Source organism: Rhipicephalus sanguineus, chromosome 3 (genome assembly GCF_013339695.2).
Source record: "Rhipicephalus sanguineus isolate Rsan-2018 chromosome 3, BIME_Rsan_1.4, whole genome shotgun sequence".
Lineage (NCBI taxonomy): Eukaryota > Metazoa > Arthropoda > Arachnida > Ixodida > Ixodidae > Rhipicephalus > Rhipicephalus sanguineus.
In genome coordinates this window covers 172194590-172266334 of record NC_051178.1, presented here as the reverse complement: position 1 = coordinate 172266334, position 71745 = coordinate 172194590, and the positions used below count along the sequence as shown (strand labels likewise).

Sequence of the window (71745 nt, the reverse complement as noted above, 5' to 3'; positions counted from 1 at the left end):
AGCATGAAACCGTCGGCTGGACCCTCGCGCCCACTTCTGCCAAAGCCCGCTAACGTTGGACAGGGCACGTTGAGAAATGATAACCCACCAATGCAGAGTAACGACGGTGTTCTCAGGTTCAGCCTGACCCTGACGCCCGAGCATTTCCCCGATTCGCATCAGCCTGCTTCAACGAACGGCATTGTTACCGCTGAGTCTTTCATCAACTCCCGTGGCAACGATTTCGAGAGAGTTCGCTACACGCGCCATACGATTGGTTCGTTGCGCTGCAGATTTTGTGAGTCAGTCTGGCCGAGTAAGCGCAGTCTTCTTCTTCACCTTCAAAAACACAGCCGAGATGCCTCGCGCCAGACTGATATCCTGCTTGAAAAGCTGGTCTCGAGCCTGAGCGCGCTTGGGTACGGTATGAATGACCCGCCGAGCGCGACACCTTACGGGCAGAACAGAGCGGCGAACGTAACCTTGGAGCAAACTCAAGCCCATCAATGGCCCCGAACGCGGCGTAGTTTTCCCGGGCCTGGCCAAACCGAACAACAGACGCAGATGACGAGCTCTTCCAACAACTTCAGTGTTCCTCCAGGTAACTCTAGCTCAAGTATCAAGCTGAATAACTACGCACAGAAGGCGTACCAAACAGGTCAGCGGCTTATCGCCGGTGACCATGGACGGGTTGTTATGAGCCCAAGCAGTGCGGGGCCATCTTCTCAGAACCCGACAATTTTCGGTGTTGAAAGCTGCAGCACTGCGCTTAACAACGAGTGGGCGAACCAAAGGCCTGCGCAGCAAGCCACAGCTCTCAATCCAACGCTCGGTGACAATGTTCGTGGCACGTCGCTGAATAACAGCATTGGGAGAGGGGAATCTAGTCCTCAAAGCCAACCTGTGACGCCGAACAAGAGACCGTCACAGGCGGAACTCAGGGCCTCCGATTCTAAGCGCAGCATTGAAAGACTTGCAGTGGCCCAAGCTATATTAAGCCCTCTGCAATACATTTTCCTATCTGCAAATGACGCACCTGCGGTCTTTTCAGGGAGCGACGTGATTCGTCCGTCAGCTGAGGATGTGCCCAGCATCGAGGGCACCACACCAGGAGTTAACAACATTGCAAATAACCAGCTCCTACCCTATGGAGCACCTACTTCACCGCTTGGTGTTAAAAGGCAGGATGTTTCACCGCTGTGGAAAAAGTCTGCTCTGCGCATTTCTGGCACCGAACCGTCACAACCGGAGAAGTCCTTGACGAATTCCCCGAAGCTTACAAAAGACGCCGACCGCGGCAATTGTGCCTCGAACTCTGAACAGCGACCCTCGCACGACGAAGTGACTTCCACGCCGTTGCTTACATCGTGCACTGAATCTCGCTGGCGTGAAACCTCGAACACAGGCTCGTTTTCACGTACAGGACGCGAGTCATCATACGGTGGTGTCATCGTCACCGATATCTCCGCTAATCAGAGTCAGGGAGACTGGCGCACTGCCTGCGAGGAGGACACAACCAAAGAAGGAAGTTCGGCACAGCAAGGGGAACCGGTAGTCCAAACGGACAGCACAACAGAAAACCCGCCTGCTCTGCCATTTGCATTGAAGCCCGTGCTAGACCTCGAAGTTCTCGAGCAAGTCGTGAAGCAAGAGGAAGACGCGGTCCCGGTGTCATGCCATTTGGACGTTGCCGAAGAAGAAAGCCCGGACGGACTAGGCAACAAGAACGTCGATGAACTATCGTCGGCCCAGTGCGTAGCGGGCCCTGCGTCTGGTGGGGACGTCGTCATCAACGAAAGTCCGGACCCTGCGTCTGGCGGGGACCCCGTCGCCAACGAGAGTCCGGGACATCTTTCGAAAGACCACATCCCCAACAACGCTGAGCTACCGCCGTCTACTCCGAATGCCGTCCATGGCAAAGCCGTGCAGCACAAGAGAGGCTTCTCCTGTGACCACGTTGCCAACGGCGCAAAAGCGGCGCAGCGATCGAAACATTTTCACGGGAGCTCCCTCGACAAAGCAAAAGCACGTATCGCCCCGGCAAGCATCACGGAATCCGACAACGGCCCAGGTACTTCCCAACCGAAGCGCATTAGAGCTGTGACCTGGCACCCTCCACAGTACGACCACAACGACAACGGCGCACCTCCCCCGAACGCGGCCAAAGGCGCTGCCCGCCAAAAGTTGGCACAGGGTGAGTGTAGAAGTCCATGCGTGATGCGTACAGCTAGGAGGCGACGGAGCATGTTTTATTGCATTTGTATGGACACTTCAGGCGCATTTTTGCCGTCGCTGTGACGTCCCGTATAAAGTCCAAGTCGATAACGTTGCCCTGCGCATCGTTTGTTCTATGTGCGAGCTAAAGCGTGCGAAAACGCGCCGTAGAAGAAGGAAATCTCCCGCAGCTGTAGGGGAAGCCCCGACACGAAAGGGAGAAGGAATGTGCATAGGAATAGTCTCTGCACTTCGTAAGAAACGCGTTCATGTTCTCATCTCATAGCATTGTGGGACTTTTGATAAGTGTTCTTTAGCGCAAATGATTTCATATGCCCGTGTTCAATATATCTGGGTTTAGGTGCAGGAATTTAAAGCTCCAACCAGTGCACGTGCGAAACAGCACAGTGGGCGAGAGCGAGCGGCACCAGTGCTTGATGCTGTTTTTTTTTAAACTTTATTTATCATTACACCGATCCTGTCGTTCGTTTCACTTATCCCATTGACGGTTTTCACTCTCCTGCTATTTCTTAACCTCTTTGCTTACCTTGTGAGAACTTCATGCCGAAACCCCCAGCACTTTTAGTGTTTATCTCCTTCTCTGTCTTAGTCGAGCAAGCGGTGTTCGAAGGTGTGTAGTTGATTTGACTTGTTTCAATGCACCGAAAAAAGTAAAGCGTGGGAACCCATGAGCATCACCGAACACAGGAATGTCCTTCCAAGGATGGACGCTTCCAGCATAATTATTAAGGCGAAAGCCTTAAGTGGCTCGTGAGATGCGCAATGTGACCGTCCTGCGGTGTCCGCCATCGGCCACAACACATGTGCTGCCAAAAATAACCCACGTGGCGTGGACAGCCAGCGGACAGGTTCCGCAACTTTGCTTCTCTTTGGCAAAACTCTCGCAGTGGCGCGCCGTTACAAGCTACATGGGAACGTCGAAGTAGTGGTTAAAGTTAATTGTAATACCGGCGTATAAGCTGACCATGAATTTCGCTTCTATACGTCTCCTTAAGCAATCGCATAAGGGATTCCTACGAATTTTTGCGTCTGTAGCGCAATAATTTTAATCCATCTGTAGTGGGTTACAACCTTAAGAATAAATACAAGCTTCGCCCACAGCCATCACTGTCCCACCCAGATATAATTTTCATAGACGTTCTATCCAATAACACTGGCTCATTTCCGTGACGTCGAGCCTCTTTAGCGCGTGTCAGATACTCCGTGTTCCCATACAGACGCGTGTTTGTATCGCTGGTTTCACGTCGAAAACTTGAACGGCCTAGAAAATTTTATCAGAGATTCTGACATCCCTGATTGGCCAAAAATAATATTTTAAGTAGAAATGATGAACCTTCAGCTTTTGATATGCGTGCGTGGTATTTACATAAGCACAGAAAAACTACTTACGGTTCGAAAGGAAACTAGCTTGCACGTTCCGTTAGGTGATTGACAAGCGCGCCGCGGTTCCGTGGGCGGAGGTTGTATCTATTCTTATGTTGTAAAGGCGCGTTTACACTAGAGCGACACGACACCGACGCAGACGGTCGGCCGACGATGTCGCCGGACCGTCTGGTCACACTAGGCCGACGAGGACCCCGACGCCTCCAAAGACAGCATGTCGTAGTAGTGTAACATGATGGCAAACACCAGCAAAACGCATCGGGAGACTGGTCGTCGGCAGGTCGTCGGGAGATCTCTGGCCGAGCGAAAATTTGCCCATGTTACTTCGAACGTTGAAGGGGGAGATCCCCTTCGACATCCTCGGGCATTTGATAATGGGCATCTCACGCACCCCTCCGACGCCTTTTCTTTGCCTCCCTTTGTCTGTCCGCACCCCCGTTTCCTGACGCCGGAAGGAGTGGTGGGGGCCGCGCCGCTACACCGAGAGGGACAGTGGTAGAGGAGGGAGGACGGCCTAAACGAGCAGCAGGTGGTCCCCCGTTTTCAACTTTTGCACGCATGTTTAGTCGGTGTCGCTGTGCGCGCCTTCTGTGTGACAAGAGAATCGACCGAAGAAAGGCTGGGAGCACGATAAGACGCGGACGGCGTCTTTCACAGACGATCTGCCGACTGTTGGCGTCGTTGCAGTGTAAATAGGACGACGACACGACAAAAGACACTCCCGGCGACAGTCGGCAGACCGAAATCGGTGTCGTGTCGCTCTAGTGTAAACGCGCCTTTTTGGAAACGTTACTATAACAAAAGAATGCTACGTTCGATCCCGCTCTGAAAACTTTGATGGGGTCTTGAAACATACTCTTAATTTTTTTTTCTCCGATACCTGTGCGAACTCTGCAGCACCGCCAAGCTCCGAGGACAACGAGGAGGCCCCCAAGTCGGCGTTGGGCGGTGGCACTTCCAAGACCTGGCAGTGTCCGTCGTGCTCCAAGGTGCTGTCGTGCAAGTCCAGCCTGGACCGACACCACCAGCTGGTGCACGAAGGGCTCAGGCCGATGAAATGCCCTCACTGCACCAAGTCGTTCGGCCTGAACGACTCGCTGCAGATCCACATACGCGGCGTGCACACAGGAGAGCGGCCGTTCGGGTGCCACCTGTGTCCCAACGCGTTCTCCAACAGCGCGAGCCTGCACAGGCACCTTATGTGGCACAACAACGTCCGGAAGTTCGCGTGCCACCTCTGCCCCGGCAAGTTCGTCATCAAGGAGCACTTGGAGCGTCACGTGCGCAGTCACACCAGGGAGAGGCCATTCGCGTGCCCACTCTGCCCCAGGCGGCTGGCCACTTCGTACGCCCTCAAAAGACACCGTCTCGCGCACCTCGACGAGTGGCCGCACCAGTGCGAGGTTTGCGGCAAAAAGTTTCGCGAGTTGCGAACCCTTCGGAACCACACTCACTCGAAACACCCGACCGAGATTAGCTTCGAATGAATGGCTGCCCCGCCTCGCGAGAACTTCAGTTGCAGGATGATGGGAAAAGAGGACACCAGGACAACGAGTGCTGCTCTTCCAGTTGTTGAAGACCTCACTTGATCTGAATTAATATTTGTTTCTGCATTAGGTAAAGTCTACCGGGGACGTACTTACATTTATCGCCTCACTCTGAGTTTAACGTGTTCGTGTACGTGCAGAAACTCAACTTTTATCAGGTGCACATTTTTCTCACGCGTAGAACTGACTTCCCACACCGCTTTGAAGTGGTGACGCTGAACTATTCCTCTCAAAGCCACAAAACAAAGCACTACTAACATTTGCAAAAACACAAACACGCATATAAACTATCAATAGGTAGCATTTACAACGTCTGCGTTTTAATTTGAAACGCTCTTTATGTGTCAACTGTTGAGCGAGTCGTTGGACTCAATGAAAGCTCGGTGTCGGTACACTGTGAGCTATTTTGGCAATGTGGGCTTTGTTCACACTCCAAAAAAACGTAGGTTATTCGACCAGCGCCGAAAGTTGTCGCAGGATCTCCCTGCCTACGATAACGGGTCACGCGTACTTCGAAACTATCCTTGTTAAGAGATGGACGACTGCCACGGTATAAGACGTTCTCATGTGCAGGTGATTTATTTAAAATAGGAGTATCTTGGGTGCCGCCGTTGTCCGTACGTGCATTGTGTGTACGTAAGCATCCGTACGTAACCTTTTTCTCACGCTGTAACGACATGTCTTGTTCACTGCAACTTTGCAGCGCCCGCTAACCTTTTATTATTTGTGTGCATGCACTACGGCACGTGGGTGTGTAACCCTCGTCATCGACGCATTTGACTGTGCGGTCATGCGATGGCAGGAGGCACTTACCAATGACCTCCTTTGTTCTGTCTTTACATATGGAAGAAATGTGTACTACTGTCAAATGTTGCTAATGTTCGAAATAAAACCGGAAAAATGAAAGTAACATGCGATGTTTTTGTGAGCAATGTGCCGCATGTGTCTGTCGTTTATCGGCGAGCGCACACAGATGCGCCATCATATTATAAACTTTTTGTAGCGACTGACCATGGGCGTCATCAGAATTTTTCTTTTTTTAAGGGGGGGGGGGGTTAGGTTGTTACTGGTGAGGCTTGAGGGGTACGTGCTGGTGTGGCTTGGGTGGGGTGGGGGGGGGGGGGGGACCATGATTTGGGGACATGTGCACGTAGCGCCATCTCTCGTTGGTTACAGCGGTGGCCTGCCGTAACTGAATCGGAAATAGGCGAAAAAAGTCATATCTGACGAAAAAAGCTAGTTATCAAAAACGACTCCCGGTTCTATACAGCAGACTTAATTGAATATTCTGTAAAAATTATTGTCGCACTACAAATCACGTGGCTTCCCAGCGTGTTTAATATTTTACAGTGGGGCCCCATATGTTTCTAGTGGGTCGTGTTCAATCGTCCTGGGAAGCCACAATCTTTGTAGTGCGGTGCTGCAATTTTACCAAAATGTTCCAGTAGGTCTCCGCTGTATAGAACCCGGAGTCGTTTTGATAACTAGCTTTTTTCAAGAGATATGTTATTTTTTTCGCCTATTTCTCATTCAGTTATGGCACAGTGTTGGCGGTAACGCGTTACAAGTAACGGCGTTACCGGTAACGCGTTACTTTTTTCGGTAACTTAGTAACGTACTCGTTACAATTTAGAAACTGTAACGGGTAACGTACTTACGTTAACATTTTTCGGTAACGTGTGGTGTCACGTTACTCGTTACTTTTTCATCCTGGGGGTGCAGTCTTCTCAGAGCTCGCCCCGACAAATTCTTTTGTCGCAGCGTCGGACTGCTGTCGGCCTGCCAGGCATTGACCAAGAAAGCGCGGGCGGAATCGCTTTCCTTTTTTGTGGAAATTGTTGGGACCAATTTCTTAAGACGCGCCGACTCCTTGTGTGGAGGTTTTGGCCATCGCCACACAAAGCTTGATGAAAGCCGCATAATTCGCTATGAGAAACTGTACGGACATGCTTCTCGTGGAAGTGGATGTAGCAGGTGGATTGCTGGCACCTGCGCCTTTTCGTGCCCAAATGACAGGCCGGCCGAAGAGAAAGCGCAGGGGCTGGTGGTCGTGAAATTTTGTACGTGGGGGAAACAAAGGACTCCCCCGAAAGGCTGCGACAACATAAAAACTATGCCCGCAAGTTCGCGTGACAAAGGAGTACACTCGCTGAGCATAGCATGGTAAACGACCACCGCATCGAATTCGACAACTCCCACGTCGTCGACTTAAGCGGCTTTCTGTAGAATTCTGGCCGATCCAGGCGACAGCCGGTAACGTCAACCGGTCTACAGGTGCGCTGCCGATCAAGAGGCTGCCTTATTGTGGAGAATTGGCGTGACCCCCGGCTGGAAGAAAACCCTGAAAAAGAGTGCGAGCGGGACGCGAAACGTAGAACTTTTTCTTGTAACGCAAAAAAATCTTTTTTTTTTACTCACTACCTTAATACCGCTGTCACACGAACAGCCTTAACCGCGGTTAAGCTAACTACGGTTACGGCTAACCACGGTTACAGGTAGCTACACGGCAGACATTACCGCAGTTAGTGTACTGATCGTCGTTATTGCAAACGGGTGATTCCACGAGAGATCGACACGGATCCGAAAATAGATATTTTAGATTTGATTGAGTATTTTATATTTTATCCATGTCCCATGCCAGTAGCCCGAAAAGGAACTTAATTTCCTCATTAACTGCATAATTTACGAAGGAAAAAATATCAAACACATTCAATCCGGAGGGACCAATTTCATTACCTGTCGTTCTCGAAAGTTCACGACGTTGTAAACAGAAATATTATCGTTACAAAGAAGACATTTTGTGTATGAAATGTATGCGCAACAAAGAGTAAAGTAACATTGTTTGAAACTTGTAGAGCTAAGGAAACTGTTTTTGAAAAATGTCTAAATATGCGACGTTTTATAGTAGCTACAAAGTTGATAAGGCCTATCAACTTTGTTTTAAAAAATAAATTTTGCTTTTTCTATCTGCAACTGCAGCGAAGTTTCTGGTTATTGAACTCCTGAGCGAGTGAGGCTGATCTTGAACACCCTCACATCAACGCTCGCAATTTTTTCGGTAAATATACAGGTTAAAATGAACAAAAAATGTTTATGCACAGATATTTTTTTACGTAACTAACCCGTTTAAGGGCGAGACAGACGGTACGATTTTTCATGCGATTCGACGTCCGACACGGCGGAGGGGAAACCGGAATGGTGCCTTTCATAGCATCGTACAGCCACCATTCCCTCTCCTCCACCGCGGCGTCGGCCGTCGGATCGCATGAAAAACCGGACCGTCTGTCCCCCGCAGGGGCGGATCCAGGCGCTTGCTTTGGGGGGGGCGGTTGGTTGTTGGGGGGGGGGGGGGGGGGGGGGGGAGGGGGGCGTTGCCCAACTTTAAAACTTCACGTTAGTAACCAAATGCTCATTATTTTTGTTCTTAGTTGCATTGCTCAGTGCCATTTCATTATCTAAAATTTCGCATATTTCCGCTAAACATTGGGGAACACGTATCAGTGTTGTTGGTAAGAGGAGGGTGAAAGAGGGAAGGGCAGGCCACCTGCTCGATAAATGAGTATTCCCACAACGGCGAGCTCTAGTATTCCTTGAACGTAGTTTCGGAGTAAGCCTCCCTTTGTTACCCCGCCCCCTCCTCCCCATTGCCTTTTTTTCTGGCCGGTCGTGTTGCCAGAAAATGCCCTTTCTATCTCCGCAGCCTAAGGACGGTCAAACGGAGCTTTCGGAGTCGCGCTCGATTATACCCCGCGCACGTGCTCTCGGAGGCTTGCTCGGTACTTCGGCGAATATAATTCACAGCACCACTGCCTGCCTTCCTTCTTTTTTTTTTTTTTGGACCAGCCGCTGAAGGTTGACTAAAAGGTAACTTGTTCTGCACGCTTTGTGGGACCACGGCCGGGCTAGACTGCACGTGCGCGCTCAAGCGCGCACGTGCAGTCTAGCCCGGCCGTGGTGGGACGAAAGATGCCAGTTTGAATGACACAGAACAGACTCCTGTCTCTGAGAAAAAGATGGGAGAATTTGAAGACCCCTCGCTTTGCTGAAGAGCTGATGGCCCTGGGAGTGGGGAGGAAACTTTAGCTCGCTTCCATAAAGGCAGCAGTTGCTTTAGCAAAATAGTTGAGGCTTGTGCTCGTCGGTGCCTATTTGAAAGATGCAGGACGCAGAAGAAATCTTTTCTAGAAAGCCTGTTTCGCTCTTAACAAAAGCGCTGGGCTGTGTGAGGGGTGCTTCCCTAGTCTCGGATTGGGATGGACACAGCGACCACCTGAAAAAATTCTACGTTCTGAAAAATGGCCTTCGCGGTGAAAAGCGGGGGGGGGGGGGTTGGGTTGGCTTATAGCTTTGGGGGGGGGGCGATCGCCCAATCGCCCCCCCCCCCCCCCCTGGATCCGCCACTGGTCCCCCGCTTTAAGCATTTCTTTATTACTACAAAATTCGCGCATTTCTTTTGCTAGCAGAAGCACACCATCAGAATTATTGTCAATTTCTTGAGATTTCATTGATGCTTTCTTTGCGAATAGCGTTGATGATTGACTCTCATATTCTGTATAATGTCACATTGACAAAAACGGCTTCACCATGTGTCAGGGTCAGAAGCCATCACACGTAACTCTAAAGGCAACTTTAAGCCCCTATACCATTGCTGAGGTCCGGTACATTTGTGCAAGTAATACTCATTAGATCAGAATTTTGGGTATATTCGTTGTTTGGGTTAGAAGTTTTATGTGAAACAAATTTCAGATTTAAATTATTGCTATTGTGGGTTCGTGCAGCAAAGACACATCGATTATAATTTATGATTGCGGAGTAACGGCAGTGGTAACGTCCGTTACTTTTTTTCGGTAACGGTAACGGTAACGCGTTACATTTTTTTTGTAGGTAACGTAGGGCGCTAACGCGTTCCTTTTTTTATAGTGTAACGGGTAACGTATTTAGTTACTTTTTTTCAGTAACGCCTGCAACACTGTGGCAGGACACCGCTGCTGCCGCCGAGAGATGGCGCCACGCACAGATATCCCCAAATCCTGGGAATGGTGACTGCGTTTGGAGAGTGCGTGCAATATCTAAGCGGCTGGGCTATACCGCTTTCGTCATCTTGCAGACTCCAAAGCACAGTCTTCACACCTGTCGTGAAAGCCGTGAAGTCGCATCTGTGCTTTACAGTCAGTCCCTTTTTCTCATTCTTCGGTTTCGCTGTTTGCAAACGCAGGCCCGGAACGGCTTCCGCTTTCATGCGCCGACGTAGCCTATAATAGTAGTTAGTAATAGTCATAGTAGCCTTGGCCGGGAACAAATCACGTGTCTTGGCGAGTAGCCCGCAGATTTTCAACGCTTTTCTTCCGTTTAGAGCCAAATATTTCAAATATTCTTCTAAGCTATGCAAAACATTGTAAGAGTTAGTCCTTAACTTTATGGTGCCTTTTATCTGAAAGCGGGAAAAAAAAATGTCACAATTTCACCGCAAGGGCGAAGCAATGAATGCGATAACAAGAAAAGCGGCCCGTGATGGACGCGCTGCTACGCTGCAGAAACATGTATACCCCCCGGCAACAACTACCGCGTGAGCAGACAGCGGAAGGGCAAGGTTCCCCCTGCGCAAATATTAGAAGCGAGCGAGCTAGTCAAGGACTTTTAAATGCGCCCGTTGCACTCCTCGCGCCATCTCGCTGGTAATAAAGAAACGCTTATAAGTGCCTGCCGTCTCTGAGTCCTGCCAGCGGTAAAGGGTGTGTATACTATAACGCTTGCCGTTAGCTACCTGAATGATCTGCGCTTTGTGGCGTCGTTGTTAGCGCCACGCGCTGTGAAGCGAGAGGTCGCTGGTTCGATTCCGCGCTTCGGAAGCATTTTTCTTTGGGACTTTGTGTGTGTGTATATATATATATATATATATATATATATATATATATATATATATATATATATATATATATATATATATATATATATATATATATATATACATATACGGTGCATGACGGCGACGGCAAAAACCAGCCGAGACTGTCTATATAATTGCTAATAAAAGAGCCTTTCCTCACTCTGACAGAGCGCGCTTTCCGCTTCGGTGAGTGATAAATGAAGTGACCGGAAGCCTATAGGGGTACAACAGGTGCTACTACTATCGCAATCTTGAAACCGTCAATAGATTTCTCGTGGAGATAGTCCGAGTCACTCAGTATACAATAGGGCCGCCTTTTCTTTTGAGCTGAGCTGTTGTTTTAGTCCTGGTCCTGTCTCTTGTCTGGTCGTTTACAGGCGTACGGCGCACCGATGAGACGCCAACTTCCAGTCTGCATGAGCGCGAACGAAATGATGCCATATAGCAAATATTTTGGCCTTCGCCAGCAGGATCACCGTCGGAAGCTGAACTCCTCAACGGAAGTCGTTGACGTACAGAACTCGCCGATAGAAACGCGATAGCATTTTTTTTTCAGTGTGACGACTTCTATGAGCAAATGCTCGTGATAACCGCGTCATGTTGCTGCAAATCTGCGCGCCAAAGGCTGTGACGTAAGTGTTCGAGTCAGAATTACGCCGGTATGACACGAACTGTAGACGCTGGGAGCGAAAGTATAGTCGAGCGCGATTTGAAGGTTATCGCGCGAGCGTCGACCATGCACTACAACAGCGCCACGGCCCACAATCCTCTTTCGGGGAGAGGGAGGTATCAGGCAAGCTTCACTCGCTCTTTTTGCTGTTCCCTAAGCTGCGATTCACTCCCGTCTGAAGAAGGCGTATTTTCATTTTTTTTTCTTTTGTTACGACGACGCGATATTTTTGTGCAACTTAAGGTCGTGCAAATGACGCAGTGCAAGCACAAGCTTTACCATATCGTTCCCATCAATTTCGTTGTCATCCGCGGAGATAAGAGCCGACGAAGAATACACTTAATCGCAACGAATGGAAAGCTTAAACTAGAGTGAAATTGTGCAGAGTTCGTCGTAGGGGCGACTGTTGTAGCATGCAACAGCAAACGAGGGCGAGAAGGATGCGTAATCTTGATTTTCACTGTTCCGAAACGTGCCGCTAGGCCCCTGGGACGCTAGGCCGGTCGACGCTCGCGCGATAACCTTCCTATCGCGCCCGACTGTAGGTGCATAACTTAGCCTTATAAATTTTACACAGGAGAGAAAAAACGGCGCCATGCTGGGCTGCGCGCGGGAGTAAAAGGCTGACGTCACAGCCTCGGCAGTGCATTTTTGGGGGTCACGCCTATTTAGCGCAGCCCAGAGAGGATTATGGCGGCACCCAGGGAGCCGTCTGTGAAAATGTCTATTGGGCGCGAGGACATACCATGGCGCCGCCATGCGGAGGTGTCCATGTGACGTGCAAGATTGGATTGCTCCGCCAGCCCTCTCCCGCTCAACCCACCGCCGCTTTCGCGTCTTCTTTTTTATTATTAATATTATTGTACTGTTGTACTTCACTTTCACAAAAACAGTAAAATACTGATGTGGTTTCGTCACTGACTGTACGAAATGCGAAATAACTGCTCTGAAAAAATAATACGTTCCTCAAAATGACTTAGACACCACCTTGACTGCCGGCTTCGTCTGTACGCCACCACTCTGGAAGCCACGGGGGCCAAGCCTTTTGTAAAAGCTAAAGAACCGCTTTGTGTCAAATTGAAACTAAGCGCCTAATGGCCTTTAGCATATGTTTGAGCAAAAAAAAAAAAAAACATAGGGCGCGTTCCGAGGGACCGAAATAAAGTTTATTCATCCATCCATTTGAGCTGCAACAAATGCGCGCAACGTGACCACCGTGTAACTTCATTCACTTCGCATCTATAGACGCGTCACGGTTGAGACGAGAAAAAATGGCACGAGCAAATTTGCATTCCTCTTCAGTAGCGTAGCCTTACTGGCCTGGTGTGCGACCGATGGCGGCGCTGCGAACGGCGCCTGTATGACGTCAGATCGGGGATTCGCGTGCTTTCGTCTGCTACGTAGGCCCAGCGCCGTGTTGAAACCACCGTTGTGGTAGATCTCAACAAAAAAGCAGTTAGATTGGTTATCTTGCGTATGGTGGCTAGTGACGCTGTTTGAACAACCGTGGGTCTGCTTTTAACGTTCATTTAGAACCACAGCTCTTTGTTTCTTAGAACTGCGGCCGCGTGTCTCCGCGGTGAGTGCTGCGCAATGGTTAAGTACTGTTCCGTGCCTCAGTGTACTTCGTCCGCTCGTGAAAAAGGCTTTCACAACTATCCTAAGGACCCAAAGCTGAAGAAGAAGTGAATAGTCAAGCTCAAAATGGGAAAGCGCCCCACGCCTTCATCGACCGTGTGCAGCAAGCACTTCGCGTACAGTGACTTCTGCTACCCACTGTACGCGTCACTCTTAGGTATAAGCTTGTGACCGTGTTTAAGTGCCTCGCCAATACTTAGGCCGTTTATTGCACGCAGGCTATAAGCATAGGCGACTTACACCAGGTGCGGTGCCGTCGACGCGGCCTCCGAATCGCCTCGCAGGAAAGCGCGCCTCGTGAGCTCAGCTGAGCGGCGCAGGATATCTGAGACTACGGCTGCATTTGGATGGTGTACATGCGTAGTTTACTTAGGAAGGCAACCGCGCGCCTAGCGGACTGCTTATGATAAATTCATAAGCGAAACCTGTTGCCGCTGTTTAGTGCACATTCCCTAAAAGTTTTCACCTGAGGCAGTACAGACACTTTTTTAAAAGCGGAGCTCTTTAAGCTTTTCGTTAGGCTGCGTGGCGTGAAACTCGACCCAGCTTGCCTTCGCCACGTTAATCTCTGTGGCCCTGTGCGTTGTACAATAAGCGATTAGCTATTTGTTATATTCTAATACCCATGCGACGGCCCTGTGCGGTGTTAATATGAACTACGACGTAATATCGTTCTCACTGAACCAACATTACGGGACAAACTGCAATCATGGGCATCGGCAGGGGGGTGTGCAACAAGGCGGCACGTGCGCACTTGTTTGCAGGACGAGAGCTGCGACGGTGATGCGATCTCCGTTGACGGCCTCGACCGCGCATTCAACAACGTGGCCTGCGTCGTACACCACCTCGCCCTCGATGAGGCACCACGACCTTTCACAAGCTTTATGTACATACTTGTAGATGCTGGGGAACGGCACGCTTACTGAAATATCGAAAGAAACACCCAAACTAATTAGTATCGTACGGCGGAAACAAGATAACGAGCGAGAGCACTCACACATAGTTTCACTTTCTTACCAGCAATGCGGTCGGTGGCATCGACGCACTCGTCGGCCATCCGAGGGATTTCTTGGTCCTGTCGATTGGGCCGCAACTCAAACGAGTTCAAGATTACACTCGAAAACATTCGTTGCAGGCGTTAGTTGACCGTCGCGAGGCTGTTCGTTCGACATAGTTCGCGCCTGAAGCAGACGAACCGCATACAGGAGCAGCGGCTGCTGCAGCGCGGTTGAGAGCGGAGTCCCCGCTCTGACGTCGGCACGCGAGAGGGCGCCACTCCAAGATCTCGAGGCCAATAAAGCACGATGCAAGCGGTTTCTCCGCTTTGTAGGAAGCAGCCGATCGTGCCTGGGTGCAGCCTCAACCTTTCTCAAATTATTGGAGAGAAACGCACAATGCACGCGCGCCTCATACAGAGTTGTAGCTATAGCATTTCACATGAGCACAACTTTGTCTGCGGTACGATTTTAATATGTATCTGCTGCTCTTTATTGCGCGCATTTTCTACGGTTGTCACACGGTGCATTTCGATCGCCATCGGGCCACATTGGAAAGAAAACTTTCGACGATTTACTTTATTCCACACTTTGTACAAAATGGCCCATCGCGATCGAAAAATACGGTCCCGATATGACTCGATTGCGATAATAAATGCACCGTGTCAGCCGGCCATATTACTATAGTGTACTATAACATCCCCTATACTTTCCTTGGCATGGCTGTCTTAGTTCTCATTAATATTGTGTCTAACAAAGAAAAACGAGCCCTGAAAAAGTAATCTTCTTTCCTTCATTCATAGCGATGGGTCTCGTTCTGGCAGACTTGATGCCTTCAGGCAGTATGCGAGGGATTATTGGTCAGCTGCCTGCTCGTAAAATAGATCACGTGCTACGTGACGCCAAAAAGGCAGAAGAAAGAGTGTTCCACACTCGCCGCCATGGCTGCGATCGGCGCTGACTAACACTCCTAAGTTTAATCACATATATATACCCTATAAAGTGGAAAGGGCGATGACCGCCGCCGTAGCTCAGTGGTAGAGCATCGGACGCGTTGTTCGAAGGTCGCAGGTTCGGTTCCTGCCGGCGGCGAGTTATCTTTTCGTCCACTTTACTTTCTTCACATTTATATTCTAATTACTACAAATAACACCCCCTATACTCTCCTTCGCATTGCTGTCTGTTAGTTCTCATTAATATTGTGTCTAACAAATAAAAACGAGCCCTTAAAGAGTAATCTTCTTTCCTTCATTCATAGTGTACTAGAATATTCTAGTGCCCTATATAGCATTGCCGCGGAGCCGTCCGCTGTACCTTTTACTACCAGCTGCCGACATCAGGGAATCACTCGTGTATGCCTTTTCTCGTTTTTTTTTTTGTTTTTTCAGTTTCAGACTGAATATGGTGTTTTTAGGTGAACACAGAAACTACTGCCCACATACTTCCCATAAAGTGCTTCTAATTCAAACGATGTTCAGAACAGTTCATACATATAGCTTTCAGTATGCGTCATTACATTACTCGTCACCAAGTGTTCTTTCGCAGATGGAGTACATAGGAGCAAGTATCGGCAGACTATGTATAAAGTTTTAGTGACCACCTCTCAACATAAATGTCTGGATAGCTTCTGTACGGTGGACACCCTGGAATACCCTCCCACACATAGTCGTGCGCGGGGTTCTCCATAAGGCGGGAGGGGGGGGGGGGGAGCACATTTTGCCCCCCCCCCCCCTGCCCCATTGGTCAAATCTGAAATAAGAGAAGCTTTGTAATTGATGCAAAAATAAAAATGAAGCGATGACGTGCTGCCTGCTCACAGTGTCCTAAGTTTGGTCCTCCGGCTTTCCAGGGGTGTGGAAGTGAACAGTCCCTTGAATGTATGATCAGGTGTCCTCAGCCGCAATTAAATATCAACACCCTGCGTGGTCACTGCATTGCACTTTGAACGATGACGGGACAAATCCGACATAGTAAAAGTGTGGGGCCGATTCGGCGCCCTCCTTACGTGATTAGGGGGGTGCCCTCCCCCCCCCCCCCCCCCCACCCCCACCCTATGCTCGCTCAGGCGCGTCGTCTCCGAAAAGAGATTCAACGGTCGACCGCGCGCTCTTTCGTCTTTTGACACTGCCGCGTATTTCTCCCCCCCCCCCCCCCCCCCCGATCAAGACGCGCGCCGTGTGCTCCCCCGAACCGCGACAGCTGAGTGAATCTTCGCGACCGTTCGCTCGCCGCATCGCGATGCCGCGGACGAAAAGAGCAGCGCGAGCGTTGACCTTGAAGAGGAATGCGGCTAGCGCACGCGGCGCGCGCACGTGTGGGCGATATACATTGCCGTGCGACAAGCCGCATTCGCCGCCACTCACACACACGCATGCACACACCCGCGCACGCCTGTCTCGGTGCCTCAGAGAATATCCTCGGCTTATTCAGTGCGCGCGTATCGCGTATATTTATGTACACCTATGGCTATGAATACACTCCGTTAGGAGCGCTGCGTACATTGGTGTCGCCGATCGTCCCAACTCGCGACGCAACGACTCCCGCCTTCTCTGTGAAGCGCTAGACACATGGTGCGATTCGGCATCCGATCCGACGTGCGACGCCGCACGCGGTATACGGCGATTCAGGACACATGGGGGCGAACGAGCAATCAGCGCGCAGGCTCCGCCCACACACGGCACCCCGGCTTGCACGCTCGGAAGACATCGCATCCTCTTCGTTGACTGCAAAACAAACAACCTTACGCGGCCAAGCTTCGTTCTGTAAGAACATTGCCAATAAAGCTACGCCTTCGCAAGCGACAAACATCTCAACAGACCGCATTCACTCGCGACTCCGAGAGTAGGCTTGTCACGACACCGAGCGTAGGCCTAGCAAGGCGGACGTAGTCGCTAGCGCCGTTCGCGATCAAACGCGAGCTGATCGTCGAGCACTTATTTTTATCAACACGATTAAAACTTTTACGCTGATGACACGTATTTACATGCGCAATTGGTTTTCTCGTAGACCTCGATTTGACGAGCAACGGTGGAAGCAAAGCCGGCCGGTTCGCCGAGACGGCCGGTGCGGCTGTTAGCTGCGAAGTGGCCTTCCATCGCGGCTCGATATCTCGCTAGTGGTTCGGAAACGGGCGCCGCCTTGCACAAATGACACACTTCAAACGTCATGAGTTATTTGATGTCGGAAAGAAAGTTTAACCAACGTTTTTCATGATCGGAGCCGTCCGAACGTAGTTCAACAAACGCGCAAACAAACAAACAAGCAACAAACGCGCCACCAGAGGCGTGACGTCAGGCGTCTCCCGCGCTGCCATTGGCTGCGGCCGTCAGACCGACGCGGCAGCCGCGCGGCTACATTCAGCAAGTTGGATGCCCGTGCGGCGTGCGAATCGTCTCCGCACGCTGATGGAACCTGTTGGGCGTCTGTCGGATGCGGCTGTTGGCACGAACAGCCGTACGACGAATCGCATCCGAATTCGCACCATGTGTCCAGCGCTTGACGGTGATTCGTTGAACTTACCCACTTTTCAGCCGTTCGCATGTACCTGTTGATAAACAGATTGCTTCATTATAATGGGATACATGACAGGTTAACCATCCTTTCTTTTCTTTTGCTTGCTTCTTTGCTGCAAATCACAGTGATAAGTAGCCGAGGTGCTATATACCTCGATCTCTCCACAGGAATCAAGTTACAACAGAACAAGGACCTTTAATTTGAGCTGGAGAAAGAGAGAGATCAACTGAAAGCAGGATGCTAACCATGACTGGGTCAAGTCGGTTGCCCTTACACTGGGAAAATGTGAACGAAAGACACATCGAATGTTAATCAGGAAACACATCAAGAGCCCCCGAGTTCAGTCAACGAAGAGGGCTGCGCGTTCCAGCGTCGGCCTTGAAATTTGAAAACAATGGAGTACGAACAACGTTGACGGATAGTTCCTCCTGAAAACAAATATAATTCGTAAAGGAAAACGAAAAAAAATAATGAACAGACAGAGAGAGTCAATGAATGGGTTAGCAGAAGCAGTTGTCCTTGCGGGTCAGGGATTTCTCATCGTTTTGTACAAGACCGCTGACCCTTGATTGGCCAGAGGCTTTTCCCAGACTCACTCGCCCTAATAAGCTATATGGACTCTTAAGGGTGATTGTCCTGACTGAACCGTTATATTTGCGAGGCCCCGCGGAAGTGAAGGGCCCTGATGATAGACCGCACTGTCGAAAATGACCCCGTTTAGGTGCAACCGCACAGCCCGAACTCGAAGTCCCTTTCATGAAGGCACCAAGGTCAGCAGTGATCAACACGTCGCGCACAGCTGTGACGAGAAACACCCTCTTCCGGTTTTGTCCAACAGAGAAGCCCATTGGACAGAAGCACAACTCCTTTCTATTTCATTTTATTGTCCGTTCACGTACTGAAAAACCTAAAAGAAAACAAACGTACGGGTATGACACATGCATGACAGCCCGTATAGACACGCGTTCTCAGTTTATAAATTTGACGTTATACGCGCCTTTTTAAACAAGTGACTCCACTAGCAGCAGTACTGAAACGTTCGCTTGAAAGCACAACCAAAGCTTGTTGAGATGGTTAACGGATCTTGGAAGTGACCTTTTTGATGTCCTTCTTTGCACACGTATCGCTGTCATGTACGGGGATGGCCCAGACGGCGCTGGCTTCGAGAAACCCACAAATCTGCAACATAAAGTTCATCTGGGCTGACGTATGCGGACGACATAATATATGCAGGAGGTTATTTGCAGAGACTCGTTAATAGGTGTTACAACGGAGGGACAAATTTAGGCCTATATAGTTTCCGCACAAGGAAATATGGAATTACGATATTTAATGAAAGGACGACTAATGGTTTGATATCATTTCAACAGCAAGCCATACATATAGCCGGCAAATATACCTTGACGCATGTATCAGCGAAAGACAGTTCTTATGAAAAATTTATTGCATTGTGGATAACGGGGAAGAGGAATGTAAAACTTTAATGAAACATAGGGCACTTAGGGGTGCACAGAATAATTATAATCAGGTATTCGAAGAAAAAAAAGTAGTTGCACCAGCGCAAACGTTGGCAAATTCCATTGAGCGCTTAAAATTATAGGTATAATGTCGGAGTTGGCAGTAACTCAAAGATCGGTTGGCCAGTTGGCATTGAGGGCACATGGTGAAACCGCAAATGAGGCAGTGTAGTCGGTCAGGCATTGGTTGGTTCTCCACTGACGTCAAAGCAGAACAATATTGTGGAGTTGATCAATCCGAGCTTGTTCGGTGGCCTGCCAGTCTCCTGGTTAGTTCCGACGGTAGAGCGACCTCGGGATCGATCCCCGAAATATGCAGCTAGGATGATTTTTTTTTCAGCTGCGAAGCTTTCTTGCTTTTTGATAGCTTTGTGCTATTGTCTGCATGGATGGAAATTTTCTCTTTCCAGAAAATGCGAAGTGCGTTGAACCATTACACTATCCCGGCTTGGTAGCACGTGTCATCAGCGCTCAATCGCCAGCGTTCATGCAGTTGATAGAAGGGATGCTGCTATCTTGAATCATGAGTTTAGCAATTGCTCTCTGCACGCAATAATGACAGCGGATGACGCTTAGGACGGTAAAAAAAAGAGTCCTCCGTTGTATGGCGACCGGATCTATTGCTGTCTTGCATCGAACAGTCCTATCAGGCGCGTTAGCGGGAAACTGACACTAATGTCGTTCCGCACGTGTCGTGGTCGTCTCCAGCTCCACTCGAGTAATACACGTTTGGGCAGAGCGGCAGCAAGGCGTAGTACTTACGCACTTTTTCGTACCTGTCATTCCGAGCGCGGGAACGCGGGCGAGCATTGAGGTCGACGGCCTGGGAGTACGCGTGCACGCGGAGGCGAGCCAGACGGCTGGAAGATCGGCCCGGCGACGACTTTCCTTTTCCTTCAGCGTTTACGAAAACGTTGTGTAACGAAAGTGGGACGGAGGAAATTGCCTCACAAAAAGGCTCGCTTTGCCGCGCGCTGCAGCGCGAGGGCTTCGCCTGGGCTGTTGCCGAACTTATATTCCGCTACGCCACGCCGCCGCCGGGTCCGCATGCAGCAGCGGTTTCGCTGATCTCGATCTCATCTCTCGCGAGAGGTTGCGAGAGCAGTTGCCCGGTCAGAAATCATAATCTGTTGCTACCAACTTCTCCACATCCCTATATGCTCCTTCGTTTCCGCCGTAGCGTATAAACGATACAGAAATGGGCCACCTCGACGCGGGAAGTGTTGTAAGGTGTTACATGGATAAGACTGTTATATGCCACGGCTGAGCGGTAATGCGCCGCGTAACTGCGCGACCACAGCCGCGGTAACGATTGTCGCCAATATTGTATTGAACAAATACGATATACCGATAGGCGAGGCGGTTATTGCAATGGCCGTAGACTTTGCGTTTATTTTATTTTTTTTTTGTCATTGCTTTCCTCCTTTTGGATTGCGAGCAATAAAACATTGCGTCAGAATTATTTAAGACATTGTGTGAGTGGCCGTGCACTAGTTCACGGGTAGTCTACAATTTGTCGGTTCACATCATTGTCCTGTATGTAGAGACTCTAGAGAGAGAGAGAGAGCCCAAAGTTCGCAATAATTCGTCTAACCTTCGAAGTGCCAGATACGCCACAAAGAGCAATTACACGCGTTGCACACTACGAACAGGACTTAGAGAAGTTTGTGCGCATATCTTCATATTTAAAAGCGTTGCATTAAATATAAATTATCGTATATGTAACTAGAGCGGTAAAACTTGGTCTTTACGTTGGTCATTAATACGTTCCCTCGGTTGTAATGAACACGTTCGCCTAATACGTTTTCCCAGATTTCCCGCTCTATTTCTAGGTCTTGCGCAATGTATACAGTTTGCGTGAAGTAATTAAAAAAAGACGAGAGGGGAAGCGGGGGACGGGTTCACTGTCACGTACGCGTCAAACACGCATATGTTTCCTCGCGGAAAATTTGAGCTATTGTCCTGCATTCCGCGCAACTGCGTTTGAGTTCTTCAAAAGTCACGTGCGTTTCCGGCGGTGGCATTGCTCGTGGAAAAGAAAATGTGTGTATCCAGCATAGCGTACCTTTCTGTGGCACACTGCAATACATCGCTGCCATTTCGGATATGAGTGGCCCAATTTTCGTTCGGCGGTTCGTCAGAGTTCACTCCTCGTCTCTCATATAAGAGCACTACCTCAAAAAGCGTTGTCATTAAAAAAAAAAAAAGCTCAAGAAAAAAAAAATTGTTCCGACACCGGGAATCGAACCCGGGCCTCCTGGGTGAGAGCCAGGTATCCTAACCACTAGACCATGCCGGAGATGTCTAAGGAGCTCGCTATTCTCTTTATGTAGAATTAGAAACAAGATTAATGTGTGATTTTTTGCGTTCAAATTACAGTGAACTAGTAGTTTAAATATTGAACATACGTGCACTATTACATTATTTATGTTTCTACGCACTTTCGCTAACTTCTGAGGGCGACAAAAATAAACCACTGTGACAAACTTTTCTTTTCGTATTTCACTCACTGGTGTGTATAGTTTTATTACTGTGATTAAAACTCATGTGAGTAGTGTTGCAAAATTACTTTTGGTTGAACAGCGATGTTCATTTACAGCAGTAGATACGCCCAACGACAGCGCCACTCAACATCCCTGTTGGCTACACTGTCGCCGCCGCAAATCAAACGCAATCATGGCGGCATGTCGTCTGCTGTGCAGATCCGTTTGCAACATTAAGAAAACGAGTTTCGTCTTGCAAAACCAGTTAAACCACACAATACGGTCTGCCCGTTGCATACAGCGCTCATCTAGGGACGGCACTGAGGCCTTTGACGACAGCGGCGTTTATTCGCAGACGTCCCTGCTCGAAAAATACTTGAGTGCCAAGCAAGCGTGCGAGGGTGCGTAGTTATTCGCTCGACTTCTGACAGGCCACCTTTCATTTTGTTGTCGTCCACTCTAGACACCCGCCGTGTGTTCGTGGTAGCCAGACTCAACCTCTGTGATGTCACAGCAGGTCACTGTAGTTTATTTTACTGGAACAATAACGTCCTCCCTTATTCTACCACCGTGTCGTTGACCTCTTTCTGATACTGGGAGTGACAGTCTTGGCTAATGCTTGTGTCTGGCGTGGGCTAAGTGGGCGCGGGACACTTCTTGCTACGTGCATTGCATCCTTGCCGAAACTTTCCGTTGTGCTGTTTTGCCTGCGTTTATCGTCTGGCTGCGTTATCACAGTATTGCTTTCCCTGTTACAGCTTTGCCAACGCCGGAAGTGAACCCCTTCGGCGTATTCGCGAATAATGAGCTGGACATATCGCAGATCGAAGTGTATGGCTTCGACTATGATTACACACTGGCCGTGTACACTGAGAAGCTGCACTACCTCATTTATGACCTTGGCAGAGATTGGCTGATAAACAAGTTCAAGGTGACGACGCTTCCCTCTTTTCGTTCTCTCTCTCTCTCTCTCTCTCAGTCTTCTTTTTTAATTCTTGAAGTTGTGTGGTAGCTTTTAATGATGAGAAAGGAAATTAAACATTCCTGTCATGGGGCTAGCAAATCTTTATTCTGACTGCAAACGTTATGTATGGGCATTCAAGGCGCTCACAGTATCTGTGTGTGTCCTAGGTATTCCTTTCATCTAGAATTCTTGCACTGCTGCACCTTTGATAAATGTATATTTCCAAAACCAAAACATCATGGGCCTGACAGCTAACCTGCTTAATTATGGTACAGTGCATTAATAATGCCATGATAATGTCTGTCAAAGCCTGCCCCAAACCAGTAGTGTCTTAAGCAATGGTTGGTAATGCAGATTTCACACGCCCGTACCTGATGCTGAAGCTTGCAGACACAGATTGCCTTGATCACATTACATAAAAAGTTATGATACCCACGTGTATTCTCAACCATGCAGCTAAGTGGCTGTATTTTTCTGCTTTGCATTTTAAATTTTTTCCAGTTCTACAGCTGATGGCCAAGGTTGCTGCTTTCCTTTGATTTCACACTTAAGAACAATTATTTATGCAAAAGTGCCTTGTTAACCATTTTTTGAATGTGCAATTTGATAATATCAAGAGAAGCAGGAGCAATTCAAGAGACAATATCAGATTAATAGAGTAATATCAAGAGACCAGAGTACTTATATGTAGGGGTGTGCGAATATTCGACTTTTGAATTTGAATCAAATAATACCTAATCAAATAATTCGATTCGACTTTCGAATAGCTAGTATTCGAAGTTTCGAATAATTCGACAGGACGAATATCTAAAGCGCGACAAAGGTCAATGGTGCAACTTGGTCAGGGTGGCGTCGCTAAAACTAACACTAACATCGTTACAGTCAGCCTTTCGTTAAAACTTTCAGTGACATCCTGGTTCAAAGACGAGCGCATCTTTATCTTATAGGAGATTATGTCATTTCTGCAGGTAAAAAAACACACACGAGAAAACTGTCAAGGCCTTCACAACTTCGCTTCCGAAACGAAACCACGGACTTCTTGCGTAGTTCGGTTGCGTATGCCGCAAGCACCGTATTACGTCCCGACTTTGACCCGCGAAATCCTCGCTGATTGGCTTCATATGGAAAATTTTGTTCCCGCTGTGTCACTACTGCACCACACCACACGTTCAGAAACGTCCATCGTTCCGGCGCGCAGTTAAAAACCTGCTGTGAACGGGCGCCCGAAGGTTTTGGGGCCCTGAGCACTCATGACGATGAATCACAACATTACCGTTGTTGTTTCTTTCAATTTTCCATAAAAACATTGGTATTCGATATTTTTGGCCACTATTCGGCACTATTCGATTCGATTCGAAATGAAATTTCACTATTCGTACACCCCTACTTATATGCTTTTAGAGAATTTAGGGTTTTTCTAAACCCTTTTGTACAATGTCTGTGAATAATGTACTCCAAAAATGTAAGCTGTGCTGTGACATACAGAATTCAACATCCTGAAAAACAGGTTCAATGCAACATTTTATTTAGTGCACGTTGTCTTCTTTCCTTCTGCTGTTGTTGCTTTAAATACGTTTTCTCTCTTGCAGTATCCAAAAGATATTGCACAACTGGAGTACAGGCCCGGCTTTGCAATCCGAGGCCTTCAATATGACATGAAAAAGGTGAGTTGGTGGTCGATTTCATGCATTAGTTGCAGCAATGTTGATTCTGTTTGCTTAATGTGCTCTGGGAAGGTTACGAGTGGCGGGTTCAATGTGCGCAAGTGAAATCTTTTATCTGCACTACATGCGACTCACACGGCATACTTTTCAAAAATCTTTCTTATGCACACATCGAAATAAGAGGGATGCTTTAGCTACGGCGGAAAGAGTTGAAGGTGACTTATGCATTGACCACTATTTGATGTTGACAAAGCTGGAACATACTGTCAGAAAGTGTACCAGCACTTAGTTGTATGGGGCCTGGTGCTGTGGCCCTACACAATGTACCGTGAGATTTTCTGTTTTATCTCTAACACACTCTCCATGCCAACAAACAATGGTTAATTTCTAAAGAGCTTTTATTATGACCACACATTCAGATGTTCTTTCCTGTAAACCTCATCTTGTTGAGCCGCTTGCCAATCAAACTTTCTGTCTTTCAAATGTTACTGCACCATTAAGAACATCCCTCAAGGATGCTGCTGCATGAAAAGAAAAAGGAAACTGTTTTTCACTGTGTCATCATATGCTGACATATTCTTTTGCATTTGATAGGGCATACTTATGAAGATGGATCTCTTTCATCAGATACAGTTCTGCAGCGTTTACAGGTATGGTGTCTCAGCTGTGACAACCATTATTCTTATAACAGCTGTATTCGTCCTTTCGTGGTACTTCACACGAGGCCACTGTTTTTGATCGGCGTTCTTTCCCTTTTTTTTCTTTTCTTTGTTTTTTCATGGGGCCACTCTTTCCTCCTTTTCCAAGATTTAAGATTGTCTTCCATGGTGTCCTTTCATCTCTTCCAATTCTAACCTTACTTTGCGTTCCTCTCATATCAATCTGAATGGGCTTCTTGCCAATGTAGACATCATTTTTACTTCACTACATTAGTCTTCTCTTGTCGTATTTATTTATATGCAGTTTATGTTGCTCGCAACTATCTCATGTTGTTTTTCCTGCCACTCCCTCCTACAATTCATCTCACAGTCCTTGTTCCACTACTTGGAATGTTGTCGTGTCAGACAGCATTGTGATGAACATTTCGTTAAATGTCGGATATCTTACCATCACTGTTGTAAGTCTATTAGCAATATCTTGGTTTGGGCTAACTTGTTCGCATCATGTAATTAAGAGCAGCTGTAATTGACAAGCACAGCAAGACAGACTGGTACAAACTAACAGGGCACCAAGATATTTAATACATGTCGGCTTGCAAATACTCTTGGTGTATGTCCTTTGATTGAGTGTTACCTTTGTTGTATTTTGCTGCTTTTTATTGCTGCTTTTTATCATTCCATCAGTGCAGTGATTCTGTCAGATAAGGTTTTCTCACCATACCAACAGTATTGCTGACTAAGCAGTGGGTATGAGTGTAACTAGCTGCAACTGTACATATGCACACATTACTAATGGGTTTTCTCTCCCGAGCTGCATTGATTTGAGAATGGCAACTAGCATATACTTGTCATAATCATTCACAAATGGTGTGACCGACACAAATAGGAAGTGCGAGGACAGAACATTTCCAACAATGCAGTGAACATATCACATGCAAAGGAAAATGTTCATAACCATCGCATCAAACACTGTCACCACTTCCTGATAAAGTGTGAAGGCGACAAACTGTCTTTTACATTGCGGCGATGCGTTTCTGAATGAAAGGGATGGAATGACAGCGTAAACTGCTTTAAACTTTTCAGAGGCCTCACACCACTCAGCAAAGAAGAAGTAATCAACACCTATGGGGGATCATATATTCCCCAGTACATGATAAGAGGCAACGCTGAACAGGTAAGTACTCAAGCATGACATTTTTTAACTTTAATTATGAAACAATTGCATGAGTAACAATTTCACTTAGTTTTTACCTACAATAAGTAATCCTGCTGTGCAAAAGGAGAAGGCTGTCAACTCAGTCAGCTATACTTTAAATGCGTTAACATTGGCCGGGATCATGTCATTAGAATCAATTTCACCATGAGTCAGTATCAGTTGGATTGCATAGTAAAGGACCTGAAAATTGAAACAGATCTAATGCAGCTAGGATTTAAATGTAGTGCTGCTCATTTCAAACCAAATACTCTGCCTTTATGGCATAGACTTGACAGTGTCAGCTTTCCTTAGCTACCTAGTTATAGTAACAAGTGAAATTAACAGCTGAATTAGGAGTGTCAGTATAAGTGCTGATGTTGCGGAGGTCCTGAGACAACTTTTCAGCCATGAAATGTGACTGGCATGATTGCATTCTGAAGTGCAATCATCTCTATAGAGATGGCCATGTTTACCAGCAGATGCCTATCATCTACTCACGTATTCACATTCTTACGCACAACACAGCTCGTGAGTCGTAACAATCTGCTAGTGGAGAATAACCGTTGTACTGGTTATGCAAAGAATTCACACAATCTATATGCTTGAACTATTTCATGGTGAAGTGGCAACTATTATTATTTCCACTTGCTCAGGTTTAATTTGGGCACAGGCTTCCAAGAATATTTATTCGGGCTCACTTCCTGATGAATTCCAGTTCGGGTTTGGTTCAGTACCCTAACTGTCATGCAGACAGCAAAACTATAAAAAATTTGCACTAAACTGTCAGGTATTGCAGCCAAGGGGTGACAGTAAACACTGGCTTGTAGAACTTGCATGAAACTTTTGACACGGAGGCCCTTCTGTATGGCTTTTTTTTTTCACGCAGGGAGCACGAATGAAGCAGCTGAACGACCTCTTTTCTGTTCCTGAAATCTGCCTCCTGTCGAACGTGACCGAGTACTTCGAGCGACACAACATTGCCTACAATCCAGAGATTCTTTTCTTTGACATTCAAGCAAGTACACTCTATGTGCTTCGAAGAAGGATTCTAGGGACAATAGACATTAAAGAAAAAAAGAATTCATGCAAAAGCTACCTATTAGGCTGTTGTTATGAAGCATCGAGCATTTTTTGGAAATGGCTTAATGAGCTTGTACTGTTTTAATTGAAATCAACGTTGTAAGCACTGATATAAGAATGTTGTCCTTATGAGATCCCTCAAAGAATTTCATGTTAATCTCTGCGGCATAAGCCACTGTCTGTTAGCTCTCACTAATATTGTGTCTAACAACGAAAAATGAGCCCTTAAAAAAAAAGAAATCTTCTTTCCTTAACATATGTCCATTTGTACATGGGAAAATGGAAACATGTTGAATGTCTCTGGATTCATTGGCCGCCACAGTTCAGGTGCAGTAACTGTGTTGGCTCCCTTTAACATATGCAGTAACTCTAAATTTTAGGAATGCTTACTGCTACCTGTTCATGAGTGCACAAAACTCGGATGAGATACTTTGTTATGAAACCACCATGTGTCAACATGCATTCGGGATAATTGTTTGCTACATTCCTTGGCCAAGCAGGCTCACCAAACCAGAAACACTGGGAAAGGAGGCATATTCTTCATAAAGGAATTTGTGCTCTTGGCGACATATATTTTTGGAAGTGAGGATATTGAGGTACCGTTTGTTGGTGTTACCGTACAGCTGTGCAGAGAAGCAAGCTTTGAACCAGTGCATATGTGAGGGCATTTTTTGCTATACGAACTGCCAAATTTTTTTTGGTATTGGAATCCTTGAGAAGGTTTTAATGGATACCTTGGTCGAGAATGTCTAGTAAAATTATTTCAGCTGCATTAGTGCATCACCCTTCTTCAATGTCATAAAAGTCACTCCTAACTTTAGAGGGAACTTTTTAAATAAAAAAAGATACAAAGACACGAAAACTATAGATGGCGAAACCATCTTAATGTTCCCACACCAAATTAATGCAGTAATGCAGTTGGCATCTGCTCAAGCCTGGTTAATTTTTTTATCCGCAACGATGGACTGCATTGTAACTGAATAAAAGCAAAAGACCAAACTTAGTTGTAGAAACTCTTACTGTGGGTCAGCAGGCTTAAGATGTGAAGAAACCTACTCTGAAATTCGTGTCATCACACTGGCATATCAGCAATGGGGGCAAGCGCAACAATGCAACACCCCCCCACCCTCCATACCACCCTTTCCTAATGCTTCTGGTTCTAGTGTTCTTCACGATTCATTGCAGTTTTTTTAAAGATATTTCTTCTTCTCCTATGCCAGCACTCCTTCTCTTCGAGATCTGGGGTATCGCGAAAGATGGCCGAACTGTACGGACCATGCAGTAATGAATAGCAGATAGTACAACAGATTATTAATATAACAAGGCAAATCTTAAAATGGTCCTCGCTAATAACAGCATATATCAAGTACTATATGCCTATAACAAGTGTCAGATACAGCAAAGCCATTTGGATGCAACTTGGTTGTAACGAAGTTTGATGTTTATGTTCATTTATGTTTCATTATGGCGATTTCTTATTGGATGTTGCATTTGTATTCTACAGTTCTGAAGTGTTTTCTAGTGCATGCTACAAGCTCGCACTGCAACTTGTTGTAAATTCAACAGTTGCCTGTACGATCTTTCTTAGAGCTTTTTCTCTGTTTTTTTCTTGTTAGAATGCCATTTCAAGCATTCATCCGGTGATTCACAACACCCTCAATGAGAGCAACATCAGTAAGTGCCGTTTCTTCTTTTCTGGTACTCGATCTTAAAGGGACCCGGCAACACTTCTTAAACATGGTCAAAAAACGCTCATGACCTGTATTAAAGGCTTCTGCGAACATGTCAGCAAAATATTGTTGCACTGTATGCCGCAGGGAACGAACAATTTTGTGTCAAAAGCAGCCAAAAATAGCTTGCTCTTTCCTTCAAAAAACTATGCAGCAAGCGGGAGCCTTGTCAGGCAGTCATGGAGAAGACGTGCCACTTTGTGTAGGTGCCACAGCTGCCCACGTCTGAACCAAAAGTAATGGGCAGTATGGTCAAAGAAAAAAGAAGAGTAATGCATAAACTCCATATGTGTGAAAAATCTGCACAGTGACGATGAGCAATGCGACAAAGGTCCCTGTCGCATCAAAACTATACCTTATTTACACGACAGCTTCGGCGACGAATTTTCAGTGTTACTAGCATAAGAACAGCTACCCTGTGACAAGACTGGCATGTTGCCTGCAGCATATAGTGTAAAACGGTATGTTCTGTTGTACAAAGTGACATAATATTTTGGAAAGTTTTGCATTAGATTTTTTTTTTCTAATGCGTATGAACACTCAGTTATTTGTTCGTTCGTGCATGCACACCAACTGGCAGTACGTCACTTACATACATCCTGTACCGCCTCCGTGCTATTTGGCTGGTCAGTCATACGACTTCCGGGCAACGAGCGACAGTTTCTAGATTTCCAAAACTGAGTGATCGACGACGTAATCTGTCGCACGATGGTCACTTTCGTCGCTCGTCGCTGTCACGTGGATTTTCACGCATACTATAAGGTTTGGGCTTAAATGCTCAGTGCCATAATACATACATGTATCATGGCATTGAGCACATGGAGACGTAACTTTTGGACAGTGCATTGCCCCATACCATCTCCCTCAGGCATTTTCCAGCATACTCATGGCAGCAAAAGGAGGGAAAAAGTGTGATTTCCTGTAATAACTTCGCTTATACTTATTTTGGGGGGGGGGGGCAGGAGATTCATGAGGCAACAAACTCAAATGGTAAGGTCGTTTCATGAAAACTCAGTAGGTGTTGCAGAGCCCCTTTAATATATACGAGCAGAAGTCTAGCAATGCTGTTCAGTAACATCTGCAGAGGCATATGGAACCAGTAAGTTTGACTTGTACTGCATGTTTAGGTTGAGAATGTGCAAAGTTATAAGAATATAAAAATGAAAATAACCTAACCGTCATTCCTTTGTATTCTTCCTTGTTCTCGAAATAAATCCTGTAGGTGGGGTATCAGATATGAGCACACTTTCACATCCATTTTGCAGTTCATTGTTGGCCATATTATTCGTGGTTATGAGCATGCCCTGCTTTGCTTTATATGAGTTTGAAAGTCAAAGGTCAGTGCGATACAGCGAGGACAGAGGTGAAGAAGGGACACGAACACCAGTGCTGTACTCAGAAACAACTTTATTAGCGCAGAAGCACATATTTTAAAGCACAACCTATAACCTCGTGACCACACGCCGATAACCTCAAACAGAGGATAAATGCAAAAGATTAGGACTAACCATGAACAAACTGTATCATGTGACAAAACTATTCAAGAGAGAAATTCCTCTGTCATGCAGGGCTACAGAAGGCACGCTTGCACAACTAGGGTCTTTTTTGTGAATGTACAAAGCTTCCATAATTTCTCTGGTAGCCTGATCTGCATGTGCAAAAATACACACCGTCTCTGCAAATATCGCTGTACACCCATGTTCATTACAGTGTCTAGCCAGATGAGAATAAGATTGCCTACTAGTGAGCGTTTATGTTCCTGTAATCTAATATTCAAACAGCGGCCCGTTTGGCCTATGTAAACGTGGCCACACGAGAAAAGCACCTGGTAAACAACGCCCACTCTGCGTGGAACTATCGAGGACATATGTTTTACCTTGCGACATTTTTTATTTACACTTGTTCTTTTTTCAAACAACTTCCTATCAATTATTCCACAAATGTTTTTCATTTTATTTGTGGCTGACAAGAGAACTTTACTGTTGTATCTTCCTGCAACATTTTTTAACGTTGTATCTTCCTGCACCATAGAGACTAATTCAGTGCCATCGGAAAAAGCAAAAGTTGGCATCATACCTTATGCACATAAACTATCACACGGGCTAAAAAATGTTGTAGGAAGATACAATGTTAAAGTTGTCTTGTCAGCCCCAAATAAATTGAAGAAAATATGTGGAATAATTGATAGGAAGTTGTTTGAAAAAAGAACAGGTGTAAATAAAAAAATGTTGCAACGTAAAACATGTGTCCTCGATAGTTCCATGCAGAGTGGGCATTTTTACCAGGTGCCTTTCTCGTGTGGCCATGTTTTACATAGGCCAAACGGGCCACTGTTTGAATATTAGATTACAGGAACATTTATTATGCTCACTAGTAGGCAATCCTATTCACATCTGGCTAGACACTGTAATGAACATGGGTGTACAGCAATATTTGCAGACATGGTGTGTATTTTTGCGCGTGCGGATCAGGCTACCAGAGAAATTATGGAAGCTTTGTACATTCACAAAAATGGCCCCAGTTGTGCAAGCGTGCCTTCCATAGCCCTGCATGACAAAGAAATTTCTCTCTTGAATAGTTCTGTCACGTGATACAGTTTGTTTATGGTTAGTCCTAATCTTTTGCATTTATCCTCTGTTTGACGTCATCGGCGTGTGGTCACATGGTTACAGATTGTGCTTTAAAATATGTGTTTCTGCACTAATAAAGTTAGTTCTGAGAACAGCGCTGGTGTTCCTGTCCCTTCTTTACCTCTGTCCTCGTTGTATCGCACTGAATGCACTCAATATGTTTAACATAATCCAACTCACCCAAATGTCAGTTCTTCTTCAAGCTGCTTTTAATACGTACTATAGACCCTATCTATGGCAGTTTCATGAGGGTACCAGAGATTATGCGCATATAAAATGGACGTACAGATTCAGTAGCCATTCTGCACAGCCTGCTGCATGTGATGCAAGCTACTGCAGCTTGGGCTTCCAAAAGCAAGTTTATTTTTGAAAGAAACTGAAGTGTATTATTTCCCAGTGCTTTCTAACAGTGATCACATGCTTAAAGGGGAACTCCGGTGCAATTTTGGCTATATTGAGATAATGTCGTTTTCAAATAGTATTCACAGTCCTGTAACAGCTAGGATGGTTCATTTTGTTGAGAGACTCGTCAATAATTTCAAGTAAGCAATAAACGTGTCAAAACCGAAACCAAAATATGGAGCTGCTCCATGCTGGGTTGACGGTGACGTCACAAAATACACTACACGCCGCCATAGCACATGTGATTCTTCTATCGCTTGAAAAGCAAGCTCGCGATAATTTCCGACGTGGAATCAAGCTCTGCCAGCTCGTCTAAATTTACCAGCGACGAGGCCAGCGATGAGTGCAGAAGCATCGCTTTTGATTTCGACCCGCCAGCGCGTGAAGCAGCTGACGTGCCCCACATCGACGGCAACGAGCCGCGGCAAAACGAAGAAGAAAGCGTGCGCTGCGTCTGCCTGCTGCGCGCGGCGGGGTAGGAAAGGGGTAGAAACGATGAATCACATACACGGGGTGGCCTGCATTTAAAGGCGTGATTCTGGAATTGGCTACCAAATTATAAATTCGTTTTCTAAAATACTAAATGACTTACGGTTGTATAATTCGGCACATATCATCAGGGTACCGAAGAGAACATATGTTGAAGATTTTATTGAAATTGGCGAATATCGAAAAATCACCGCAGTTCTCCTTTAAAGATATGCAATTAGCTTACCAAGAACGTATTAAAATAAAGGAGCCCCCTTCAGAAAGATACATACAAGTTTCTAAAACAACCAATTACAATAAAATATCATAAGGATGTAAGTAAAAGAGAATGGGACTTGTATCTGACAGGGTGCGTGCTCATTATTGAAGCGTCTTCATCAAATGAAAAATGAACGGCAATAACAAGCTTGCTCAGTGTTGCGTTACAGTTAGTTCTAAGGGTATGCTCTCGCTCACATGGGCAACACATCAAATGTAAGGAGAGAAACAGATGTAAGCAGAGAAGCAGTGACAACGCCTGTTCATTGGGCCGGCTGTTCTATTCTGAGCTCTCCTTTGTCTTCCTTTTCTTCGTGCTGGCCAGGTGTGAGCACCCGAGCTCCGTTGCCGCTCCTTATCATTACACAAATTATTATTCAGATCATACCATTTAAACGATGCTGATAATTGACGGTAGTCTCTTATGCGTAGTTCCTGAAGTGTAGAATGGCAGTTTAGTGCACAGTTGTGCAAAGGATTGTCATAAGCAGATGTGGTGCACGTGGAATCAACACTCGGCAGGATCCTCTGAATTTGCCTGTATTGAAATAAATGAAGTCTTATCTACTCACTCCTTGATGGTGTTTTTTGTCTCACAGGTGACTACCTAGAGAAGCGTAGTGAACTGGTAACGTTCCTAGAGCGATTGAAATCGGCTGATAAGCAGATGTTCCTGGTGACCAACAGTCCATTCAAATTCGTGTAAGTGGACCTCGTTTTTGATAAAGCTGTACCTTTTCCATCCACATTACAGAGCACAAGCATTCCAGAATCTGGTGTTTCTAATTTGCATTGATGGTAGACTCTCTTCTGCTTCAACTTCAGATTTGTGGCTATTTTAAATTCATGCATGCTTTGATGAGTTAATGGTGCATTAGAAACAATGTTCTTGCTGCAAGTGAAATTCATTACCACATGTTTATGTGTTGTGACACAGAACGAGCTTTAAAATTATACATTGTATATTAATTTTCAACTTGCCTCTTAATACTGTTGAGATGAAGTGATGAGTGAAATGAAGTGCAATTACTGTTTCATCCGCTTGCTCAACCTCATTGCATTATGAAATGAAGGTTTAAGTGGTGCTGTGTTTCAGGCGACCAGTAATTTTTTAGATCAATTTGAGCTTCTGGTATATGTAGTCCGTGTGAATGATTACTCAGTGACATAAACTGCATCCATGAGAAATCATAGTACTATATAATCTAATTAACAAGAATTCACTGCTTAACTTTTGAATTAGTAATTACTTTATGGAGCATCATGGCAATTTACGAATCATGGCTGGTGAATTAGCGAGACATATCCGCTTAGAAGTAACTTTCAGGATGACAGCAGTTTTGAAATATTTACTGCAATATGTGCAACTAAATGGCGTTTTGTTAAATATGTAAGGTAAACAACTGTATGTTTCTTATCAAAAGTTTATCATAGATCTTGAAATTCACTCCATACTCTTAAATTTTTTTCAAGGGTATATGCCTATAACTCACTGGCTACAATTCATAAATTGTGATAGGTGATAGATAATTAATTACAAAGTTAACTAGTCAATTATATATATTGATATTTTTTGCAAGTATTGTCTGCTGCTCTGAGCAATCAGACTGAAGGACTATGATTGTGCTGTTAAAAGCAATTTTTAAAGATTGTATTTAAAAGAAATGCCCTATGTCAGAGTAGCTAAACATCCTTCAGATTTGGCTGTGCATGTAATTACACATCAACGCTATTTGCAGTGAGCATATGTGTAAGATGTATAAAAATGTGTGTTCAAGGTGCAGTAAAACAATTATCATTCCATTCCTAGATTGTTTGTAGTGCAGTTAATTTATAATGTACAGAAGGCACAACTGACAGCAAAAGTTTACAGGATGTGGACTACACTGCAAATGGGGATTTCTACACTGTTAGGGAAGGCTCCATTTGAATGGAGGCCATGTTCACAGACAAAGCAAAAATATAGGTTTTTCTCAAATTTCACGTCCTGTAAACTTTTGCTTGTTGGGTGTACAAAGTTTATTTCATCACAGTAGCTGCTGCTACTACTACCTAGGTTTCAACATTGTATGCTCATGTCATCATACTCAGATAAATTATCTTTTTGCTTGTTTCCGCAGAGACGTTGGCATGCGATACATGATTGGACCTGAATGGCAAGATCTCTTCGATGTAGTCATTGTCCAGGCAAGGAAGCCAAAGTTTTTCACCGATCAACACAGGTACGACTAGTTATATTCCATTGCTCTGTTTTTCACAAATATATTGTATTGACTAGTGAGAGCTATTTTTTCCAAGCATCATAAGGTCTGTGTGCCAAGATCAAAATTTCGCTGAACCAAATTCATGAAAGCCTTTGCAGATTTATGACTTCGAAAGAACCGCAGCCTTGTTGATATCGCTACACACCCAAAGTTGCAGAGTTGCTAGCACTGATGTTAGCACATTTGGTAGCTGTGTATCAGTTTTCCATTGTCTGTGTGAATGTATTTTAGTATCAAGAGTAAAAAGAGCTTCTTGATGGAAGGTGCTTTTCTCTGTGTTTAAAGAGCCAGTGAACAACTTCGCAGACCAAAATTTGTGATGGAGGGATAACTGCACACTTGTACAATGTGAACATGTTGACGCAAGAATTTTGCGAATAAATGCTGTAATAAGGAACTTACAGCGTATAGAACAACGCGCTTCGGCTGGTTTCGGTTTCCTGCTCGGCCTTCCCACCCTTCTCGGCACTGAAGAGGGGTAGGTGTAGCCCTTTTTCGTGACTACGCCCATTTCGGCAAGGTAACACTTTGTCAGTGATTATGTCACTGGCACACAGCCAACGACAAAGCAAGGCTTCTTCTACGTGTCGTTCGTGCCAGAGCGGTGTGGTGAGGACACATGGTGCAAGGGGTGTGAAGCACTAGAGATGTAAAGAAATATGCCATGGCGCATGCACCGTTCCCCTAGCGATCAGGTTGCGAGATGCCTCTTGATCTCGGAGGCTTTCGTTCTGGCGATAGCACTTGTCCCGGTAGTCTCGGGGCTCTACCAAAACGGAAGAGGGCAGTGAAGGAGAATGAAAATGTGGGCTGCGCAGCCAAAACTGCATCACCGCAAGGCCAAGGCGCCATGCTACATAATGTTGCCCATGGGCAAGATTACGTCACTGCACAGACGAAAAGGGCATCAGGCGCAGGAGGGGTGCGAGGGAACTGTTTTTCAAAATGGAGCACTGCACGTCGTGCAGCGCTGTGATATTCGCAAAACGTAATCGCCGCAGCCTTCCGCACGAATTAGCGAGCTTGTTTGGAGGTGTAAACAAAAAAATCGAAGCCTGTTTACTGGCCCTTTAAGTTACTGAATCCGAATAAGAGTTCTCTACATTTGGAAGTGCCCTCACTGAGTATTCCAGCATTGATACTGTAGAGAAGCATTGGAACGCTCTAATGGGTCGTCCTCTCAAGCGCCTCCTAGTGGGTCACCCTCTTCGCCTATTCTCGGAGAGCACGCCCCTCGTGCTCGTGCTCGTGAGAGTCTGCGAGTCTGCGCTCTGTCGTTGTGCATCGTCGCCGTCAGTCTCGCCGTCAATAAACGTCTTAACAATACCTACAGTTCAGTTTAGATGTGAAGGCTTGCATACAATGCCTTATTTATTAGAGGTCCAACCGATATGTCATATGCAATATTCTGTCCACAGAAGCAGCCGGAGTTCATACTGAGCTCGTGTGTGTTACCAAAAACACTTTAACACATGGTTTACAACAAATTTGCACTGTTTCCTTATAACCACTGTGGTTTTCGATGGACCTATGGACTACTCATTTGCCAGTAACTAGGATATTTGGCCTCATTGTCGGCATCTGCCAGCACTCAACGATAATTCTGGTGCCCAGCAAAACCACGTTTCGCGTCTTTCACAGCATCGACATAACGAGGAGAGTGATCCTCATTCTTTGCAGCACACACTCGTTCTCTGACTGATAACACATTGTTCTCGGCAGATTATCTGGCCATTACTGCTTGCTGTGCACACTTGTGTCTGTTAAAATATCCAAGTCCTTTTTTACCTAGTTATGCGTTAGTTATACACACGGCTCATAGTAGAGGATTGCAGCATGGAATTCTTCACTTCTTTATCGCTTGATGTGAATGTTGAAAGATAGTTCAGCATGAGTGCTCTGGGAGCTTTATAAAAAAATAGTTAGGCAGCTCTTTAGTTGCTTAAGTTGGAGTTTTATGAAGTCTTTACTTAACGTTACAAACGATAAATGTAGTCTTCCTAATCAACTGCTGCCTGTCTAGAATCGGCTGCCCAGTAGAAATGTGGCCGAGTCATGTACCTCTGGAAACAAATCGCCTATCGGGTTTGCGCAAGCAAGTGATTGCTACGAAGGCCTATAGCTTTTTCTCTTTCAGTTTATCATCAGCAGTTTGTAAAAGTATCATGCCTTGAGGTATTAACTCTGGCACTGTTGACTATAGTGAAGTTTCTTCCAATGACAACAATGACGAACTTTGTGTGCATCCCTTGATACAAAGCTACATTAAAATGGGAAAGCTGCGCCTCTGTCCATATGTATATTTCTTATGTAAAAGAGTGTGTGTGTGTTTATTTTGAAACGGTGTTATTGCATTTCTGTATTCACTTCTGCACACTGATGTGAGGTAGTGCTACTTTCCTTTTCAAGAAGGTGTCGGTGAGCAAAATATTTTTTTTTTTTTGTATAATAGCCTTGTCGCCCCTTCCTTGTGCAAAACTATGTCTTTGTATAGTAGGTACTAGACAAGGTTGTGAAACAAAATAGGGTTGGCTGGCAAACAGTCTTCTCAAAACAAGTCAGTATATGTGCGTGGTGTGTCCCAAAACGGCCAGAAAAATAGCACATACTATTTAGCCTATAAAGCAGGAGTCCCAAACTCACCTCTGCTAGCGGGCTGCAGCCACAATATTTAATCCCGCAAGGGCTAGGAGAGTGAAGGTTGGAGCAAGGGATGGGTAGGTGGTGGGGGAGAGGCTGAACAAAAATGTCAGCTAACGTAACGGTTTGAAAGAGAGCTTTTCGCTTATCTCGTGTAAGGGTCATTTGTTAAAGAAACTTGACGTCAAGATTCCAGAAACCTACCGATACTGATCTCCAGAATTACTAAAATCTTTAACCCGATTCTGAAATTTAGAGCTTTTGTTTCACGGTTATGTTTCAACACATGGTAACTGCATGGTGTGCCTCACGAAAACAATGTTTGAGATCAGTCACGTCTGTGTAGCCTAACCAAACAAAAGTCTTATTATTCGCAATAGGCGAGAAAAAGCTGCGAGTACCATTTAGCAAAGTTGAACGCTGATGAACGTACTTATTGAGAAAAATTTGAAAATATGGGACAAAGACTGTCATGTGTGGGCTGCAAGCAAGAGGCCCACGGACCGCATGTGGCCCGTGGGCCGCATGTTTGAGATCCCTGCTCTAGAATCTAAAATTCAGCTCATTTTAATAAGAAGTGAACATTTTAAACATTACATTCTTCATAAATGTTTAACCCTTTGTGGTCCGTTGTCGGGCCCTGCCCGACATTGTAACGCGGCTGCAGCGGTCCGTGGTCGAGCACTGCTGGACAAGTTCTTTCGCGGTTGTTTCGCATACGCGTTTTCTCACTACATTATGTGCCATCTGTAAAACAGCAAGTAAATGTTTACTTGAGCTTTGAGTCTTTTAGTTTTGGACAGGAATGATGTGGGAAAAGGTTTCGAACCACAGTGGGTTAAAGATGTGACTTGGTTTGCTGTAAGCATTGAGTTGTGGCTGTTGTAGATAGGTGGCTGTCATTAATGACTCAGGTAATCAAATTACCATTACCTAATACACCATGAAGCAACGGTAGCAGCAGCGTTTGGCTTGTTATTTTTGATTTCCCACTGATTTCACTTTTTCAAATAAGTGCAGAAGTGCATAGCTGACCTGAAATGCAGAACCCATAGATGCTAACTTAACGAGAACAACAAGATCAGACATTTAAAACGATGAGTAGCACTGGTCAATTGGACCTTGTAAGCTGTGATGCAATGTCTCAGTTTTATTATTCAAGCACACGCATTCTTTACCTCTGCCTCCTGCTTGCAGACCGTTCCGTGTGTATGACCCTGAAACAAAAAGTCAGCTCTGGGAGCGCGTCACCAAACTGGAGAAGAACAAAGTCTACATTGAGGTTTGTGCAGTTGTTGTTGCTCCTATTGAACGTTGTAATTTGGTCTTATTAGTACTGTGGTCTCCACCACAAGTATCGTGGTCACCACCACAAGAGCATTCAGTATTGACAGGGGGCACATAGACATAGAAAAGTAATGGGACATGCACACAGTGCAAGATCTGGCAACCTTTTACTCCCAATGATTGACTATGATCCCCAAATGCGACATGTCCAGCCAAAAGGATAACACATTAACATTAATAGCAATGTTTATTTGTTATCCTTTTGTCTGTACATGCATCCCATGATGTAACATGCTGGGTGTCTAATGTTCATTGTTTTGTGGGAACGAAATGTTGTTGAAAGTTGGCTTTCTTTTTGTGTGTGTTTTGGGGGGGGGGGGGGGGGGGGGGGGTGGAGGACAAATGTGCATGTGTGCACATGTGTGTGTCTGTATTTGTATCTAGTTCATCCTCTTTGCCCTTGCACCAGTTGTGATGCACTGACAGTTTTCCTTTCGCCCCTGAATGCTGTGCCTGCTTTTTGACAGCAAACAGGAGTTACAAGTTGACGAATGTGTTGATCTTTTTTGCTCACCTGGCACACTTTAATTCAAGGGGGAAGTGTGTCATGATGTGAATGTAAATAAGCATTGAAAGCGCTTGTTTTAACAGTCATGTCCAGCACAAAAATACAATCGTTATATCTTATGCTATCACAAGGATACGTTTTCTATGCTGACATAGGTAGGTAGGGTAGCTTTACTTGCAGGTAGGAAACACTTTCCAGGTGTTTACATCATTACACCCTTGTTTGTAATATAACCCCATCAAATCCCTTTTACACGCCCTGTAACTGAGTGGTGAAGGTGCTGGGTAAAATGGGTTTACGTATTTGAAGGGGCTGGATGGCAATCGTGTGCCAGTGCAGCACATTATTCTTTTCTTCGCTGCACTGTTTCTGCTGTTGCTGCTCCATCAACTTTGACGCACTGTGACAATAGTATTGAGGTTTGTATGCATCCAAGCAGGTGTACCTGAGATCTCAATGATCGCATGTTTTCAAGCCAAACATTTGAGCTATACTGTGCCAAAGCCACTTTCTGCAAGTTCATTGGCATGTGTACTTGCATGTTACACTCAACTCTGATTCTGTGTCAATCAACACGGATTTTATGTCAGGCTCACCTGATGGACCACACGACAGAGTCAAGAAAGACATGATGCACACAATTTTGGTGCACATGCACTGTGGCATGCGCTTCCTTCACTGTGCTGGTGCTGTTCTTGCTCTGCATATGCTCTTTCCGAGATTTGTGGTCTATGAAGCACATGCAAATGCACACAAACAAAAGCTTGCCAGCAGAAAGGATTCGGAGAGCTCTCATAGTGTGGAAGAAAGTTAAGTTTGATGTGTTGGCTGAACTGACTAGATCTTTCACGAACTTCAGAATATACATAGAAGGCTGTGTTCAGAACATTCTCTTTACAGCTGGCCTCATTTGTGCCTCATTTCTTGCTGCGCATCTTGTTCCTCATCCAGGGCACAGTCACCCAGCTGCAGGCCATGACTGGTTGGTGTGGAAACAGTGTGCTGTACTTTGGAGACCAAATTTACAGTGACCTCGCTGACCTCACGCTCAATTATGGTTGGAGAACAGGAGCCATTATTTGGGAGCTGGCTGTAAGCGTTCGCTGTCACAATAGCATTGTTGTTCTCTGCGACGACCATTTAGTTTGATTCTGTGACAACCGTTCAGTTTGAAAATGAAAAATTGCTGTCTGTCCTTCTGTAGCCAAGCTACAAATGAGCTCAATACATTTTTTTTTTCCGCTTTGTGCTAAAGACAGGAGTATGACAATTTTCGCCATGCACAAAGAGTAGTACTTGTATCTTGCAGTCTTCTGCAGTACTGATTTGCCGACTTATTTATATTCATGATATCACCATTTCTTCAGAAAATCTTACTTCAAACATTGAAATAGCAATAACTGAGGAAAATAACTCCCTCATGAATTTTCTTGTTCACTGTTTTTGTTGAATACAGGTATCCATGTATGTATCTCTCACAGTGGACATTGCAGTGAAATTCTGACAAATTAAGATAAAATTAAAATTTAAGCACTTTTTCTTAGAATAACTTCATGTCGAAGCCTAGTGTGAGGAAAAACAGGACACAGTAAAGAACACACAGGACAGGCACTAACTGGGAACTAAAGTTTAATGGAAATAAAATCCACATCTTATAGTTAACGCCTGTCCCAGTTAACGCCTGTCCTGTGTGTTCTTTACTGTGTCCTGTTTTTCCTCGCGCTACACTTCGACATGAATCTATACCAACTCGCCCAATACTCTACGTTACTTTAGAATAACTTACCAGAGAGAATTTCTCTATGTTTTGTGACCAGGAACTGTTCTTTTTTTTTTTTTCTGCCGAACATGGCCTTAAACAAGTGCTAAAGCCGGAGCTTGCTAGGCAGGACCATGCTGATGTTTTATCTTTTTTCCTCTAGAACGAAATTAAGATCCTGAACTCTGAAGAATTTAGACACACTGTCAGTTGGCTTCAGTCTCTGCAGCACTTGATTGAAGAGATGCAGGTAAGTTTTTCCCAGGCATGTATTAAACTGCATGTGTAATAATAATAATAATATCTGGGGTTTAACGTCTCAAAACCACTATATGATTATGAGAGACGCCGTAGTGGAGGGCTCCGGAAATTTCGACCACCTGGGGTTCTTTAACATGCACCTAAATCTAAGTACACGAGCCTCAGACATTTTCGCCTCCATCGAAAATGCAGCCGCCAAGGCCGGGATTCGATCCCGCGACCCTCGGGTCAGCAGTCGAGCGCCATAACCGCTAGACCACCATGGCGGGGCTAAACTGCATGTGTGTTTTCCTCTGTATTGATAACGCTGAGGGAGGTTTACATGCTAGTGAAATTTCGGCATTCAAGGTATTTTTCTTTGTTTTGCGAAGGAGGTGTTGGGCGAAGTTTACCGTACAGATGTCTCATATGATTACTAATTAAAGCAGTAGCAATGCATTAGTATATAAAGCGTGTTTCATTTAGTACACTAAAGGCATCATCTGTCAAGATAATGAGGCAGAAGCAAAACTTCCAGCTGCCAAAACAGTAGTCCCAATGAGACAGTAACTTATGCACTGTTGAGGGTTCAAAGCAAGCTCTGTTACTCAAGCAAGACCTACAGTGTGACGAGCTAGCTTCCCTTTCACGTCCTGGAAATCTGAAATAGTGGTCATGTGCTGTCATACGCTTCCTTTACATGTGTCAGTCACTACATAGTGGTAATTGCGGGCTACACTATTACCATGTCAGTGAAATTTGGGGGCCCACTGCTACATTGGCTGTTCGTTCCTCCTTCACATTGTGCTTCACCACATTCGGCACGGGATATGCCTGCTCTTTTGCTGTGACTTCTTTTGTGGCATGGAGCTTCCTTGTTGGCTTCATTCCCATTTGCGATTACACTCAGCTTTTACGCGCAAGCACACATGGCCTGTCTGTGAAATCGGCACTGTCGTGTGTGATCACATAAGGAAAGTGAGAAGTGTAGATAGCTGGGCCAGTTGGTATGGATCCATGGAAGTAAACAGCGCAAAAATCAAGACGACGCACAGAGGAGGAAAAGACAAGAACAGGCGCTGACTTTCAACTAAGCTTCTTTAATCAGGAGTAAACATCCCAATGGTACAAAAGTGCTCGGCACGACGCTGGCCCAAGGTCATTGGCCAACCTGGCCAACCTCGGCCATAGGTCAGCTGCCGACGTCGGCCCACGTTTGGGGATTGACACTGGCCTCAGGTTGGCCGATGTTATGGCCACCGACATTGGGCCGACCTAAATGGCCAACCTGGCCGATTGCCAGCCACCCTAGGGCCACGTTTGGCCCTGTGAAAATATGCTCATGGCCAGGCGCCAGCCAGCCTAGTGCCAAGCTTGGGCCGGTGAAATGGCCAGTTGCCAGCCACTGCGGGACCACGCCTGGCCCAGTGCTTATTCGCGCATACGGCCAGCTGTAGGCCACGTAGGACCCAGCTTGGCCGAGGAATAATTAGCCTTGATTTTTCGCGATGCTACATTTTCGTACATGCAACAGGAAGCAAGAGCCCCGTATTGCACACCAGTAAAGTCGGCAGACACAGGTACAAAATGCAGGAAATTCTTTTGACCATTTATTGAAGAATTTTACACATCAAAACAGTGCAGAAACACACAGTTAACTAAGATTGTCTGTGTAGGAACACAAATGCAGTTCACCACATCACCAGTACATGGATGTAAAATGGCACAAGAAAGTTTGCACAAGTCTATTGCACAAGAAGATTTACGGCGCGAAAACTTTCACGTTGATACATGTGAGCTCGCTGCCTAGCTGCCGCTTCTGCGTTCCTCCATCTTCTCTGTTGTGCGGTGTCAGGCAAGTAGATTAGCCCACCTCTTCAACAGCTCTCACACCTTCGGTCGGAACTGTCATGCTTTATTCGCGTCCCATATTTTCTTCACTAAGTGTAGTGTTCCAGCGTGTATTGCCGCGATGATTTCGCGTGTCTGTCACGTAATTGTTATTTCTTGAGAGTGGATTCCGACGTTGTGTTCTTTTCTTGCGTCGCGGCAGAGTATGATTTGCTTGTGTTTGAGTATTCCTTGGTATGTGATCACTGATTTCGGGGGCGTGGTTTTCTTTTGTTAATGCGAGTGTATATTTTGACGTCGTCTTCCGTCCGATGCCCCTGGCCCGCAGGCGATCAGGCGTGGACCTTATCGCCGGTCAGCCTGTCGAACAACCCGCAAACTCATGTGGATGGAATCGTTGTCGCCGCATCCCTTCCGGAACGAATACTGCAGATAATTCAATTAACATATAAAATAGAAATTAGACATAAAAGCTGATTTTCTGCACTATTCGTTCCGCAAGGAATTGGCGACAACAGCTCCACCCACGTGCGTTTGCGGGTTGTTCGACAGGCTGACCGGCGATGAGGTCCATGCCTGATCGACTGCGGGCCAGGGGCATCGGACGGAAGACGACGTCAAAACATACACTCGCTTTAACAAAATAAAACCACGCCCCCCGAAATCAGTGATCACATACACAGGAATACTCAAACACAAGCAAATCACACTCTGCCACGAGGCAAGAAAAGAACACAACGTCGGAATCCACTCTCAAGAAATAAAAGTTACGTGACAGACACGCGAAATCATCGCGGCAATACACGCAGCAACCCTACACAGACAGAATATTCGAAAAAGAAACACAGGATGGTTAAAACCAAAGCAAAGATTGAACGCGATTAAAGCAAGATGGTCCCGACGGAAGGTCCGAGAGCTGTTCAACAAGTAGGCTTATCTGTTGTGGAACGTCCGCATGCTGGGGATTTGCCACCGTACACCGCTGCCGACTGTTAGCAGGGACACGAGTCACACGCCGCTGCCGAAGGTGGAGATTTGATTCAACTCGTGGGTCCTGCTACGGGACCACGCTTCAGCTGCCAGCTAGCAGTTCGAGTCTTCGCCTCGCGTACCGCTCGGCTTGACGGTTCAACAAAGTGTTCATTCGTTCATTCTCCTTTGGAGTCCCTAGTCCCTCGCTCCCATGCTCATCCCCGCTCACCCACCGGTCACTCTATGTCCCTCTCCCCGTGTGCCGGCTGCCGCGAGCAAGAGGAACCTGTCCACCACGTGAAGAAAGGAGGGGGTGTTCGCTCCCCTCCCACTGCGCACACAGCAGTGTCCCGGTGGTGGAGCTTGTCGAGTACGCACACTTTGAAACCATTGGCATAGATTGGGGGGGGGGGGGGGGGGAGGCTTTGAACCCTCCTAAATTTTCTCAATTTTGCATGTGTATATGTACACGAATTAACAGGTATAAATGGTGGCTGACCACCTCATCCCCCCCCCCAATCTTCCCCAGAAAATATTTCTATCTACGCCCCTGTTAATGGCATATAGATGTACATAAACTACCAATTTACACCGCGATTCACGACATACCACTGCCTGCCTCAAAAAAAAAAAGGAAAAGAAAACGCAGCAGGAATATCCGTTGCTACTTACACAACAGGCAAATTGATGAGCGCCAAGCACCCGCGTCCTAGCATAGCACACCAATCTAAAATAGAGGTCGGCCCACGCTCGTGTTCCGGCCAAGCCCGGGTGGCGTTGGCATAAGGGAAACAGGCGACGTCGGGCCAAGCGCGCTGGCCAACTCACTGCCGACCTGGTTGATGGCCAGTCACGGGCCAACCTCTTTCTTTGGTTGTATGGCCGACTAGATTGGCCAACGACTGCTTCCCAACACGTTGCCAACCGTCGGCCACTGGCCATGTCCCCTTGGGATATAAACATCGCACCGCCGAAACGGTGCATGCGCAAAGAACATTTGCCTCTTCCCTCGCTCAAAAACCTAAGCAAACACATGCCATGTTCTTTGCGCATGTACCGTTTCGGCAGTGCGATGTTTATATGTTTACTCCTGATTAAAGAAGCTTAGTTGAAAGTCAGCGCCTGTTCTTGTCTTTTCTTCCTGTGTGCATCGTCTTGATTTTTGCGCTGTTTACTTCCATGGAGGGAAAGTGAGCACTGGGGTAAGAAGCCACAGAAACAGAGAAGAGGATTGTGTGCCGGGGAACGCAGTGCGTGGAGTGCATGGCAAAGCAACACCATTTAGAGGAAAGTTTACATGGAATTCAGCGAAGCAGAGAAGGAGAAAAATGTAGTGATGAAATGTTGAGAAGGAGACACATGCAAGCCAACAGCAGCAACATGGGTAGGCAGAGTAAACATTCGTGTAATAATTGAGCAAACACAGTGTCTGGTCACACACAGGCAAACATGAACACATCTTGCTCAGTGACTTTGAACATTTGCTTTCATAATGCTGGGGTGACGAATAGCAAGAGAAGAAATGAATGCATTGAGTTGCATCTTGCTTCTTTGTGATTGTTGGAAGCAAACCCAGGCCTGAGAAAACTGTCATTTCTGCATCCCCTTACGTGACCTTAGAAATGTCACGGCACACACAGCTGGGTACGAAGCAAAGAAAAAACAAGACACAGTGCTTCACTTTGTATTCTTCACGCTTTGTTCACTTTGTCCTCATCTGTGTGCGCTAAAACGTTTCTAAGGTGCAATACAAAGTAGCCCACCGAGCCATCCTTGTGAACCTTTGTGCGAGCTCTAAGCAACCCGCTCTCTCTGTAACACTACAACGCAGGGCAAATGTGGCACCAGCCCACATTCTGGTATGCAGAGGCTCTCTGGGTTGACACTGTTGACGTCCTCTGGCCGTTGCTACTGCACCCATTTGCTTGCTCGTCGCCCATGCTCACAGAGTGAAATGTCACTGTACTATCGTGGTGAAATGGTGACAGTGGGATGTATGACCACTGCATCCTACTTACGAAAGCACTCCTCATGTTTATTATGTACCCCATGCCTATTGCCTCCGATTTTCACTGTGAAGAGAGGAAGCCTAGGCAACATGTCCAAAGACATCATCGACTCTGCATGTGTTGTGAATAGGTCATATTAAAAGATTATACATGTTATAGTCTCATCTTGCCATAGTGTTGTGTCATTTCACTTGATGCTCCTTTATTATGTCCATATCCATTTTAGGAATGTGTTTGTTGCACACTGACATTGCTGAGCTATGTTTTAGACGTTTGTCATAATGTTTTAATAATCATTATATCCATATTTGTTGCTACATGACGGCTTGGCTTTATATAGTAAAAAAAGAGAGGGAAAAATTATGTGCCGGCATTTTGCAAAGGGGGTCATTCTGCGTAAGGCAAGTGTTGCCATACTTCTGCATAGGCAGTATAGTATAAGACCACTCGACAGTTCTGCCATTGCTAATGTGGATGACAGCAGGGCTGGTGTAGAACTTGACCTGATGCTTTCTGCTAAAACGTCTCTTGGGGTTTGTTCTGTGTTATGGAGTGCTCCCCTGTTCCATTACGCAACTGTAATTGCTCTTGTAATTAAATCCAGGACCATGAGGACATTGAGGACTTCATCGAACAACTCCTGCAGGAACGAGATCAACTGAGGTAAGCAGATTTTATAGTATCTTGTAAGTCTTGTATTTACTGCTACTAGAATAAATATTTGTGAATGCACTGTCGGTCTTTTTCACTAAAGGAGACTTGTCAGATTTTGTCAAATCTAGGCTCCTTTACAAAATCTCGGCCATTGGCTCGATTGTGGCAGCTTGTGCTAGTAGAAGGGAAGAGTATCGAAGCATCCTGAGGTTCTGCCACAGTTCCAAATTGGCATTTTCTTTGTCTTCATATTTGTTATGCAAGTTTATATACTTTCCTTTGCTAATGCTGCACTTGCTTTAATAGCTTCTGTCTGCAGCTACTGCTTTTAAGCACTATGGTAGTATACTAGCATTATGAGTGCAGTACTGTCTTTCTTTTTACCATACTGCTGTGTTGTAAGGTGAACGCTTTAGATCTCTGTTTCAAGCTCATGTGAGGTACAGCAAATATATGAGCACACGAGTCACGCGTCCACTTTGTCTATGTGGTGCTTGCATGAGTAAAAAAAAAATAAGAGAAGCATGTGAGCTCACTAGCTGTGGATCCACTTCGTCTGTGCAGTGTTCACATGAGTAAAAAAATAAAGAAGTGCAAATGTCACATGACCAGGCCTTAGTGGTGGGCTGGCAAGAGCATAAGAGAAGCTGCCATATGGCTCAGTGCGTCTGCTTCAGTAACATTGCATTTTCTATTCCGCGTTGAATTGGCCTATGACGCCTTGTTGTGGAGAATGCGACTTCAAAAAGCACAAATATCATGTGACGAGGCCCTAGTTGTGAGCAGGGCAGACTGAGAAAGTACACCATGGTGAAAGAGGATAGTTCAGCTCATAACGATACTTGTAACCGCCGTCGGGAGGATGTAGCTATGTACAAAGCTCCGACAGTAGCCCGACGAGAGCAGCATGCGGCACTAATGCGACGCAGGTGTCCTGGGAACACAGATTAGTGGATAGAGAAGCCGCTGCCGCAACGGCAGATCGACAGAAGGTCGAACTAGGCTTTCACCTTCACATTCTCAAAAAGTTCTAAGCATCACCCATGATTTTGAGACCTTGTGTTGAAGATATGTTGCGTGCTATACATAGCAGCCTCAATTAAAATGCCAAATCCAGCTGCCAGTCTTTTGAGTCTTGGTACTCCTGGTGCTGCAACTGGCTACCTGACTTTAATGCTATAGTCCTGAGTCAGAACCTTTAGTGTCATGTTTAACCTTTCAATAAGCATTGACTGCATCTGATTTCATTACATTGAGCCACTTGATAAACCGTGGTTTCATGGTTACATTTGTTTCTTTTCTTTTTTCTTCTTTGACACTCCACTAACACAGAAAAACCACCAAGTCTCTCTTCAACGCCAACTTCGGGAGCATCTTCCGCACGCACCACAACCCGACATACTTTTCCCGGCGTCTCTTCCGCTACTCGGACATCTACATGTCGCACGTCACCAACCTGCTCAACTATTCGCTGCGGCACACCTTCTACCCGCGTCGTGGAGCGCTCCCTCACGAATGCCACACCCCCCACAGCTAAGTTCCTTGTCACTGGGCTTACTTCGGTTACGTGGTGGAGCAGTGTGCCACTCAGTTCTCCCGGCACTGGCTGTATTTTTGTCTGGGGCTCCCTCACATACTTAAGATGGTTAATTCTGTGCAGACAACTCCAATTTATTCTGATAGGCTGAACATCTGGGCCGAATGATACTAGCAGGTGAAGATTTATGACCTGTAGAATCAAAGTATATAAAGGTACAAAGCAGGTAATGCATGTAAATGAAGTGGACAGGCTTGAACTTCGCTGCAGTAGCTAAGCGAAGAAAGTGTATTCATTAAGTAAAGAATTGAAAGATGTAGCAGACATGGAGAAAACAATGCTCGTAAGAATAATGCTTGCGTTAATGTCATGGCAGAAAATGTGTATGATTCCAGAAAAGAAGTGTTCCACTTTGGTCGTGTTTAGTAACACTGCGACTGGGATGCAATATCCTTGAATACACTTTGTACATTTATAATTAAAATAGACTCATGGCACATTATCATCCTGAAAGAATAGCTGTGCTGCTGCCTGTGATGGCCTTGATATGTTCTGTTATCTGGTTGTTGACAGAACCGAAATGATGATTGTTGCTGGTTTATATCATTGGTTAGACTACAACGAAAAATGTATTTGGGCTGTTCTCAAGTGGAGCATTACACTAATCATGAAGAAACATAGCATTCCCAATGATGTCCATTTTTCTGGCAGTTACAAGCAAAGAGAGGCACCCTTGGGATATAAACACGACAATCCAGCAGTGGTTGCATACAACAAAAACAAAGTACAGTGGCTTTATGAAAACCGGAGAAGGGTGCCATGATTCCACTTGTCTAGTGGCATTCATTGTTCAGCAAATGAGACTGCAGTGTTGAGACTCTCCATTCCGAAATAGTCATCTTGGCATGCTGTGTCTGCAAAGATAGATATGAAAGATAAAGCTGTGTTGATCTTGCAACAACATTTGTGGAACAGCCTGTCTTGTTCCTATACTCCCTTGCTCCTATACTCCCTTGTTATTTTGAGCTTATTGCCACTCTGTAGTGCCATGTCTTAGTCTATTCACATGAATCCTTTTAAGCTGATTAGTGATATACCACAGCCATAGTATCAGTTTAATGTGGTACTAATGTTTTATTAACTTACACTGGGCCAAGAGGCAGTGTAAAAGCAAGCTGCTACAGAGTCTGCTCGAGAGAATCACAGCGTTGGTGGAACTTGAGATTTTCTGCTTTCCGATAATTGCGACCTCATTAGTACAATCTATGTTGCACAATCACCGGTTGCTTCCCTAAACAAGACACTCAGCAGTGTTTTAGTATGATAGGAAGAGGATGTGGCACTTTTGCGTAAACTTTTTTCCAAATTTGGCATGTGTTAATTAAGTGCTGCAATACTTGCTCCTTTTTTGAAGCATCCTCTATTTAGCAATATTGAAAAAGAAGTGAATGCTCTGGTTATCATTTAGATGCCCTGATCACCTTATTTCTTCTTGTCTGCCCTGTACTGCACTAACATCACAGTACATGTATTTTGACTACGTTGTTAAATGGTGGAGAACATGCTCAGGGATCTGGAGAGAGTTACTCAAGGAGGAATATCACTCCAATTGTCATTCTTTACTTACTTACCAAATGTATTTTCCACTTACTTGTCCATGAAGGGTTTGCAGTGTCTGTAAGTTCAAGCAAGTGCATCAGTACTATGTCTTGCTCTGTTTGATCACCCATGCTCTTTGCATAATACATTTCCATTGAATCCTTCTTCCAGCCATTAATAGAGGCTGGTTGTTGAGAATACTCTTAGTAGTGAAATGTTTAAGGCCCATGTTCATGTCTTATCAGCAGTGTCAGCAGAGATGGGTAAATTGAGGAGAGCAAAATGCAACCAGTCAGGCAGCCATTAATAGAGGCTGGTTGTTGAGAGTACTCTTAGTAGTGAAATGTCTAAGGCCCATGTTCATGTCTTATCAGCAGTGTCAGCAGAGATGGGTAAATTGAGGAGAGCAAAATGCAACCAGTCAAGATGAATTGAGTGCACCCGGTGAGCGAATGTGCACTGTTAAGATGAGAAAGACGATATGACCGAGGATGTGTGTGCATCAAGTTACACAGAAACATGCAGCTTACAGAAATATTTTACTTATGGTTTTTCACTTTGTCAGGGTAAATATGTTTAGTGTTTTTGTGCCATGGAATGGGAAAGACAAGTGCAGTTCAGTGCATATGAGCTGTAGTTGTTTTATGTTGTTGTTAACAGGGCATGCATGCTATTCCTTAGTACTAAGGACTAATTTTAATGTTGCGGTGTCTTTAAAGTTATACATTTGTCTTTTGTTTTGTATTATTCATTGGCCTATATTTTGCTGCGCATGCATTTTTGTATAGCTTTCTTAGGGTAAGTTCTTTTTTTTTCTTTTTGTTGTTGTTGTTGTTCCGTACATTTATAGTATTTTTGCAAGGACATTTGCGCAGATGTAATCTCATTAAGTTTTCTCTTGCTGTTTGACAAACTGCTGTATTTTTTTCTTCCTTTTTTTTATTTTTTACGTAGCTTTTCTTTGTAATCCTTGCATCTTTCATCACGAGAAGAACTGCAACAAGCTGCTTTGTGCTCTGGAATGTAAAGTAATTTTAACAGGTAGTTTTGGAGCCATGTAGCAATTAGCCACAACCATTCATTGATGTTTGTAAGAGGGTAATTGCTGATACGTGTCGTTATGCTTGTCATTTGAACTGTTTTAGCCATTTGTTCTTGTCCTTACACTTTATTTTGCCCTTTTAATCCCATTTTGGCACTGAGGGCACAAGTTTAGGTTTTCTTTTTCTAGTTGCGTTTGCAGAAGAGTTCATGTGGTTGTGTAAACTAATAAATGGTTGCGCTAGAATTGAGTGATGCTGTGAAGAGTCTAGCTTAAGAAGGAAAAAAAAACACAGCCGGTGCCGGTGTGCTTGCGCATCTTACCTACTACAGCACATGCACTGTTTCGGTCTGTGGCCTGTTCCTAGATATGGCTGCTGCTCGATTTGATAGACGTCTAACAAGTGTTGGGATATGCAAACGCTGGAGGGCTTTCACTGTACAGACTTTGTTTGATTCTGTATGCGTTGAAATTAACGTTTCCGGTGCTTGTTATTGTGTGCTGCCTTCTGCCGAATGACATATACTGGTCCTTTAGGGAACTCATCAGCCCTGTAAGAGTATTGTCGTAGTCCTGGTGGGCACATTGTGCAGCATAGCATTTGCACTATCAACTCATGTAAAACAATTTGCACTATCAACTCATGTAAAACAATATTTCTAGTGGAAAAGATTGCATGATCTAGTTTTCTAGTTGCTTTCATTAGATAAAAGTGATACAGTTCAAATAATGTGCATTGCACCACGAGGTAGAGCCAAATCAAAATGCACAAGAGATTGAGTTCTTTGTATCAGCAAATTAGTCATTGCATCGCTGCCATTTATGTTTAGTTGGCTTAGTTATCTCGTGAAGGTATGCTGCATCTTAGGCATCATTCTGGTGCAGTTAACATGTGTACTTTGGTTAACCCTGTAAGCATTTGTGCATAATGAACAATGTGTACCTGTTGCTGTCTGTTTAATTCATTAGAATCGCCATTTTTCTGCCGCTCTGTTTCCTTGAGCTTAATGACACACCTTCTGATAATGCCCCGTTAATTTGTTGTAGACGTTAGATTTTTTTTTTCTGTGAGCAGTGAAAAGTTGCGGTTCTATTAAATAAAACCTCTTGTCTATGAACAAACAGGTGTATATATTCTTGCGTCCACATTCTGTCATTGATGTTTGTCTTGTCCTCACTGTTTTGGTATGAACATACTTTCTTTGAAGTATGTGGAAGTACAGAAAGTTTTCTGAGGTATCTTGTTAGATGACTGAGTTCACCTGGTGAGTGTTTGTGTATACCTAGCGACATGTATTGTTTCTATGTAGCTTCCTGATGATAGTGAAGCTTTGCAAGTAATTGTGAATAAACAGTGGTGAATACTGTGATATGCAGTCGAATTCATTCGATGAACTTTGCTGGGACAGCCCTTGGAAATGAACTAACCAACCATGTGTGTTGCTCTAACACTTTTTCATCGGCACATTATTGATAATAAGTTAAGTAAAAGTAATGACAAGACAAATACTTACAACTAGCATGAACTATTAATGCACATTAACATGAAGTGAATGCCACTTGCACAAAGTCCTCCGTAATTTTATTTATTTATTTATTGTAATTTTCAGCGACAATTTAGTCGAGACAGCCGGAGTAAAGGGCCTTTCACCAGGCCCCATTAATAATTTTGCTTCTGAAATGAAAGTTGTAACACACCATCAGAGGAGCGTTGAGCCGAAGCACTTTTTCAAACCTGCTCATTACTAAAGGAGTCGAAAGAAGTTGAAGCTGTTACCATGCCACCAAGAGGCAAAAGCCACTGTATACGGATACTCACCCTTTTTGCCTTGGCTAGCTTCTGCAAGTGAATTATGTTCCTTCCCTGCAATAGTTAGATGTTCTGGGGTCGCAGGATCCCTAAACTCTAGGCAGCGAGCCCCGCCACGGTGGTCTAGTGGTTTATGGCGCTCGACTGCTGACCCGAAGGTCGCGGGATCGAATCTCGGCCGCGGCGGCTGCATTTTCGATGGAGGCGAAAATGTTTTAGCCCCGTGTACTTAGGTTTAGGTGCACGTTAAAGAATCCCAGGTGGTCGAAATTTCCGGAGCCCTCGACTACGGCGTCCCTCATAATCATATCGTGGTTTTGGTACGTCTGACCCCAGATATTATTATTAACTCTAGGGAGCGCCTCATGTTCATGTAACGGGAGCCGCCTTTTTATGTGAAGCTTTTAAGCCACGCAAATTGGCATTGTTGGTGTGACCGAGAAAAAACCCTGGCGCTTGCGAGTGTACAGAAATGCGGGTGTACACAAATAAGGCCCGCGAAGGTGCGCCGGTCACACGCGTATTAACAGCGACGCTGTTTAAGCTAGCCGTAAGTTGCAAGCCGTATCATGATTCATAAACGGGTATGTGCCACAGATATTGGGTAAATCTCACCACTCACCACTGGTCCTTTAAAAATGGAGAAGGCAACAGTTAGCCCAACAAACGGGCCACAGGATTCAGGTAAATCCGACTACTCACCACTGGTCCACTTAAAATGAAGGAGGCAACAGTTAGCCCAACAACAAATGGCTGCGAAGCGACGGCGGCGAGCCAAAGACCCCGAGTACGCACTACGAGAGTATGCTAGGTAGCAGGAAAGGCAACGGTGGCAACGAGAAGACCCCAAAGCGACGGGACGCCTACGCCAACGTGCTCGTAGATCTGTGAAAGGTGCGAACGCTTGATTTCAGCGCGAGTTTCTTTCTCTGGAGTTTGGACATCCGTGTCGTGTCTGTGACTGTCTGTGGTTTAACTCGAACTTCTCTGCGCTGAGAATCAACGTAGAAACAAGCTAGCCTCACCTAGCTAAAGCCTAGCAATGACCTAGAAGCAACCTGCATCACCTAGCTAAGGCCTAGAAACAACCTAGAAGCAACCAGATTAGTGTTCTGAATCGTCCAGTTTCGCTGTTTCAAGCCTTGCGTGGCTTAGCGCAAGCTTCGCCAATTTTTTTAGACGCGAAGCAGTTTAAGGCGGGAGCTTTGTCCATCTCTCCCGCGGTGTCCACACCCCCACTGCGCATGCGTGTCCCTCCCCCTCTCTCTCCTCGTTTACGCTCAGGCCCGTAGCCAGGAATTTTTTTCGGGTTGGCCCACTTGCTGAACGCCTTGATTATTTGAAAAAAACACCTATTTTCATTATTTATTGTTGGTAAAAAACACCTACTTCAAAATTTCGGGGGGGGGGGGGGCTCTAGCCCCCTCCCTGTCTACGGGCCTGCCTACGCTCTCCCCCTCCTCTCGCGCGCCTCATTCTTTTCTGCGCAACGCCGCGATGAGCGCCAGCGTCAACGCCGCCGCCAGTGTCAGCGCTAGCGCCAGCACAAGCACGCTACGGGAGGGGTCCACACCCCCACTGCGCATGCGCGTCCCCTTCCCTCTCCCTCCTCTCCTACGCTCCCCCCCTCTCGCGTGCCTGTCGACCGCGTTCCCCGCTCGCCCTGTGAGAATTAACGGCCAGGCTAGAGGGAGACACGACGCGCGTAGCGTTCCTCTTCGCGTTCCACGACGCTTTGAATGGATGGATGCAGCTTACGGCGCGGGACTTCGCCCCAGCTTAAGAACCTGGCGAGCCAGCTCCTAAAAAAAATTACACCATCTCCCGCTCAAGCGAACCATCTCCCCGCTACTTCGCATCCACACATGGTTCACTTTAGCAGGAAATGGTGTAATTTTTTTTTATTGCGACAGCAATTATATGGACAGTCTCGGCTGGTTTTTGTCATCGCCGTCGCCGCCGTCATGCACCGTATATGTATGTGTGTGTATATATATATATATATATATATATATATATATATATATATATATATATATATATATATATATATATATATATATATAAGTCCCAAAGAAAAATCATTTTAAAAAATGCTTGCGAAGCGCGGAATCGAACCAGCGACCTCTTGAACCGTAGCGCGTGGCGCTTACCACAGATCCTTCGGGTAGCTAACGGTGAGCGTTATATACACACCCTTTACCGCTGGCAGGACTCAGAGACGGCAGGCGCTTATAAGCGTTTTTTTCATTACCAGTGAGATGGCGCGAGGAGCGCGACGGGCGTACTTTAAACGGGCGCATTTAAAAGTCGTCGGCCAGCTCGCTCGCTTCTTCTAATATTCTAATATTTGCGCAGGGAGAACCTTGCCCTTCCGCTGTCTGCTCGCGCGGTAGTTGCTGTGGGGGGGGGGGGGGGGGCAGCTCGTCCAACGCGGGCCGCTTTTCTTGCTATCGCATTCATTGCTTCGCCCTTGCGGCGAAACTGACTTTTTTGTATGCGCCGTTTTCAAATAATCGGTGCTCTCTCTCGATCGTGGGCTTGTCGGCGACGAGGCCGTTTCTCATACGCCAATCTGATCATTTATCGAGGTGGCTTGTCATTTCACGTCGCCGCATTGCATTGTTGCCTGGGTATGACCGCATGACCGTCGTTGTGGCCTACAGCAACTGAAGAGTTACGCTGCTAAACACGTGGATGACGGTCCAATTCCTAGCATGGAGGAGGGAGACAGTTTGAAATAAGCATTGGGCAATGAGAAAGAAAGAAAGAAAGAAAGAAAGAAAGAAAGAAAGAAAGAAAGAAAGAAAGAAAGAAAGAAAGAAAGAAAGAAAGAAAGAAAGAAAGAAAGAAAGAAAGAAAGAAAGTTAGTATACGTTAGGCATGTACACGTCAAGCTTCGCTTGCCCCCATTTTCTTGATAGAGTAAGGGCTCTTGCTTTCCTTCAAGTTTTTCCTTTTTTTTTTTGCTTCGCCGCGCGTTTTCAGTGGCGTCACTGCGTGCTTCGCATTGGACCACCGCATGTGACGTACCAACCAGTGCCCGTTGCGTAGGTCATTCGTGCGTGTGACTTTCACTCCCTCTATCAAAGTGCGTTTTTCGATCTCTCGGAAAGGAAAGGCGCGCGGCGTACTGTTTCAAGTTTTGACCATTTTCGCGCCGCCCAGCCGTTTCATATCTCGCAGACGCGGTCGCCACAGAACGATGTACACGCCGCGCTTGTTTGTTTGCTATGCTCAAACCTGGTGAGAGATCCTTCGGAGAGACACGCGGTGCACTGCGGTATACAAGGCCCCGCATGTGCGCTTCTCGACGCACCAGTTTTGATCTAACCAAGATGGCTGCAGACCTCGGGACAAAAACTTGGCATCTTAAGTTTACTAGGTGGGACTAGTTATATTCAGTAAGGGTGGCACAGTTCACATAAAGAAAGAGTGTGCCATAAAAGAGAGCGAAATAAAAATTTTGAGGAGGTTCGGAGAATTCTTAGTATCGGTCGATTAGCCCCAAGCGAACCCTCATTTTTTTTCGTTCAAATGCACATAAACTGCAGGGACGTTTCTTTGAAGCATTCGCCTGGACCTTGAATAAAACTTATTGAAATTGAAAATAAAGTTCAGTTTCAGTGACCTTGGGAAGCAAGGCTTTAGCCGTGGAAGGTTTTGCAAATGCTGCTGAAAATTCGTAAGTTTCAAAAATATTCAAGCACGACTTCTGTGAACGCGCAGCTCTACGTCGAGAACAGATGTCATTCATTCATTCATTCATTCATTCATTCATTCATTCATTCATTCATTCATTCATTCATTCATTGTATGCCCAGGACGGAAATAATACAGACAAGAGTGGTAACAACAAAATCTAATACTAGCTCTTTCGTAAACTGCATCTGTCAAAGCATACATCTGAAGTGAAAAACCTGTGCATCCACGACTTGACAGTTTACTTGAAGTTTTCCCAATGTTCACAGTGGTTTTGCAGAAGTCCTATACTTCGAAAAGAAAAAAAAAAAATAGAACGGTGCCTGATACGTCAGCTTCTGTCCGCGTTACACGTACTATTAGTGATAGTTTTCAGAATGGTGCCATCACTTTGTATTCGTAAGTTAACTATAGTTATAGACATGTGCTTGTTTGTATTTCTTCTGTTTTGCGAGCTGAAGCTTCCTCTCGAGGTGTCAGCATCCGGGCTGGTTGCATCATTCATGCCGACCTCCGTTCGACCTTGCTTTCAAAACGCACTTCTCGGCATTCATGGTGCTACCAGCCAGAACCTGGCGATCTTGGTTAGGGCAAATGTTGGAAAACCTGCATACTCAATTTCGAACACATTGTCTACTCAGGTTTTTTTTTTTTTACTATGTATATTATGACTTAATGACGTTATGTCAGCCACATTTGCTGGACAAGATAAATATAACACCTATCTGCCACTTGTTCGGGTGATTGCATGCACAATTCTTGACAAGATTTCAAGCACGGAGAAAAGAAAATAATGTTAAGATAGAGCGCAGCGCGACATAATTGATACAAAAAAAGTATCGGCCTTACACTTGACCTCTCGTCAGAGTACGCAGTAGATTTAGTTCCAAGCCATGGTAGCGCAGCCGCACCGTCTTGGCCAATACTCTCGGAGGCCACGTGTTGCGCCCATACGTACGCGATGGAAGAATGAATGAATGAATGAACTTTATTAAAAGTCCGGCAGTTTCCTTCGGTCGAGGCTGGGGGCGGGGGGGGACGAGGGGATTAACCCCTATCCCGTCGCACCCTCCGTCGATGATGATGGCGTCAGGTGACGGCTCGAAGTCCTTGGACCCGGGCGGCATCTTCGGCTTGCCGGACGGCAGTGAAATAAATTGCTGCGCGGAGAATTCGCCTATCAAAGCTGACGGCGTGACGTAACGTTTTCTTCCTCCGCTGTTCCGATGAAGTTACGGCTACAGGCGTTGGTTTCGTCTGCACGCATCTCGCGAACACCTTGAAAGCTGGCTTCACTGCTGCAAGCGTGTTTATGTGGAAAAGCCAGCTTCTGTAATACATTTTGTCTTGCCGTTACCAGCCGGCGTAATAATTTAGGCGTATTTGTCGTCGAATGCTTTTCGGCGAATAGCAGTGCTCTCAAATATTGGCCTCGAGATCTTGGAGTGGCGCCCTCTCGCGTGTGACGTCAGAGCGGGGGCTCCGCTCTCAACCGCGCTGCAGCAGCCGCTGCTCCTGTATGCGGATCGTCTCTTCAGGCGGGAAATTTTTCGAACGAACAGCCTCGCGACGGTCATCTAACGCCTGCAACGAATGTTTTCGAGTGTAATCTTGAACTTGTTTTAGTTGCGGCCCAATCGACAGGGCCAAGAAATCCCCCGGATGGTCGACGAGTGCGCCGATGCCACCGGCCGCATTGCTGGTTAGAAAGTGAAAAAGTGAAACTATGTGTGAGTGTTCTCGCTCGTTATCTCGTTTCCGCCGTACGATACTTATTAGTTTGGGTGGTGCTTTCGATATTCATCTACAAGTATGTAGATAAAGCTTGTGAAAGGTAGCGGTGCCTCATCGAGGGTGAGGCAGTGCACGACGCAGGACACGTTGTTGAATGCGCGGTCGAGGCCGTCAACGGAGATCGCATCACCGCCGCTGCTTTCGTCCTGCAAACAAGTGCGCAAGTGCCGCCTTGTTGCACACCCCCCTGCCGATGCCCATGATCGCAGTTTGTCCCGTAATGTTGGTTCAGTGAGAACGATATTACGTCGTAGTTCCTATTAATACCGCACAGGGCCGTCGCATGTTTATTAGAATATAACAAATAGTTAATCGCTGATTATACCACGCACAGGGCCACAGAGATTAACGTGGCAAAGGCAAGCTGGGTCCAGTTTCACGCCACGCAGCCTAACGAAACGCTTAAAGAGCTCCGCTTTTAAAAAAAGCGTCTGCACTGCCTCAGGTGAAAACTTTTAGAGAATGTGCACTAAATAGCGGCAACAGGTTTCGCTTATGACATTATGATAAGCAGTCCGCTAGGCGCGCGCTTGCCTTCATAAGTAAAATACGTATGTACGCCATCCAAATGCAGCCGTAGTCTCAGACATCCTGCGCCGCTCAGCTGAGCTCACGAGGCGCGCTTTCCTGTGAGGCGATTCGGAGGCCGCGTCGTCGGCTCTTTGTCTAGGGGCCTTCGCGGCAGGTTGTGGGACGGCACCACACCTGGCGTAAGTCGCCTATGCTTATAGCCTGCGTGCAATAAACGCCTTAAGTATTGGCGGGGCGCTTAAACACGGTCACACGCTTACCTAAGAGTCGCGCGTGCGGTGGGTAGCAGAAGTCACTGTCCGCGGAGTGCTTGCTGCACACGGTCAATGAAGGCGTGGAGCGCTTTCCCATTCTGAGCTTGCGATGCACTTCTTCAGCTTTGGGTCCTTAGGGTAGTTGTGAAAGCTAACGTCTTTTTCACGAGCGGACGAAGTACACTGAGGCACAGAGCAGTACTTCACCATTGCGCAGCACTCGCCGCCGCGACAAGCGGCCGCAGTTCTGAGAAACAAAGAGCTGTAGTTGTAAATGAACGTTAAAAGCAGTCCCACGGTTGTTCGAACAGCGTCAGTAGCCACCATACGCAAGATAACCAACCGAACTGTTTTTTTGTTGAGATTTACCACAACGGTGGTTTCATCACGGCGCTGGGCCTACGTTGCAGACGAAAGCGCGCGAATCCCCGCTCTGACGTCATACAGGCGCCGTTCGCAGCGCCGCCATCGGTCGCACACCAGGCCAATACGGAACAACCGCCGTGATGGCTATGACGTAATCCCTGTATACGTAATCCCACGCGCTCTTATAAGCGCGCGTGGTAGCGGGTTAAATTCGAAGCCACGGCAGGTGGCCGCATTTCTAACAAGTGAAATGCACAAAATAAAACGAAACAGAGGTAACACTCGTGCTTATAGGTATAGCTGCGCATTAAAAAACCGGAAAAAGTTCATGATTTTTTTTATTATTCTGAGCACCCTACGACGGCGGCCTTCATAACCGATTGTTGCGGAGCTGGAGCTCCCATGCAGGATACATCAAGAAATGTGTCCGAAAATCCTCATAAAAGGGGTGGAGGGCGGGGAGGGGGAATGCGTAATTTGCTCGCTGCCTTCGTAATTGTTCTGTGGCGGCAGACATCTTAAGACGACTAGAGACATCATTTAATGCAGTAATCAAAAATTAAAATAAATTTTTAATTAGTGCACACAGGCGGTCGAGTCAAAAGGCAGAATTGGAGCCCTCCTTGCGAAGAGCCCATTGCCACTTTGAGATTTCCAAAAAACGGTCGCTGTCAATTATTTCAATTTTAACCTAAACGAGACGGCACACACCAAGGCGCGCGAGCTCACGAACCGCGCCGGCGACCGTCGTCTATGGGGCAACACCAAAGACCGCTTGACGAGCTATAACAAAATTACCAAGGCCTTCTACCTGGCCAGGTGAACCTTTCCTCCGCCCAGCGACAAGCTGAACAGGACGCGCAGGCGGCGGCCCTCAGACAACTGCAGACGCGCACGTACCCCAACCCCGCGCAGTGTAACAGACTCTACCCGAGTACATACCCGACAAATATGTGCAAGGTCTGCCACACTGAGTTCGCCACATTAAGTAACGTGCTCTGGGACTGTTACAAAAATCCTGAAGGTGCTAACTCCGGAACCCTTCCGCCGCGGTGGGCCGCTGCCTTGCGCAGCCCCAACCTCGGCGACCAACTTTGGGCTGTCCAGCAGGCCCGCGAGGCGGCGGTGAGGCAAGGCCTCGACATCCCCACGTGGGAGACCTAAGGCCCGGTCGGCGAAAGCTCTGCAGGACTATCAATAAAGTTGTTACCAACCAACCAAATATAACGCTCACTCACTACTGACATAGTATTTGTTAACCCCTCTGCACTGCGTGGCTCGTGGTCGCTGTTAATCGTCGCCCTCCATTAATCCAGCTGCTTGATACGCGGCCGTCCATCCGTGCAACCCTTTAAAAAAATTAAGGCAACTTCGCGCTAGTGGGGCCAAGCCTGAAGGAAGTGCGGAACTGGGCGGCCTTCCTTGTTTCTCTTCATTTTTCTCTTTATTACTTCACCTCTTTATTTTTCTTTTGATCTTTCTCTCTGTTCTTTCTCTTTTTTCGTCTCTGTTTATTTCTATTTCTTCCTTTCTCTTTCTTCCCTTTCTTTCCTTCTCTCTCTATATTTCTCGCTTCTTTTTTTCTATCTTTCTAGCTCTCTTTTTCTTTTTCTCTCTCTGTCTTGCTCTCTGCTTTTTTCTCTTTTTTATGCTTGTTTCTTTCTATTCCTTTCTCTCTGTGGGTATTTCGTTCTCTGTATTGCTATCTTTTTTCTCTTTCTCTTTCTTTCTATCTGTTTGTTTCTCCCTTTATTTCTCTCTCACTGTACTCGTTCTCTCACCCATCAGAGTTATTGCATCCCACACCGGACAAAGCGGCGCACGTGTTCTGGGAGCGAAAGAGAATACGAAGAGGACGAAGATAGCGCGTGCCGGTTCATTTTCTGTCGACGCGAAACTGCATAACAAGAGGCTTAACAGCACCGCTGTAAAAACAACAGCAACAAAAAAAGCATGCCCGAAATTCAGTCCGCGCTGCAAGCACCCAGAAAAGGACACTTAACCGCTTCGATGCCCCGCGACGCAACTTTCTTCGGCTGCTCATTCCAGATCGTGCCCAGCGTGTCGTGAAACTCGTCAGCTTGCAGTCTTCGTGGCCATATTTTGATTCTCGGCCGCTCCGGCCGGGTCACTGCTTCCGACTTAACGCAAGACCGGTGCACATGATTTAGTGACGTCACGCTCCTTCGACCGAGGACGCTTCACGGCGTGACGAAAGCTCGAACACGATAATCGTAACCGCACGCTTTTGCGCGTCGCCGTTTGATTGTTGAGCGTGACCGTTGGTCTAAACAGCGGTGTGGCGTCACAGCACCGACTGCACGGGCCTTGCGTTGTGTCCGTGGGAGGCCTTGCGAGGTCGCGCGCGATTTCCTGTACTTTGGCAAAGTGGCAAAATCGTCTTTGTATTGAAGTTTCGCATCTTTGCACACTCGACAGCAGCTACAGGCTATATAAACAAACTGCCAATGTAAGTCGAGAAGAGTAACTTAAGCTTGTTGGTACGTCACGTGAGTGAAATGGCGCACACTTAGACAGGGACGGAGTAAGCAACACGACACAAGCGCTAACAACTCACACAAGCAAGACGTGCATCTTGGGCGAGGACACCTCACTTCGGCGAAGGTCGGTGCATATGCGTTATATGGGGTGAACGGCGAAGCGCCGATATCTTATTTTTTTTAACCCTCATTCTTTTTTTATTTATTTATAGAGGCAAAACATCTATTGTCTCAGCTTCCGAGCGACCTGACGCTGAGACGATAAACGAGGGCCTCTGATAAATGAGGTCCTCTGGGCCGCACAATTAGGGGAATAGCTAGGTGCACTCGAAACTTTACCGAAGAGCCGCTACGATGTAGCTTGTATTCAGGTATGGCTCTATTATCGGTATTAACATATTTAAAGGGTACCTGCGGCAGGCTTTACGCCCATATCGAGTGGTTCGCAATGTCTGCGTTGTTTCTTTCGTGATGGCGTGTTTAAGACTTGGGAATTGTCAGAAGACCCGAGCCCCGACTTGCGACTAAAATGCGTGACATGTTTCTTGTTCCTTCTGAGTAACGAATAAGCTTCTCGTGCGCGAATTATATGTATATGCTGAAAGACTGAAATACATATATTCTTACGCGTGCGTATGAATTTCCGCGACCAAGGCTGAGATCGCAAATCAACATAGGGATCGCGCAGGCCGCAAATGTCGAGATTCCTGCTGCGCCTGGTGCAGCTCTCATGGGCAATATAGGAATGTCCACACGTACACGTCTGATTAAGAAAAAAGAAAAAAAAACGAGCCGCGGTACACTCGAGAACGACGCCGTCCCGTTCCTTTCTTTACTTTTATTTTACATTTTTGGGCACGGTCCATCGTTAGTCGTGACCCAGATGATCCATTCCGTCCCTTTTATCTGCGCAACGCACTGTACTTTTCCGCCGCCCAGAGTCGCGCAAGCGACCGGAAGGAGACAGTGCGGCATAACGGTCACGACTGTCCGAGCAGAACGAAATAAAAGAGCAAAACTAAAGATACATTAGAGAACAGTAAAGGAGGATGGGTGAGGGGTGGTGGTGGTGAACGTAAAAGCTAGCGTTCGTGTGTCGAGAGGAGCGCGCGCGAAAGAGCCGCGTGCGTACGGAAGAAAAGACAGGCTTTACCTTAATCGTTGGAGCGGGTGTCTGCTCGCCGGGCAGTGCACCGTGCCGCAGACTGTGTGCGCATTCTTTTCTTTATTTTCGGTATTTCTTTCACGCCGTGTTTTTTCCACGACGCTTTAGAGCAGTTCCGCGCGAAGAAAACCGTTCACCTGACGCAAGAAGTCTGTGCTGCGCTTGCGCACGCTCTCCCATGGCTGGCCCTGCGGAAAGGCGCGCGTTAACTTGTCTCTCGGTGTTCTGCGCATCCGTCTGGCGCTCACGTGACGCGAGGCGATGGAACTCGCTACCACCATCCTGCTGATGGTCCGTTGCTACCGTTCGCCGACACCGTAGCGCACCAGCTGACGACGTGCCGACGGAAGCACGGTGGGTGTGTGTTTTTTTTTCGAAACGCCCTGTGCGATCTTGTGGTTCGGGTCTCGAAGAGGTTTGAGACTTCTGACAGTGTGTGCTTCAACATCGCTGTCGACGAGTACGTTCGTTTCATTGCGCAATAAGTGACTGACGTGCGTGTCAACTTGTGTATACCTGTGGGTGTGACACGAACGGACGAGGAACCTTGTACTGCGGAGACGTTAACTTGGCTTGGCATACATTATAGACATGCGACGCCGGCGTTTCCTATCTACGTACCCGCATCAAGCTAGGTCAGCCTGGTTGTGAAGTTTCGCCGACTGTAGCAATTTCGCGTTGTGTACTGAAGCACCTGGACGACGACTATTAATATCCCTCAAAAAGAAGCGAAAGATGCTCTAAAGGCCACCGGATCATTCGACCAAGAAATTAAGGGACACCAGGTTCAGATCTAGACTTATGAAAAATCTTTTCGCCACCGTCGCAGCAATCGTATTATTCCTACCGCGTAATACCCACGCCCATTATGCGTGGCTTGACCTGGGGCCAAGTCATCTGGAATCTACGTTTGTGATAGCCTTGAAAGCGACAGCGCTGCCAAGGAAGGCGCTGATAACGTGCATCAAGTTATAGACAGACGTCGAAGTTCTTCATTCGCAAAGCGGAACTCTTCTTCTTTGCTTCTAGTTCGAGGACTGCGATTCATTCCTGAAGGACTTGACGCGTAGTGTGCTACCGCCCTGTAGAAGACGACTACGAAGTAACGTGTAGCTACAGATTCATCTCAAAGACCCGGACCCGAGTTCCACAAACCGTTGGCCATGGCCAAGTTGCCTTCGCTCTGCGATTCCGCGTTGCTGCAGTCGCATAGGGTGACGCTACCGGTGAGCGAGCCGCTCGCCGACCCTCTGACTCCGGCGAGGCTCATGCGGCTGACCTTTTTCACATTTATGTTCATCATGGGCGGCGTCATGCTGCTGATGCGCGTCTTCTACGAGAGCCGCGAGGGTTTCACCTCCATGGCCGAGTCGAGCGGCATACCGACGGGCATCGTCGGCGGAGCTGTGGTCTTGGTAAGCGGAGCCGTCCTCTTCACCGACGCCCTGGTCGTTCTGGTGCACCTGATTCGGCGTTCGTCGTCTTCGACGTCCTCCGACGCCGTCGACTGCAACACGTCGTCCGCCAGCATTGTGTCGAGCGGCCACTTCGCTCCGGTTTCCGTTTCGTTTAACAAGAGCCAGTGAGCGCGCACGTTTCAAGGTATCGTGTGTCATGTTTTCAACGCAAATCCCTTCGTATTGAACAACGTAAGAACAGTGACGCGTGTACTTTGTTTATACGGCTCGATAAGTTCAGGGACGGCGGGTGTCCTTATGCCTCTTGGCGTACCGCATGCGTGATGTGTCTTTGAAAGGTCATCACGGCGATGTTCCTTGTGTCATATGTGCTAGTATAGACATCCAGCGACTGTTGGTCTTGTTAGACCGTTGATTGGTGAAATTTCGGCAACGTGAATGCATTTGTGTGAGAGAACTTGGGCCTTCGTTGATATAATAGCGCTCGATAGTGCGAAATTTTCTGCCAGTTTCATGCGCGGTGCGAGGGGCAACTAAACATGATCGGTAGATCAGGTGACACTTTATAATTCGTTAGGCATAGCGAGTACTTGCGCATGTTGTTCTTTGACAAATTTTTTTGTCGGAGTAACGCGTACGATGCAACATTGACCACTTCGAGAAAGTTTTGTTAGTTCTTTTTTTTTTCCTCGCGAACAAAGCGAAGCGTACTTCGAATGTTTCGATTGACTGCACCTGTAAAGACCTAGTTGTCGCGAGGAAAGAGCTCTATAGTGCATGCACGCTTGGCCTATTTTGCCAATGCTTAGTGCCTGTGCAATGCTTTATTGTCAATAAGATTGAGAAAAATACACTATTTACAAATGATGAAGCCATATTATCTGCAAAAAGTCTACTTCAAGATGCCTCTCCCCGTTTGTTGTTCTCTATGTTTACTTTTGCTGCCACGCTACCTCCACTAACTTGTCATGTGCATAGTGCTATAAGCGCGGGTCTTTTTTTTTTTTGTTTATTATGTGCACGGCGGCAATAAACGTATTTGCTACGTTCGACGGCGGCGTAAGTCTTTCTCATTTCACAGTATTAATGACATCGGTGTGATCGTCCACGAAGCTCTAATCAACCGCCCACTGAGTGGACGGGTGCGATTCAGTGGTCCGCGGACGCACTGCTTGCAAACGACGATGGCTGATGTCTCGCTGAATTACGCGGAACTAAAAATTAAAACGCCTATGACGTTGCGGAATTACGGGCGGAAACAAAGAACGAGAAGTGCTAAATCGCTTAAATTAGAGAGGTCACTTCATAAGCCACCGCGCGGGAAGAATAGCGGCGAAAGGTAAAAAAAAAAAAAAAATCGAGCACTAACTTGCAACGCAAATTTTTAGAAAATCTTGTGTCGTTGCTGAATTGACCACTATTGCAGATATCATACGATGTAGATTTTTTTATATCGGTCATTATGTGCGAAATTTTGCTCGGCACACTGGATGCCTGCACTGCGCAGCAGACAATACGTGAGGTATATAGGAACGAGTACCGGTTCGTGAACGTCACAGTCGCTTAATTTAAAATTAAATTATCTTGTTTTACGAGCCGAAACCACGATATGATTATGAGGCACGCCGTATAGTGAGTGGCTATCGATTAATTTTGATCACACGGTGGTTCTAAACCTAAGCGAGCGTGTGTTTTTGCATTTCGCCTCCATCGAAATACGGCCTCCTCGCCGTGGCCTTGAATCGAACTGTCGTTCTTGAGCTTCGCGGCACCACACCTTACATGCATGCATGCATGCATACATACATACATACATACGTACGTACGTACGTACATACATACATACATACATACATACATACATACATACATACATACATACATACATACATACATACATACATACATACATCAAACCACGTGACTTCGTGTTGACCAGCGCACGATGTGTGCGGACATGCTTCTTTGCATAATACTGTGACGCTGTTTTGCAAGCATGGATTGCCATGCGCAACCGAGACGAGGTCAGTGGCGCCTAACTTCGAATGGTATATGCGCTTCGTTCATAGAATGACCGAAACTTTGTTTTTGTGCAGTAGACGGTGGGATACTGCGACCGACATTTATTTCGGCGACTCATCGTGCATCGTCGATCGGTGCTCCATAGATGAACCTGGTGACGAGAGCCAACACTTCCTTGGGCTTGTCGAACGCTGTCACGTGGCCGGCTCCCCTTACCAGCACCTGAACAGAGAGGGCGCGCGAAATAGCAAAGGCAGTTGACGACGCCAAAAATGCAGAACCGATTTTGGAAAATAGTCTGCGCTATATGATAAGAGATGATCGTAGTTGACCTGAGGCGGTAGCCGCGCGCTGCAGGCACTTGCTGCAGATTCACACGCGAGATGACGTTGGCCTAACATGAAAGATGACGGTGGTCATCATATTAATGGCAGCAGTGAGCGGCCGTTGTAAATACCCTAGAACATGCTCCTTGCATGAATGGTGGTCAAGGAGAGAGAGGAATAAATAAATAAATATCAGGCAGAAAACGCCTAGTGCGAAGCGTTCGTGAGAGAGGGTTATTGTGTTTGTGCTATTTTATTTGGAACTAATCGGGGGCGTTGCCGGCGCTCTATGTTGCCTTGGCGCTTTCTTCGGAATATAATTTGCCCGCTCGCGACCGCTGCCGTGCTAACTGCGCGTCTGTAGGCGCTGTCGATCGGTTGTTGGGCAGATAAAGTCTTTCGTTATTTGTATAGGAAGAGCGTGGACACACAGTGGAGAAAAAGAACTAGGAGGGTCACTAGTAAATATACGGCTAGTAGTTACGTAAGCAATATGTCAACAAAGAGCGTTAATCGAAAAATCAGAGAGGCGGAGAGGATTTACTGGAGGGCAGCTATGGAGAAAAAAACCGGCTCTGAGTAACTACCGAAAGGGCAAAAAGGAAATGAGGAGGGATGCATTTTACGATAATTCAAGGGGAAGCGCTTTACTGTTTGAAGCGAGATCGGGTTGCCTTAGAACGGGTAGTTATAAAGCGAGATTCGGTAAAGAAGAAGAACAATGCACACGCTGTGGGGAAGATAAGGAAACGGCGGAGCATGTTCTGATTGAATGTGGAGATATCCACCCAGGTGTACGTTTGGGCACGAGCCTACATGAAGCCTTTGGTTTTAGGGACCACAATGGAAAGCTGAACACGCCCGCGATAGAAATAAGTAAGAGACGATTATAGAGTATTGGTGGCAGAAAATTAGAGAGAAATGACAAACATAAGTAGTGAGAAAAATAAGGACATTCTGCCGTAAAGGGCAGAGAACTGGGCTGTGAATTTACGTGTTTTGTTTTTTTTCTGTAGTAAGATAGATTTGACGGAATAGAGGCATTAGGCCAACATGAAAAAAAAAATTAAAATGTTTTTTTATTTGTCGAGCCTGGTGGCACACTTGTCACCGCCCCGTTATAAAGGGGGCGCTCATAGCATCCATCTACCATCCATGCACCACTTCTTTTTATTTATTTTTTTAATAACGCGTGCTCGCCTGCGTGTGATCGCCTTCTCCGCAAGGGACGTTTCGTTTTTGCTTTTTCTTTTTCGCATGACATGCCCGCGAGACGTACCTGCGTTACGAACTTTACACGGAACGAACGGATCAGAAGAAATCGGAGGACACCTCGGAAAAGAATGCACCGCAGTAAAACAAGTATACAGTAAAGACAAACGTTCAACACTCCGGCCGTTCAACACTCAGCGAACTGAGTGTTGAACGGCCGCTGCGTCGTTCACTGTTGCGACCGTTCTTTGTGAACGATTTGCGAGTAGTTCTTGGGATATTGTCATACGTGATGACGTCACTACTGTATGATAGAGGTATCTCATAAACATCCAAGTATGGGCTGTCTGGAATAGGAAGATGGTGCCTAACTTCTCTTTTTCCTCCCAAAGGAAACACAGGAAAATATACTGTTTTCTTTTTAAGCTAAACACTTTCTTTTAAAATGAAGTGTCGTATATCTAAATTCCCTGCCGCTTATGCACATTGACTACACGTGCCTGGCAGGACGTTAGCAGCTTGAAGAAATTCTAAGAAAATGTTGCTAATTACGTAAAACGTGCTAATTAGATTTATTGATTATTCACGTTAGGGAACCTATGTTATGCATGGTTGCGAAATTGCAGAAGAGAAGCTGTGAAGTCATGCCTGCTTGGCTGAAATTCTCAGACCAGCATGACTTTCAATATGGGTCCCTAAAGTTTGCTAAAAAGATTCCTACGAAGAATCTACAGTATACTGCTAGATATACGGCGATGCCTGTGACATTTAATTCCTTGTGTGTCTGTGTGTTCGAGACGTGCCTTTCAAACTATATATGACATAACCGAGATTGAATTCGTGTTTTGCCGTTGTGCAATTTGCGAAATTCTCTATATACGAACACTTGTCCTTCAGTGAACTTAATGCGAAACAGTTCTGGAGGCGACCCTTGACTTGAATGTCTGATAATGGCGCTCGCACGTCAGCATTCGTGCGCCCTGGGGCATTCCTTGAGTTAACCTTGTGTTTCGCGCGCTGCCGAAGCTGATCACGGAGGCCACGTGGAAAGAACTGCGTGGTTGAGATCTGCTCCGCCAGGTGCCGCAACAATCTCAGCTGCTCACAGATTTTCAGTGAACTCAATTAATTTTAATTAATTGTCCTGACAGTCAATTGGTCCTTATCTTAAGTACTGTTATGCTCCGATATCATATGTATCCTATATAGCTCTTAGCTTGAACCTGAACCATCGACTTCTTCTATAAGAAGACTTATATGAATATATTCTTAAAACCGGAAGTGCTCCACCGGATATGGAAGAAAAACAAGAGAATCACTAGGCGCTCGTGCCACTGAAAAGAAAGATACACGATGCCAACCTCAGTGTAGTTGTGCACATGACGGTAGTAACCCAGCACTTGGTCCGTGCCCAGTCGCCAGGGAAGCCTCGGCGTGGTGGCGTACATCCGCTGGCCCTTCCAGTTCACCGTCTTCATGAAACGCTCCACGGAGCTCAAGGGAGTGAGCAGGTCCTTTTGGCCACAGTACACTAGCACCTGCGACGGTTAAGCGCGGGCCATGCCTGAGCTCCGTGTGGCGTGACTTGGTTCACTGAGCGCTGCAAAATAGAACGCCTCTAACGTAAATTGCTATCATACTTGAGTATTGTGAATGTCGGGGCGACGAGGAGCACTCCGACAATCAGAATCCGTACCACTTAACTTACCACGCACTGCTGCAGCACTGTCGGCTTGGGCGTATGTTATACCTTGCACCACATCCAAAACTCACAAAAGACGAAGGCACCGTCGGCAGGCGACTTCACAGCAATATACCTTCGCACACAGCATCCTATTGCACCGTATCAGACCGATGTTATACAGCTACACGTGTCCATACTGCAACGTGCCAACGTGCGCGTCCTGGCACGCAAAGCAAGCACTACAACCAGCAGCTACACGCTGACTCAAACCTCCTCACTGAGGTGTGGGAGGCTGCGATCTCCAAGCTGGACCTGGTCGACCAGCGCCAACTCATCGCCCGGGCCGGGGGCGGTCCATGCCAGAGGGTTCCTGGAATAATTGACCCTCCCACCTTTAGTAACTATATCAACTCTTCAATAAACGTTTACTCTCTCTCTCGCATCCTCCGCAGGGCACACCTTAGGCTAACGTGTAAAGAATTAGCGGCAGCATATGCCCGGTGCGCACGGAGAACGTCGATCAGCACCAACAGGAAGACCCCACGAAAGGGCCAGACTCCTCCGCAAAGGCTACGTGACCTCATCCGCGATACTCCAGCCGCAAGTTAATTGTACTCCATTAACTAATCAACGTGTCGCCACCCTCGTATAGATTCGAGGCCACCACGTACAGGAGAAACCATCCATCACCTTGAGGTCCTGGTCGAGCAGATCTGCCAGCTGATGCTTGTACGAGACCAGGATGTCGGCGTACATGCCGTGCGTGACGGCGTCGCCGTCGGCCACGAACACCAGCTGGCGGCCAACGTGCAGGGCGCGACGCACCTCAGCCCGTTCCACGAACTGCTCGTAACCGGAGAAGATGGCCGGAGGGTACGTGAGGTCCAGGTCGTACGCCTGCCGCAGGCCCGTCAGGTTGCCGAACAGCGTCGTCGACACGGTCGGGTTGCCGTCTGAGGTATATGACGCATTTCGCGGATGAGACGTGTGGGGCGAACAGCCGCAGAAGTGTACGAGTAACGTGGACCATATACGAGTGGATACGTCTGATTTGCATCCGACAACTGCGAACTGACCTTGTTTATGCACTGAAGCGAATAGTATGGGCTTAAGGGAACGACTCTTATTTTATTATCTTTTATTTGAACACAGGGGACCGATACGTATATCCTGTATTTTCTTGCAATATGTCAATAGCGCCTGTACGACAGGCGTTTAATTGACAGGCCATTTCCACCAGCCATATACAGAAGTCGCATATATGGTACGCAGCGAAGTCGTATATATATATATATATATATATATATATATGTCGCATGTTGTAGCACAAGAGCAACTATACAGAAAGGAAACATTAACATTGGGTAAATCATGGCGTTTCGACACAATTCAACTACTCGGCCGATCCCCTCCATTGGGTATGTGCCATGAGGAGAGGTCAACGACAACAACAACAACAACATATTGCGGTGTGCCCTGTGTTGCGTCGTGTAGCGCGAGGGCTACCGTAAGCATTGTGAGCATTGTTTATGCGCTTCATCTTCTCATGTGTACATACTGATCATCACTCCTTGGGTTTGGGTTGTGGGGCTCATACTCGACACAATAAAGAAGTGTCTT

At 46.3% G+C, this 71745-nt stretch overlaps 3 protein-coding genes and 1 non-coding gene across 4 annotated transcripts in view; 2 read left to right on the top strand and 2 right to left on the bottom strand.

Annotated features, from left to right (window-relative positions):
- Positions 1-5269, top strand: part of LOC119387672 (uncharacterized) — a 5448-nt gene extending 179 nt beyond the window's left edge. The window contains exons 1-2 of the mRNA XM_037655135.2: positions 1-2173; positions 4495-5269. The exon at positions 1-2173 is cut by the window's left edge and continues 179 nt beyond it. Of these exons, the coding sequence (XP_037511063.1) occupies positions 4-2173; positions 4495-5084 (2760 nt within the window). The 5' untranslated portion in view covers positions 1-3 and the 3' untranslated portion in view covers positions 5085-5269. The remainder of the gene's footprint in view (positions 2174-4494) is intronic.
- A 16322-nt stretch (positions 5270-21591) lies between these two features.
- Positions 21592-21663, bottom strand: Trnae-cuc (transfer RNA glutamic acid (anticodon CUC)). Its single transcript has one exon. It is a non-coding gene; the product is annotated as a tRNA-Glu (tRNA).
- A 324-nt stretch (positions 21664-21987) lies between these two features.
- LOC119387671 (5'-nucleotidase domain-containing protein 3) lies at positions 21988-52710 on the top strand. The gene is made up of 14 exons (XM_037655134.2): positions 21988-22248; positions 22606-22778; positions 24401-24475; positions 25070-25125; positions 26218-26308; positions 27216-27344; positions 29026-29083; positions 33518-33620; positions 35039-35140; positions 39020-39104; positions 40629-40769; positions 41600-41686; positions 47113-47171; positions 48495-52710. Exons 1-14 carry the CDS (start codon positions 22041-22043, stop codon positions 48697-48699), a joined length of 1572 nt encoding a protein of 523 aa, XP_037511062.1. The 5' UTR covers positions 21988-22040; the 3' UTR covers positions 48700-52710.
- A 14304-nt stretch (positions 52711-67014) lies between these two features.
- LOC119387669 (probable serine carboxypeptidase CPVL) overlaps positions 67015-71745 on the bottom strand; it is a 20002-nt gene continuing 15271 nt past the window's right edge. Inside the window, exons 4-6 of the mRNA XM_037655132.2 lie at positions 70816-71078; positions 69803-69979; positions 67015-67125 (exon numbers count right to left, since the gene is read on the bottom strand). Coding sequence (XP_037511060.1) covers positions 67018-67125; positions 69803-69979; positions 70816-71078 — 548 coding nt within the window. The 3' untranslated portion in view covers positions 67015-67017. The remainder of the gene's footprint in view (positions 67126-69802; positions 69980-70815; positions 71079-71745) is intronic.

Excerpts from the sequence above, each read along its gene's own strand:
- LOC119387671 (XM_037655134.2), top strand. The coding sequence starts at position 22,041 with ATGGCGGCATGTCGTCTGCTGTGCAGATCCGTTTGCAACATTAAGAAA. Across the intron at positions 22,249-22,605 it reads TGCCAAGCAAGCGTGCGAGG|CTTTGCCAACGCCGGAAGTG; the intron begins GTGCGTAGTTAT and ends TCCCTGTTACAG. Across the intron at positions 39,105-40,628 it reads AGAACAAAGTCTACATTGAG|GGCACAGTCACCCAGCTGCA; the intron begins GTTTGTGCAGTT and ends TTCCTCATCCAG.